This window comes from Pyrgilauda ruficollis, unplaced genomic scaffold (genome assembly GCF_017590135.1).
Source record: "Pyrgilauda ruficollis isolate IOZ18807 unplaced genomic scaffold, ASM1759013v1 scaffold246, whole genome shotgun sequence".
Classification (NCBI taxonomy): domain Eukaryota; kingdom Metazoa; phylum Chordata; class Aves; order Passeriformes; family Passeridae; genus Pyrgilauda; species Pyrgilauda ruficollis.
In genome coordinates, this window is record NW_024523778.1 from 11,981 (window position 1) to 80,295 (window position 68,315).

Genomic DNA, 68,315 nt, shown 5'->3' on the forward strand with positions numbered 1-68,315 from the left:
TCCCCCTGGCACGACACTTTCTGATGGATATTGCCATTCTGTGAAAGGCTTTTCCCTAAAGGCACCTGGGAATGGAGCCTTTGGTGGTGCCTGTTGGCCAGGAGCAGGCAGGGAATACTGGGAATATCCCACTGGCCGGAGGCAAAGTTTTGTTACATTTCTTTCATGGGAAAGAGCTTTAAGTAAGAAGAGATTATTAAAATGGATCAATGGCTTGCACTGGCGTGGTAAAAAAGATCGTTTGTCTAGTTGGCTTAAACTGAGATGGTTTTTAGCCAACTGTAAAGCAGCTGCTTTTCTGCAGACCCTTTTTTCTTAATTACTTAGGATTTTCAGCTGCATTGCATGAGCAAAATTAATACATTTGCAGAATAAAATTAATACATTTGCAGAATAAAATTAATAGTTTTGCAGAATAAAATTAATCCTTTTGCAGAATAAAATGAATACATTTGCAGAATAAAATTAATAGTTTTGCTGCTCCTGCTGCATCCAACAGCTCCGTGTCCTGCACCAGGAGCAGCCCGAGGTGAACCCCTGCTCGGTCCCGGGGCCAGCCCCGCACGGTGACACCGGTGGTGTTTCTGATTTAAAAGAATAAAGTGGCTGACATTTAAAACATCCCTGAAAAAGCGGGTGTTTTTCCACGGGAAACGCGCGTTCCTCAAGTGCCACCTGCTGCACTGACTGCGGCAGGACGCGGCAGCGGGGAATGCTCTCGCTCCAAATTCCTGCCCACCCTTCCCGGGCAGCAGGGACACACAGCTTTGTCCTTCCAGATGACCGGGGACATTCCCGCTGGGAATGTGCACGGCCCCCTGCGCAGAGCCCTTCCCCAGAGCTGCTTTAGGCTTTTATAGATAAACAGCAACAGCACGGTCATCTCCCCATCAGCCGGAGAGGGAGTGACAAAAACCAGCTCCAGAGGCAGATCCCAGATGGTTTTTCCACAGGATGTGGCTAGAAGAAGGAGAGGGAGGATGAAAACTGCCGGGAAGGTAACACTGGCTGTAAACAAACACGCAGCATGGACGTGGCTCGGGAAGGCTGGGCCACTGAGCACCCAGTCCGGAAAAAAAGCAGGAAAGGGGAATATCGGAGTGGTTTGAAAGGAGATCCCAGAACACTGAGGATGGGCACAGCCCTGGGGACACCCAGGGAACAGAGGACAGCGTCCCTGTGCTGGCACAAACCCAGCCGCGAACCGCGGCGTGGGTCACTAATCCAAATAAAAATATTTATTTAAATAACGGATTGACTCACACACCCCCACACCGATCGGCATCCCAAAGTGTCCTTCAGATTTTGGGAAAGGTTCATGCCCAGAGGGTGCTGGCCCTGCCCAGATCCCCAGGGAATGGGCACAGCCAGCGCTCCAGGGATAACCAGGGTGGGATCTGGGGGGTCTGTGCAGGGCAGGGGCTGGGCTGGGTGATCTTTGGGGTTCCTGCAGCTCAGGACGTTGCCTGGCTGGGATCCTGAGGTCTCTGAGCGCTGTCTGTCCCATCAGATTGTCACTGGGACCGTGCCAGGGGCAGCGGCCCAGCCCGGCGGGTTTGTGGCAGGAGGGCGTGCGGGGCACCGCGGGCTGCTCCGGCAGGGAATTCCCCAGAGCTTCCCGTGAGGGACGGGCAGCTGGGAGAGCAGGGCAGAGACAGAAACACGGGCTGGGCTGGCTGACACAGAGCTTAAACCCATAAACCCAGTGCCGCCCTGCCCGGGCAGGGACACTGCCGCTGGCCCAGCCTGGCCTGGGGCACTGCCAGGGATCCAGGGGCTGCTCTGGGCACCTGTGCCAGGGCCTGTTCGCCTTCACACGGCCCCGTCCTGCCCCGTTCCCTTTTCCTTGTCCCACTCTCCTTTCCCGTTCCCTTTCCCTTTTCCATTCCCATTTCCCTTTTTCCTTTTCCCGCCCTCCGATCCCCCTCACGCCCTCCCTCCCCTCCGCCAGGGGGCGCTCTCACTCCCCGCTCCCTCCCCCGGCGGCCGCGGCTGAGGCGTCCGCGGCGCTGCCTGAGCGGAAGGCGCGCGGGCGGGGCAGGGCGCAGGCGCGCGGCGGGCAGCCCGCGCGGCGCAGGCCCCGGGTCCTGCGTGTGGCGGCGGCGCTCGGCCCGGCCCGGCTCGGCCCGAGATGGCGACCAAGAACTTCCGCGTGAGCGACGGCGACTGGATCTGCCCCGACAAGAAGTGAGGGCACGGCCGGCAGCGGGGCAGCGAGCGGCAGCGGGAGCGGGGCAGCGAGCGGGGCGCACCGGCAGCGTGGACGGGGAGCGAGGCGGGGACCGGGAGCGGGACAGGCGCAGGGACTCGGGAGCCGCGGCCGCCGGCTCGGGGGGTCACACGGGCCCGGGCCGGCCTCACGGGGCTGGCTCTTGCCGTGGGACGGAGTCGGGTTAAATTGGGGCAGTCCCCGGCGCTGGGCGGGTTCCGGCTCCGCTTAATCGCGGCCCTCGTGCTCTGCTCCGTGCCCAGGTGCGGGAACGTGAACTTCGCCAGGAGGACGAGCTGTAACAGATGCGGCAGAGGTGAGTGAGTTCCCGGCAGCGCACACGCCTTGGCCCCTCGTCTCCTTCTGCCCGTAAAACTGCACTCAAAATTCCTGTGTTACCCGAAGCTGTTTGAGAAGTGCTCCTGTTTTTGTGTAAAAGACCCTGAAGTGTTTCCGTACGTTCCGAGGCTGCCGCTTCAGGCGCTTTGTGTCTGTCCCCGCAGAGAAGACGACGGAGGCCAAGATGATGAAGGCGGGGGGCACGGAGATCGGGAAGACGCTGGCCGAGAAGAGCCGGGGGCTGTTCAGCGCCAACGACTGGCAGTGCAAAACGTAGGCTGCGACACACGGCTCCTGCCTCCCGCTGGGAATTCCCGGTGCTGCTGGGACAGCGCGGCCCCGGGGCGTGCTCTGGGCTCAGCGCTCCTTTGCTGTGTGTTAATTAACACAGCGGCAGGAACGGCAGCGCTGCCCAGGAAAAAGGCCAGGTTTGCTAAGCTGGGACACTGCCCAGGTTTGGAGGGAGTGTGGAGATGGCACTGCCACCCCCATGGCGCTGGGAGGTGCTGCCTTCCCTGGCAGGGTGGGCAGGCCCTGGCACAGGAATTCCCAGAGCAGCCCCTGGATCCCTGGCAGTGCCCAAGGCCAGGCTGGACACTGGGGCTGGAGCACCTGGGACAGTGGCAGTGTCCCTGCCAGGGCAGGGTGGCACTGTGATGTCCCTTCACACCCAAAGCAGCTGTGGCTCTGGGATTCTTGGATGTGGCAATTCCAGCGAGCAGCTGGCCTGGCACCAGCAGCTCTTCCCTCCCAGGCAGGGAAAGGAGCTGGGAAGGGGCTGGAGCCCCAGGAGAGGCTGAGGGAGCTGGGAAAGGGCCCTTCTGTGCAGCTGTGCTCCTGTCCCTGCTCCTGCCCAGTGACTTGGCATCTTCCCCAGATCTGCCCAGTGCTGTCACCTTCCCGAGTGCTGTGTCCCCACCCTGGTATTCCCAGTCTGAAGGGTCACCTTTTATCCCCAGACTGAAGGATAACATTCCCAGTCCAAGGATAACCTTTTATCCCCAGACTGAAGGATAACATTCCCAGTCCAAGGATAACCTTTTATTCCCAGACAGATTGAAGGATGACCCTTTATCCCCAGTCTGAGGGATGTTTTATTCTCATCTGAAGAATAAGGTTTTATTCCCACCTGAAGGATGTTGAATCCCCAGTCTGAAGGGTGTTTATTCCCATCTGAAGGATGTTTGATCCCCAATCTGAAGGATAAGGTTTTATTCCCATCTGAAGGATGTTGAATCCCCAGTCTGAAGGGTAAAGTTTTATTCCCATCTGAAGGATAAGGTTTTATTCCCATCTGAAGGATGTTGAATCCCCAGTCTGAAGGGTGAAGTTAAGGTTTCATTCCCACCTGAAGGATGTTTGATCCCCACTCTGAAGGATAAGGTTTCATTCCCACCTGAAGGGTGTTTGATCCCCACTCTGAAGGATAAGGTTTCCCTGTCTCTGTCTCCCTGCAGCTGTGGCAATGTGAACTGGGCGCGGCGCTCGGAGTGTAACATGTGCAACACCCCCAAGTACGCCAAGCTGGAGGAGAGGACAGGTGAGCTGGGGGTGCCTCGGGTGCTGGCACTGCTGGCACAAAGGGCTCTGGGAATCAGAGTGGACGTCCCTTCTTTTCCCTGAGCTGGCACGGTTCATACAAGGTACAGGTTGTTCTTGGCCTCAGCGAGTTTGGGTGCTGAGGGAAGTGGTGGCTCCGAGTGGGAAATTGGGGAACATCCAGCCTAAGCTGCCCCTGTGTTGGATCTTGATGTCAGGACTTGGGATGCAATGTTTAATTAATCTGCAGAAGCCTTCTGTGGGCTGGCCATGTGTAGATAAGGCTGTTATCTGCTCAGGAGGGCTGGGGCTCAGTTTCAGCTCTCCTGAGGGAGCTGGGGCAGGATCTCCTTACAGCTCCTGCACTCCCCTCTGCACCTGGGATCAGGCAGGGAATTCACTGCCAGACTGGAGCAGGGCTGGGAATTTAGAGCACAGGGTGGAACACAAGGGCACTGAAATAAAGGAACCTAGAGAAGAGCACAGAGCTTATTATTCTAAAGGAAAAACAATATTTCAGTATTATTATGAAAATAGTAAAGGATATTAAGTAATATAATCATATTTCATATAATTGTTATAATTGCAAATAATATATCCACGTATTTATTATTTAAATAACTTATTGAAGTACTTAGTACTTAATTAAGTTGATAAATACTTTTAGTGTTCCTAATCCATTATTTTAATTAGATTTGTGAGAAACTGCATTTAATAAACGTGTGTGGGAACAATTCATGTTCCTCCTGAGATCCTGTTACGTCCTTATGGCAGATTTATAGTTCCCTGAGGGTTTCCAGAGCCCTGTGCAGGTTTGTGTGCTCCCAGCAGCTGAAGGCATTGTGTTGCTTTGCCCCTTTTTCTAGGCTATGGAGGAGGATTCAATGAACGGGAGAACGTGGAATACATCGAGCGGGAGGAGTCTGACGGGGAGTATGATGAGGTAAGGGAGGGGCAGGGGTTGCTCTGGGCAGGATATCCCTGTTATCCTGTTGTGTTATTTAAGGATATCCCATAAAACTGAAATACAGAATGCTCAGATCTCCATTCACCTCTGGAGGCTCACTGTCCCCAAGATGAGCGTCTCTTTGAAAGTTCCTTGTTGCTGATTGATGTTCCATAGTGCTCCCCTTTCCCTTGGGGCAAGATCCTATTTAAAATTTATGGTTATTTATTTTCTTATAGAAGTGTTATCAAAAATACAGTTGGTGGTTGGTTTTGATTAAATCCTGTTCTAATCCTGGCACAAAATTCCTCAGTTTGGGCGCAAAAAGAAAAAGTACCGGGGGAAGCCGGTGGGTCCTGCCTCCATCCTGAAGGAAGTGGAAGATAAGGAATCTGAGGGGGAGGATGAGGAGGATGAGGATGAAGATCTCTCCAAGTATAAATTGGATGAGGTAGGATGGTTTGCTGTCTTGAAGCTGTTTTTAATCATGATTTCAGTGCTGCCCAGGAGCAGGGGAGCGGCTGGTCAGTGTTTTCAGCTGCCTTTAGAGCAGAGCTCTGGCAATAACAGTGCCCAAAGCTGCTGGAAGAGATGTGCACAAGCTCTGCTTTGTTCTAAATACCTGCACTCAAAAATGGGCAGTTCCTTAAATCATCAGGGACAAGCCTATCTGAGATCAGAACCCAGAACTCCAAGATCTTTATTTGGAACCTGGATGTGTGGTTACCATGTATAGCGAGTGCTCTTGAGTTTTCTTCCTAGGCTTTTAAAACCACATCAGATTTATTTAAAATGAAATAAAATATTCTGAGAGTTTTTTCATCTTTTCTGAGCTACATGAGTATCACTTAAGGGGTTTTTCAAATCTTTGGGCAGCAGCTGTGCAGAGACCTGTGCAGATGGTCGTGTTTTACACAGCAGTCACCAAATTTTGCATATGAGATCTCTGCAGAGTTGGGCTTTGCTTAGAGATTCTGAGGGTGAAAATTCATTTAAAGTAAGTGGTAAAAATGTGTAATTAAATAATGGGGGGGTGTTGCAGGGTTTTTATTACTTTGGTTCAAAACCAATTTTCAGTCACTCTTACTGCTTAAAATTGTGGGGGCTCATTAAATTCCGTTCAGTTTTCAAAGGCCAGGAAAGAGCACGAGGTAAAGGCTGGAGTAAGTAAAACTGAAGGGGAGCTCAAAGCATGGCCTGAGTTTGCTGTGTTGTGCCTGTGCCAGGATGAGGATGAAGATGATGCTGACCTGTCCAAGTACAACCTGGATGCCAGTGAGGAGGAGGACACCAACAAGAAGAAGAAGCCGCCGAGGCGCAGCCGCTCCAAGTCGCGCTCCTCCCACTCGCGCTCGTCCTCGCGCTCATCCTCTCACTCGAGCTCAAGGTCTAGGTCCAGGTAAACGGGTACAGGTCCAGGGTAACGCCAGGCAAAATGTCAGTATCTGACTTCCTTATTTACTTTGTTTGATTGCCTTACAGTTGTGTGATGATGTGAATAACTCTCCTTTTACAGAGGTGGTGATGCTCTGCCTGAGCTGCAGCAGGGAGGCTCTGTGGGCTTGTGGCTTGTTTTAGTGATTTAAGTTGATGTTTGGTGAAATCCTTCAAAGAAACGGAATAATGTAATCTATTTTCAGGTTTTCAGGCTCGTTGGCCATGTGTGGTTCTGTTGTTGGACAGAGGGGGGCACTGCTGGAGTGGGAGGAGGTGGCAGAAGAGGCAGTGACAATGCAGCCCAGGCAGATTCAGGGAATGGACACAGTGGGAATATCCTGGAAATAAAGACAAGAAACTTGAACTTGAGTTAATGGCAAGTGACAAAGTTTTAAATGCAGTGGCAGTGTTGTCAGAACATTCCCATCAATATTGTCAGAACCTTCCCACCCCTGGAACTGTCCAAGGCCAGGCTGGACAGGACTTGGGGCACGCTGGTCTGGTGAAAGGTGTCCCTGCCCATGGGACAGTGAAATGAGATGAGCTTTAAGGTCCCTCCCAACCCAAACCACTCTGGAACTCTCTAATAACACTGAGGGTTTACAGGGGACCTCACAAAGGTCTGCTGGGCAGGCTGAAGCTCTCTCATTGGTATTTAAATTCAGTAATAAATGAACAATTCAGTCAGTACTTGGAAATGGGGTGATGTCAGTATTGGAGCTTTTGAGCTGCCTTACATCTCGTGCAAGGAGGATCTTGATAATTCAGAACAAGCTCCCAGGGTCACTTATTAAATTCACATCTGTAAAGTTCAAGTTTCTTCTAATCTTCCCAGCTTCATCATTGCCCCTCTGTGCTCTCAGTGCCAAAGTTCTGCAGCCCCCTGTAACCAGGAGCCAGCCCCAGCCTCTGGCTTGGCTTCTCCCCATCCCTGCTGGCTCTTGCTGCCTCTTCTGTTCCTCAGCCTCCCCTGCTTCCCACTGCTCGGAGCAGTGTGAGTGCAGTGGAGCTGGGAGGCTCCAAGGACACTCAAAACCTCACCTGCCCATAACCTTGGTCATTAATTCACAAATATTAACAGTGAAGTAGAAAGTAACTTGTCCTAACTGAGATTTCAGCTTCCTCTTGGACTTTTTTGCTTTTAGCTGCAGATAATTGGAAATACCAGTTACGATTTGTGGATGCTTTTTTTGTGGTTTTTAAAAAGGTTTAAATGAAATTTCCTAGCTGGCAAATGTTCACACTACTGTGTCCTGCCCAGTAAAATGAGAAAGCTGTGGTAACAGTATAAACTCAGAGGGTGATAGCAAGCAGAATATATTTTACCTGAAAATATTATTAGAATTTGTTTTCAATGCTTTTGTTTCCAGTGGTTGCTGGAGCCTCCTGCCGTTGTTAAATTTCTCTTGTGGTTTGTGCTTTAGAGAAAATCCATCAGTGAAAAACTGGGAAATAATTGTGACCAGTTACAAGTTGTGTTGGATATGGCAGTATTTTAGCCCCAAATTAACCACCTAATTTATAATGCAGGGGAAAATCTTCATGAAAATTTGAAGCTGATTACAAAGTGCTTGTGAGAACTGGCTGGGGGGAAACTGAGCTGACCAGTCCTAATGCTCTCATGTGCTCTGCCTTTGAAGGAAACTGATGGGTTTCCAGTTAAGGCACAAATTAAAGCATTGATTTCGTTAAATAATGAATAGATAGGAGGTTGGCTTTTTTGCCAGGTAATTGCAATCCTGTTTAATTGTTGTGCTTTGTTTTAGGAACCATAATCGAAAGCTGACTTTGTAATGTTTCTAATGCAAGACCTTGCTGTGTAGAAGTGTCTGGTTTAAAGTGTGGCCATGCTGGGGGCAGGAGGGGATTGGCATTTTAGGACTCGCTGTGTTGCTGCCTCGTGTCTGCTGCTCTCAGGAGCAGTAGCTCTGCTAAATGCAAGTCAGACACTGGAAAAAGATCTCCCGTGTTGTTGCAGGTCCCATTCCAGGAGTTCTTCCAGTTCCAGATCGAGATCCCGCTCCAGCTCCAGGGAACAGTCGCGGTCCCGTGGGTCCAAATCCAGGTGAATGAGGTACCAGCCTGTCCCTGCACAGACACAGGGCACAGGCTCCAGCTGCTCTGGCCCCACCGTAAGGCTGTGCTGCTCAGACAAACATTAACTGCTTTTTATCTTGGAAGTCAGACTTGCTGGGTCTCTGCACCGGGTGTTGCCACCACAGCTGTGTTCACTGAGGAGCAGAGGTTTTGGTGCGAGAGGTTAAGTCTGGCCTAAGCCGGACGAGCGGACGCCACCGAGCTGCAGTGGAGGAAGAAGGATTTGAGTGCATGGTTCCCTGCTGCAGGCATTTGGGTGCTTTTCCTGTTTCCACTGGGGCTGCTTGAGCTGGAGGAGCATTAGAAATGCCACTGTCCTTCTGGTTTTGTGTTGAGTGAGAATTCTGCATCCTCCACGAGACACGGCAGCCATTCCTGTGTAAACCTGGGGGATCACAGGAAAATGTTGGTAGGAAATGGTGGGAGGGCAGTCAGAGTGATTTGTGTAGAGCATCACTGAGCTGGGCAGGGCACAGGAACAAAAGCACATTTGAGGTGTCCTTGCACAGGCATTCCGTTGGCAGAACATTCCCTCTGTGATGGAATGAAGGGCTGTCCCTTCTCCATGCATGCAGAGAATCACAAAACTCTAAGTGAGGAAGCTTGGGTTGGGAAGAAGGATCACAAATGCTGCCATCCCCCCTTGGGGGCAGGAACGTGCTGTGGATTATCCCCTGAGGGTCAGCACAGGATGGAATCCATGCTTTTGGGAAGAGGAAAGGTGTCCCTGTGCCCCACCAGAGGGGCACTGTGTTCCAAGAGATGTTTTTAAATATTCTGACTATTCCAAGAGGCTTTTTGCCGTATTTTGGTTGAGGAAGGCTTTAGTCTCTTCACAAACGTAGTTTGAGATCTGTAAATACAACAGCTGGATTTGTTGCTGTTTGGTCAGATGATCATGCAGTGTGAAATGTCCATTAGGATAAAGTGAACCACTGTAAATCACCTTTAGATCTCTGGTTTCCAGGTTATTCTGATGTGTGAATGTAACTGCTGAGGATGGTCCTTACAGAGGCAACTTCCCAGCAGTCTCCCAGCGCCTTTTTGCCAAAATGGCTCATTTTGGTGAATGCTGGGGAGAGCTTTCCAAACCATTGGTGGTCCATTTATCAGGAAACACTACTTAGCAGAGTTTCTTAGGCCAGCTGCCCTGGCAGTAGCAGTGTTCTTGGCAGAGTAAGTATGGAAGCCCCTCGTGTTTGTTTCCCACGCCCCTGGAGAAAACAGAGTAGTGAATGTTCATGAAAACTGTCTCTGCTTGTTCTGTCTTTGTGCCTTCTCCATGATCCCAGAATTAAATGTGGTTTATTTCTCAATCAATAAAGATCCAGCTCCAGGTCCTACAGGGGGTCTTCCACCCCAAGGAAAAGATCTTGCTCCAGCTCTCGCTCCTCGTCTTCCCCCGAGAGAGGCAAGAAGCGAAGCCGCTCTAGATCCTCTTCCTCTGGTGATCGCAAAAAAAGGCGCTCGAGATCACGGTCACCCGAAAGGTTTGGGTTTATGTAGAATAAGAATGGCTGTATTGAGATGTGTGATGGTTTATTGTAGTTATCCAAGGACTGAGATTCGCTGGGAAGCAATTGAATCTGAGCAGTTATTCTCATAGTAAAAGTAGTTTCTTCACTTGCCCTACTCTTACTTTTGTTAACCCCTCTGTAATTGCTTTTTTTAAAATAATTTTCCCCCCTCCAATGAAAGTCCTCCTGGTAGGAGCATGTTCTGTATAAAGACTTGGCTCACCCTTCTTTCAGTGTGTGACAGTGTTAATGTGTTCATTATTGAATTATTTTCTTAAAGTAAATACTGCATTGAAATAGAAACTGTATTCTACTCTCAGTATTAAACTTAGACTTCTAGTGTTAAATTAGTGGCTTAAATTTACTTGTATATTCTTGTGAGGCCCCCATGAGATATACTTGGCTTCCAGCTATGGTAGGATGCTGCTCAAAGTGGGTGCCAGGATGAATCTGAGCTCATTTCTGTGCATGCTTTCTCCATTTGTATCTTGCAGACGCCGCAGATCTTCCTCCGGATCCTCCCATTCTGGTTCCCGTACAAGTTCTAAAAAGAAATAATGTGTAAAAGCTCACACTTAAAAAAACCCACCAAAATTCCAGTCAGTGCATGAGACATTTTTAAGAAGTTGGTGTCTTACTTGGTCAGAAGTGCTCAATCTGCTAGTAGAGGTGCATGTCTGTCCTGGCTTTCTGGCAAACTGCAGCTTTGTTCATCCATCACCCAAACCCGCAGTAGCATTTTAAGCCATAAACTCCCTGGCACAGGGGGAAGTTCTGTGGTGTGGGGGGCGGGGGGGGTTTGTTATTTTTCAAGATCAGTTCCTCCATTCCTGGCTCCCTCAGCTGGAGGAGCAGGTTGGGAATGTCCTGGCACAGCTCTTTGTGCGAGGAGGAAGCTGTGAGTTTTCCAGAGCAGGGTGGAGCTCCCGTGGGACCACAGCAGGGACAGGGCTGGGGCACCTGGGGCCAGCAGTGGGGCCTTGGGCTGAGCAGTTTTTGTTTTGCCACGTAGCAGTGCCAGTGCAGATGGACACCCCTCTCTAGCAGCTCAAACCCCCAGTCCATCATGATTCCAGAGGGAATTAGCCTCATTCCTGGCAAGGGAGGACGTTTGCAGCCAGCACGGTGCTGTGGCTGTGGTGGTTTCCAGAGCCCGGACTCCGGGATCCCTCCTTCCAAACGGAGCGGTTGGGATCTGCTCTTGGGCTGGAGGAGTATGGAACTGGCTCCTTGGAATCAAGGGAAGCTTCCGCAGGCCGCCTCTAAAATTTCCATTGGGGCTGACTAAAATTTTCAAGGTATCTTAATTTTATTTTTCTTTAAAAAATGAGAATGAATAAACTGCGTAGAAAGTTCTGGCATCTTCAACGTCTTCTTCATCGGTCATTCTTTTTCCCTTCAACATAATTTATGGCTTAAAATGCTTTATGGAATCCATTTGAGTATAAAACTTGGTTGGTCTCTCTTGAGCTCCGTTTGGTTAAGAAAGGTTCAGTGCCATCACAAGGTAAGTATGGTAAGGAAAACTCTTCTTTTTAAGCAAGCAAAGAGCAATATACCTTCATTTATTTCAGTAATAAAACTGCCAGATTTGCTGCTTGTTTTGATAAACTGCACAGAAACAAACGGAGCAAAATCAAAAAACTCCATTTTGCTTTATTTTTCTCTTTTTTTTTCTTTTTTTTTTTTTTGAGCCACGTCTTACGGACTGGTCTAGAAGCAAAATGTTTTTGGTGTAGAGGTATTTTGATAAATCTCTTTGCAGAAAAAAATGCAGTTTCTTCTTTAATGCTTTATTTTCTCTCTAATTTCCATGCTAAATGTGTGTAGGTTGCACAAGAGCAGGTTAGTCTGTAACTGTGCCTCTGACTTCAACGTCCAACTAAACTGTAAAACCAGATCAAGTAGACGCTCTGTTGTTAGCCTTGGGTTTTCTTGTGCTTTGTATTCCAATTGTTGCTGTACTTAACAGATGGGAGGTTTTAAATTTAGCAACTGATAGGCCACAGGCAAAGGAGGAGGAGGATGGTTCATTTGGCTTAGAGAACGTGTAAGGCAAAATGATGCTGTAGACAAGTGTAAATAAAACCTGTGAGTCAACTGTGCTCGAGTGCTTTGTTTTGGGGACACTCAGACTTCCCGGTCACCTGCACTGACCCTGATTCCTGTCACCTGCACTGACCCTGGTCTCTGTCACCTACCCTGATCCCTGTCACCTGCACAGGCCCTGATCCTCATCAGCTCACCTGGCCCACGTATCCCACACGTTTGTGTCATTGCCGTCCCTTAAGTCTTAAAAATAATTTTTAATTTCAACAGGAAAAAACTTATAAAACTTCCAGGTGTTTTCACAGAATCATGGAATATCTTGGGCTGGATGGGACTCACAGGGATCGTTGATCCAGACCCCCAACAATCCCACCCTGGGCATCCCTGGCAGCATCCAAACTTTCCTGGAGCTCTGGCAGCCTCGGGGCGGTGCCCATTCCCTGGGATCTGGGCAGTGCCAGCTCCCTCTGGAAGAAGAGAGAACCTTACCCTGATCTCCACCCAGACCCTCCCCTGGCCTTTCCCTCTGCTCCTGTCCCTGTTCCTGGAGCACAGCCCGACCCCCCGGCTGTCCCCTCCTGGCAGGAGCTGTGCAGAGCCACAAGGGCCCCCTGAGCCTCCTGTGCTCCAGGCTGAGCCCCTTCCCAGCTCCCTCAGGGATTCTCCAGCCCCTTCCCAGCTCCTCAGGGATTCTCCAGCCCCTTCCCAGCTCCCTCAGGGATTCTCCAGCCCTTCCCAGCTCCTCAGGGATTCTCCAGCCCCTTCCCAGCTCCCTCAGGGATTCTCAGCCCCTTCCCAGCTCCCTCTGGGATTCTCAGCCCCTTCCCAGCTCCTCAGGGATTCTCCAGCCCCTTCCCAGCTCCCTCAGGGATTCTCCAGCCCTTCCCAGCTCCTCAGGGATTCTCCAGCCCTTCCCAGCTCCCTCAGGGATTCTCAGCCCCTTCCCAGCTCCTCAGGGATTCTCCAGCCCCTTCCCAGCTCCTCAGGGATTCTCCAGCCCCTTCCCAGCTCCCTCAGGGATTCTCCAGCCCTTCCCAGCTCCCTCGTTGCCTGCCCAGCCCGGCTCCCGCTCCGTTCCCTCGGGCCCTGCCCTCTCTCGCTCCCGCCCCGCCTCTGCCGGCCCCGGGGCGGCTCCCGCCCGTCCCTCACATAAAGCGGCGGCGCGGCGCTGCCGGCTCCGTGCCCGCTCCGTGCCCGCTCCATGCGGGAGCTGCCGGCTCCGGGATGAGCCCCTGGCAGCAGCGGCCGCCCAACGCCAGCGCGGCCGGCGGGCCGGGCCCGCGGGGGAACGGCACGGGCCGGGCGGCCGAGCGCGGCAGCGCCGTGTCCGTGGCCATCCCGCTGACCATGATGCTGACGGGCGTCGTGGGCAATGCCCTGGCCATGCTGCTCGTGTCCCGCAGCTACCGCGCCAAGGGCAGCCGCAGGAAGCGCTCGTTCCTGCTGTGCATCGGCTCCCTGGCGCTCACCGACATGCTGGGCCAGCTGCTCACCAGCCCCATCGTCATCTCCGTGTACCTGTCGGGCCGGCCCTGGGCGGCCATGGACCCCTCGGGCCGCCTCTGCGACTTCTTCGGCTTCAGCATGACGGTGTTCGGGCTGTGCCCGCTGCTGATCGCCAGCGCCATGGCCGTGGAGCGGGCGCTGGCCATCCGCGCCCCGCACTGGTACGCCAGCCACATGAGCCCGCGGGCCACCGAGCGCGGCCTGGCCGCCATCTGGGCCGCCGGCGTGGCCTTCGCGCTGCTGCCGCTGGCCGGGCTGGGCCGCTACGCGCTGCAGTGGCCCGGCACCTGGTGCTTCATCAGCACGGCCGGCGGCAGCGCCTTCGCCGCCGCCTTCGCCGCGCTGGGGCTGCTGTCCCTCGCGGTGACCGGCGCATGCAACCTGGCCACCATCGAGGCGCTGGTGTCGCGCTGCCGCGCCAAGGCCGGCGCGGCGCAGCCCGGCTCGCGGTGGGGCCGCATCGCCACCGAGACGCTGCTGCAGCTGCTGGGCATCATGTGCGTGCTCTCGGCCTGCTGGTCGCCGCTGCTGGTAGGTGCGACAGCGGGACAGCCACCCCCCGGGCTGCCCGCCGCGTCCTCGGGGCAGCAGGCAGCGGGGCACGGGGCCGCTGCTCCTGGGGACATCCATGGACAGGACTCGGGAGGACAGCGGGGATGGGATGGGGACACGGACAGGGACAGGGCCGGGGTGCAGAGCGTGGGACGGGTGTAGGAGAGGAGCTGGAGAGGTCCCAGAGGAGAGCCAAGCGCAGGGAAACCAGCTGCAGGAACCGGAGATAAAAGCAGGAGAACAAGGTTCTCGTGCAGACGAGAAAAGGGGGATGTGAACGGAGGCTCTGGGAGCAGGACGCTGCAGCCGGATGGCATTTAGGGGTTTTTGTTTGCTCCCACCTTGCAGCAAAACTTGTGTCAGTGTTTCATGAGAAAACGCACGAGCCGTGACCCTGTGAGTGCCTTGTGGCTGGCAGCCCGCTGCGTTTGATTTACAGCAGCCTGCAGGGCTTGTCCAGCCTGGTCTTCAAGCATCTTGGCATTGCTTTCCACTATTATTCCTTCCTCGTGATGTAGGAGTGAGTGGGGGAGGCAGAATCCACATCTTTGCTGTGTGGGACCAGGGCACACCCGGGGGTCTGGAATCCCAAAAGGCTGGGTTATTCTGTCAAGGGCTAGCAGGATTTTTGGAAAATGTGTACTTGGGCTTTCTGAGCAGGATGGGCTGAAGCTGGTTGAGGAAATGCTGAGGTTATGTGAAAGGTTCTTTCTGGCTGGAGAAGGAGTTTTCTTCGTGTCCTGTCACCCCTGAGGGTTCCACCAGCCTTGCAGCGTGCGAGGAGAGCCCTGAGGTGAGGGAAGCGTTTCCTCCTCCCCCATAACCAGGTAAATCAGTGAGGAAGCAGGGATTCCGCTTGGTGGTTTGGTGCCCTGGGCATTTCTGTGGTTTCAGAGGCAGGAGTCAACCCACAGGCACGAGGGATTGCAGCAGCACTTCCCTTCCCTCAGCAGCACTCGGAGGTGTGGAACTTCTTCTGTGGAGTTCTCACAATCCAGACTCATGGCTGCGGGGTTATTTTTACAAATACACCTCCATTTTTATACATAAACCTCCATTTACATGCTCCCCAACTTGTTCTGTACACCCCTGAAGTGCAGGTCAGGAATTAGAGACCAGATTTTTGGAGAAGTGACCACAGAGAAGGCAGATGCCTTTTCAGTGAAAGCCAGCTCGTAGCAATCATTTAATTTAACCCGTAGCTGCAGCGCTCAGCAGTTGTAAGAAATGGAGCTGAAATGGAAATCTGGCACTTTACAGAGGAGGTTTTTTTGTTTCTGTGTTTTTTTTTAAAGACATCTGAGTTTTGTAACTGAGAACTAATGGATCCTGGCAGCTGCTGCTGTGAGGTAAACAACGCCCTCGCCACGCACGGTATTTTTAGAGCTGATCTGTTGAAGTAAACGACAAAATCAAATGTGATTTAGCAGCAGAGGGAAAGCTCTGACATCGTGGCTGTGCTCTGGAGGGCTCCTTGGAGTGTCCTGCACGTCTGGCTCTCTGCTGGCTTGGGAAGGAGCGAGGAGAGCAGACAGTGCAGGAATTGTTTCCTCTTTCCAAGCACACAGGAGCTTGTTGGGCTCACAGGGAGCACCTGGGAGAACACCCCACGCCAGGGTGGTGTTGCTGCTTTCCAGTTCACACTGACCTGTTTGTTTTGGAGCATGGACTGACAGGACACAGGGAATGGCTTCCCAGAGGCCGGGGTTAGATGGGATATTGGAAGGAATTCCTGGCACAGGGTGTACAGAGCAGCTGGGGCTTCCCCTGGATCCCTGGCCAGGCTGGACACTGGGGCTGGAGCAGCCTGGGACAGTGGCAGGTGTCCCTGCCATGGCAGGGGTGGCACTGGGTGGGCTTTGAGGGCCCTCCATTCCCAAACCAGTCTGGGATAGCCCCTGAGCTGGAGGGAAGCAGATGAATGACCCCGAGGTGAAATGGAGCAAGCAGTTCCTTGATTTCACAGAAACGCCGCTGCAGCGCTACCTGGAATTACAACAATCATTTCAGTGTTCCAGGCTACAAAATTACTCCTTCCCAGAGTTGTTCCCAAGTTATTTAAAGCCAAAATGCTCAGAAGTTCTGCTGCTCTTCCTGTTAAAATACTTGTGCTCCTTATCCCTCCTGGCAGACAGAAATTACAGACGTATAAAACCACAGTCATGATAACAGTAAAGTTTTGGCTGCTCTTGTTGAATAAATCCAATCATCAGCATTTTGAGCCAGATTTTTAATGGCATGAATTATGTTGACTTTATTCCACCTGATGTTGTTCCTCTGCCTTGTGCAGGCTTTTAATCCATTTAGAAGACCAATAGAGGCCATGATAAACAACCTCTAATGATATCAAACAAACAAAATTTCCAGTAGAGCAGCTGTTGGCCCAACAACTACTCCAATAAAGGGATATTACGTAATAAAACCAGAAAGGAGCAGCAGTTGTGTTCTTGGGAAATATATTTTTATTAGCCTGGTGGTTTTGGAGCTCCATCTAAAAAAGAGATGGCAGAGTCTGGACAGGGCCAGTGTGTGAAGAGCCAGGGAAGTGGTCAGGTTCTGGCAGCGTGGGTCTGGTGCTCCACTGGCTCCTGCTGTGCTCTGGGTCTGTATCCATGTTTTTACAAAGCTCTACATCCCTGTTTTCTCAAGGCTCTATCCATGGCCACTTCTGTCAATGAAATGTCGTGGGCAGAATCCTCAGCTGCTTCTGTTTAAAGAAACAAAAACAATGCTGTGCTGTCCACGCTGCCCTGCCCTCCAGACTCAGCCCAGGCTTTCCAAGGTCAACACATGGTTATTGATCTGGCACCCAGAATATCCCTTGGAGTGGAAAAATCCTCCCTGGAGCCTCTGCTCCCGGTCACTGTGGCTCCGGCTGTCCCAGCCCGTGGGGACAGCAGCAGCCCAGCCGTGACCTCTGTGGTGACACAGCTCTGAGGAGCTTCCTGTGGGAGTGCAGGTTGGCCTGGCTCTTCCCAAAGGCCGGCACTGGCAGTGATTCCCAGCGGCTCTGCTCCCTCGGGCTCTTCCAGCAGATTTGGGGCTGGCTGCCAAGTTTATCTGGGGCTGGAAGGGCTGGGAGTGCTGGCCTGTGCCCGGGGCAGAGCTGGGGTGCATCCCTGGCCCTGGCATGGGGGTCCATCCCTGGCCCTGGCACTGGGGGTGCATCCCTGGCCCTGGCATGGGGGTGCATCCCTGGCCCTGGCATGGGGGTCCATCCATGGCCCTGGCATGGGGGTGCATCCCTGGCCCTGGCATGGGGGTGATTCCCTGGCACTGGGGGTGCATCCCTGGCCCTGGCCCTGGGAGCACACACAGCTCGATGGACAGCCCCACTCCACAGGGATCCCAGGCAGCACGCTCGGACAGCTGTGCCTCCAGGTCATGCCCAGGAAAGATTTGTGAGCAGAAAACAGATCTGTTCAGGCAGACGAGGTGTTGAGGAGCCCTCCCACAGAATCCCGTACAGGCTGGGCTTGGGAGGGATCTTAAATCTCATCCAGCTCTACGGGCAGGGACGCCTTCCACCATCCCCGGCTGCCCCGGGCCCTGTCTGGGTCACCTCAGGGATGCAGGGGCAGCCCCGGCCTCTCTGCACGGCCGTGGTGGCACACGGCCAGCAGCCCCTCACCGTGTCCCGTGTCCGTGTCCCTCGGCAGGTGACCATGCTGCGGATGGTGTCGGAGCAGGCCGGGCCGTGCCGGGGCGGCTGGCAGCGCTGGGAGCCGCGCCGGGAGTGCGACCTGCCGCTGACGGCCGTGCGCCTGGCCTCGCTCAACCAGATCCTGGACCCCTGGGTGTACCTGCTGCTGCGCCGCATCCTGCTGCGCAAGTTCTGCCAGGCCGCCAGCGCCGTGTCACACTGCTCCAACGCCGAGTGCAGGGACAGGGACAGGGCCCTCACCCTGTCCGAGGAGATCCGCCGCACCGCGGCCTGAGGGACACCGCACCACGGCCTGGGGACATCCCAAAATGACCTGGGGACATCCCACAATGACCTGAGAGACACTGTACAATGGCCTGGGGACATCCCACAATGACCTGAGGGACACTGTACAATGGCCTGGGGACATCCCAAAATGACCTGAGGGGCGCTGCACTGCGGCCTGGGGACATCCCACAATGACCTGGAGACATCCCACAGTGACCTGAGGGACACTGTACAATGGCATGGGGACATCCCAAAATGGCCTGAGGGACATCCCACAATGGCCTGGGGGACATCCCAGCATGTCCTGGAGGACATTCTACAGCGACCTGAAGGACATCCCACAATGGCCTGAGGGACACTGCACAATGGCCTGAGGGCAGAACGGAATGAGGACAGTCCATGGTCCCTGCAGAATGGGATGAGAACATTCCATGGTCCCTGCAGAACAGAATGAGGACATTCCATGGTCACTGCAGAATGGGATGAGAACATCCTACAATGGCATGGGGACATCCCAAAATGGCCTGAGGGACATCCCACAATGGCCTGGGGGACATCCCAGCATGTCCTGGAGGACATTCTACAGCGACCTGAAGGACATCCCACAATGGCCTGAGGGACACTGCACAATGGCCTGAGGGGACATTCCCACAGCTCCGGGAGCTGCAGCCACCTGGAAACCCTCCTGGGAATCTGCTCCCTGCTGGCACGCCCTCAGTGTCACTGCTTGGACCCAGAGTGCCACATTCTTCCTGCTGGGTGCCAGATGTGCTGGGATGCAGCAGGACAGGACACTCCGCGGTCACTGGTGGCTGAGCTGCACAAAGGGGTGAGGACAGTCCATGGTCACTGCAGAACAGGATGAGGACAGTCCATGGTCACTGCAGAATGGGATGAGGACATTCCATGGTCACTGCAGAATGGGATGAGGACATTCCATGGTCACTGCAGAATGGGATGAGGACAGTCCATGGTCCCTGCAGAATGGGATGAGAACATTCCATGGTCACTGCAGAACGGGATGAGGACATTCCATGGTCACTGCCACCTGTGGCTGAGATGCACAGTGGGAGGTCTTGTGGGCCTAAAGTGGAGCCTGAGGGGGCTTCTCTTGTTTTAAGGTGGAAAAAATTGCTTTCCTGACAGCCAACAGATTCTAGAGATGGAATTAGTGAGGGGAGTCACTCCTGAGAATGTTTAACACTAACATCTCCTTCAGACAGTCCTTCCTCCTCTTTTCTGGAGGGGCAGGGGGAGACAGGGAGAAAAACCACAGGAATAAGGGAAAAAAAGAAATTTGATTGGATTTCAGTGTCTTAAAACTGAGCAGGGGTGGTGGCAGTGATGGAACATCCATCCCTTCCAGGAACTGAAGGCAGCACAAGTCAGCACGAGCTCCTGAGTCACAGATGTGTCCTGATAAACACTCGTCGGCGTGGCAGCTGAAGGGAGCTTGAGGAGGGTTAGCACTGGGGCCAGGGGAGAAATCCCTGATTTTTCCCTGTGGAATGCCCAGCCAGGCTGGAATTGCTGCTTGCACAGCACCCTCAGAGCTGCTGGGGGCAGAGGGAGAGGGGCTGGAGAAGGGCTGCTGCTGGTGCTCCCGTGGGAGCTGCTCTCCTGGGAAGTGCCCCTGTCCAGGGCACCGTGAGAAGATGCAGTGTGAGGGATGGGGATGGCACTCTGTCCCTGCAGAGTGGCCAGAGCAGCACCCAAAGAGCTCAGTTCCCCCTCCAAAAACACAAATGTGGCAGCTCTGCGAGGTTTTAAACTGCAGCAGACTGGAAGTGTGTGGATTTGTCAGGTCTTTGCCCAAAGAAACTTCCATGGTTTAGTTACAAACTCAGTTCCAATCCATTTGTGCCACATCTGAGGCTTTTTTTTAAAAAAAAAAAAAACATGGTTTAGTTACAAACTCAGTTCTAATCCATTTGTGCCATGTCTGAGGCTTTTTTTTTTTTAAAAAAAAAAGCTGTGTCTTAAAGCATTTTCTTCACCCTTTTGGGGCTGACAGCCTCTCATGTCTCCTGTTTTGTGGCCTTTGGGTGAAGCTAAATGCAAATACAATAAAATACATCTGATATTCCATGTGCCAGGTACTGTGGAATTCAGGAGTCTTACAGGCAAATGAAGTCCTGCATCTGTGAGGAATTTCTTGCACAGAACCTTTACTTTTACTCTATTTAATTTGTTTCTAAAAGTTAACTCCTCAGCAAAGAATCTGTGCCTTCATTTTTGTTCTGCACTGTCCGATTCTTGTCCACATAAATCTGATTTTATCCAGGTGATGTCTGAGTCCGGCCTAAAAGCCAAGGTTTAGCTTTAATTGAAGACCCAGCCTAAAACTAGTGGATTAAGTGCCTTTTTTAGCTGGAGTTGCTGGAGCCTGCTCTGTGCTGAGCTACTCCTGGGTGTAACAACTACAGCTTCATCAGTGCTTCAGGTACTGGGTGGTGCTTTAAGGGAAAACACGGGCTCTTTCTGCTCAGGAAAGTGCCTTGCTGGAGTCAGGCTGTTCTGCTGGAACGATGTGGGGCTGGAAAAAGCCTGTGCTGTGCCGAGGATCCCTTTTGTTCCCTCTGTGTACTTTTCCTTTGGGAAGGAGCTCAGCAGAGCCGCTCACTTGTGAAATATGTCGGGATGACCTCAGCCGCCTGCATCGGCCCTGCCGGCACATTCCTGGCTCTGGGATTGTCTGGGATCAGGCTGGGCTGGAGAGGAGTTCTGGGGGGAAGAGGGAATCCACCCTGTGATCCCCTCCTTTATAGGAGGAGCAGGCTGCTGTGTCTGTGAGCACCATGGATCCCGCATGGAAAACCGGGAATGTGACACTGGGGAGGGTCCGCCAGGAGATTCAGGGCAGCTGGTTCTTCGTACCATAAATGTATTTATGTGAACTCCAGTTCACATAAAACAGTGCCTTTTGTCATGAATATTCACAGGGTTTGGGACGGGCACTTGGTGCTGGGGTCAAAGGAAGAAGCTACTTCATCAAAATGGGAAGGGATGGGAGCCTTGTCCAGGTGGGAAGGGATGGGAGCCTTGTCCAAGTGGGAAGGGATGGGAGCCTTGTCCATATGGGAAGGGATGGGAGCCATGTCCATATGGGAAAGGATGGGAGCTTTACCCAAATGGGAAGGGATGGGAGCCTTGTCCATATGGGAAGGGATGGGAGCCTTGTTCATATGGGAAGGGATGGGAGCCTTGTTCATATGGGAAGGGATGGGAGCCTTGTCCAGGTGGGAAGGGATGGGAGCCTTGTCCATAGGGATGGGAGCCGTGTCCAGGTGGGAAGGGATGGGAGCTTGAGCCATTACCCAGAGGCATGGGATGGGAGCCGTGTCCATATGGGAAGGGATGGGAGCCGTGTCCAGGTGGGAAGGGATGGGAGCTTCCCGTTTGTTTCCCGGAGAGCAGGAGTGGAAGCTCTGCCCCCAGCCACGGCTCTGTGAGGGGCTGCCCTTGCTGAACCCGATCCAAGGAGCTGAAGTGCACCTGGGAGCTTCCACTCCCATGCTCCTGGCGCGGGAAGCTGTGTTTGTGGCGTTTCTTTCACGATGCCTTTCCAGCCTGCTCTCTCCGTGTGTTCCTCTCCCCGAGGAGCTCTGGGAGCCGCAGGGCACAGAAGATCCACCTGGAGATGATGCTTGGCCTGCGAGCCACTCGTGTGTGTCCCAGAGCCCAGCGAGTTGGAGCAGGGAGAATAACAACCACAGTGACCCCGGGTGGGGTGGGGCCAGAGCAGATCTTATCTGCCCGGTGATCCAGGAACCTCCTGTGGGAGCTGCTCTGCTGGGAATTACAGCCAGAGATCCCCTGGGGAGCGCAGCACCTGCACCCCGACCCCCAAAATCCACTGGGGAGCACAGCACCTGCACCCCAACCCCAAACCAGCCAGGGATCCATTGGGGAGCACAGCACCTGCACCCCAACCCCCAAAATCCACTGGGGAGCACAGCACCTGCACCCCAACCCCAAACCAGCCAGGGATCCCTGGGGAGCACAGCACACAAGACTGGGAGCTGCACCCCAAACCCAGCTCAGGCTCTGCAGTATCCCAGCAGAGGTGAATCATCTGCAGCCCCCCTGCCAAGGCTGTTCCCGTGTTTTTATCTCATTATTCCTATTATTTTACTGGGTTTTGTTGCATTTTGGAATTTCACAGGAACTGTTTGAGCTCCTCAGGCAGGTTGGCACAGGGGAGCAGCATTGGGATGGGCACCCCAACCCAGCAGAATGGGAAATCCCTGATTGCCACGGGGTCTGAACTAACACAGGAATTCCAGGCAGGCAAATGCCAGGATCCCTGAGGCTGGAAAAGCCCTCCCAGTCACTGAGTCCAACCAGTGACCAATCCCCAGCTTGTCACCAGCCCAGAGCACTGAGTGCCACATCCCGGCCTTCCTTGGACACCTGCAGGGATGGGGAGTCCATGAAATCCCTTATTAAATTTCCCAGGTGATGGCAGGAACACCTCAGAGCCAGCTCCAGCCCCCACTGAACAGCTGGGTTTGAGTTTCCCTTTATCAGTTTGATCTCGGTTTAAAAAAAAAAAAAAAAAAAAAAAAAACAGCAAAAGGCAACACAGAACCCGGGTTTGAAAACGAGCAGAACACAGGAGAGCTGTGAAAGCAGAGACAGAGCTGGGACCACAAAAGGCAAATCTCTCTGATCTTCAGCAGCAGCAGGAAGAGCCTGATAGGTTTGGTTGCCCAGAGACAGCAGAAAGCTCCCCAAAATTGTGCTGTCAGGACAAACAGCTCCTTCAAGGCTCTGCCCAGGGTTACAGGAGCCTGGGATCCCACAGAATCCCAGACTGGGCTGGGCTGGGAGGGAGCTCAGAGCCCCCCCAGTGCCACCCTGCCCTGGCAGGGACACTGCCACTGTCCCAGGTGCTCCAGCCCCAGTGCCCAGCCTGGCCTTGGGCACTGCCAGGGATCCAGGGGCTGCTCTGGGCACCTGTGCCAGGGCTGCCCACCCTGCCAGGAACAATTCCTGCCCAGTGCCCCATCCATCCCTGAGTTACCAAAGTGTGTTTCCAGGATCACACCCTGCTCCAGGCCCTCCATGGGGTTCCCACCCCGCTGCAGTCCCTTCCCTGGCGCATGTCCCAGACCTGCTGTTGAGGGCTGCAGGGCTGGCCACGTGTGTCCAGGCTGGGCCCTGCAGCTGCCCAGGCTTTTCTGGGGCTGGACTCTCGCAGCAGCTCCGGCAGGTCAGGCTCTGCAGGTTCCTGCTGGGCACCATAAACTGCAGCTTTCCCCTGCTCAGCGTGGCGTACAAATTAACTCTGCTGCTGCAGGGCTCGGCTGGCCCGGGCAGAAGGAAGCGTGGGCAGCGCCTGGGCTGTGCTGGCAGGTCTGTGCTGCTCCTGCTGCTGCAGCTCCATCCCAGCCCTGCATCACAAGGACTTTCCCTGCTCCCCTGGGCACTTCTGCCCTTCCCAGCCCTGCTGCCATCCCCAGGGAGCCTTGGATATCCCCCGGGATGTCCCCCTGTGTGTCCTCCTGGATGTCACCCTGTGTGTCCCCCTGGATGTCCCCCTGTGTGTCCCCCTGTGTGTCCCCCTGTGTGTCCCCCTGGATGTCACCCTGTGTGTCCCCCTGAGTGTCACCCTGGCTGTCCCCCTGCTCCCTGCTGTGCACGCTGGCTGTCCTCAGCCCCCACGCTCCCTTTGCTCGGGGTCTGTAATTCCTGGGAAGCACAGGAGGAGTTTTCCATCCGGCTGCTGCTGGGGCTTTGGGAAGGGAGCTCGGGCTCATCCCCGCACGGTGACGGAAGGAGCCGGGCTGGGGAGGCTGCAGGGGCTCTGTCCCCGCTCCAGCACGCTGCCTGCTGCGCTCCTGCCCTTCCCCAGCCCTGCCTGGTGGAGCAGGGAGCAGCAGGAGTGCCCCGTGCCCCCTCCCAGCGCTCCCCGAGCCAGCCCTGCCCGGCTCCCTCCAGCTCTGCCTTCCCTGGAGCAGTTCGGGTTTCTCAGGGATGAAGCCAAAAGGAGAATTAATCCTGAGCTCGGCCAGGCTCGTCAGCAAGACAGAGCAGCCCCAGCACGGAGGGGGGAGCAGAGCTGAACCCCCCCTGCACTCCAGGGCACAACATGAAAGAGCTGCTGTGAATATGAAATATGTCAAATATGCCCAAATGCATTTTGTAAAAGACAATGTATTTATGTTTGGGGCTGCTTTGTTTGAAGAATCCATCATGGCCAGGGATAGGAGCCCCGGTTATTTTTGTTTCTGTAAACAGAGCGGTTGGACAGACCTTGCCCCCCCTCCCCACACAGGCTGTTTGCTCTGAGGAGCCACAGCTCTCCCGTGCATCCATCAGGACACATCAGCCCAGCATTTCTCGGGGCTGGCAGATGAAAGGAAGTGTTCATCCCCACTTGGAGTGGCTTTGCAGTGCGGGCTGTCCTTCCAGCACTCCGTGCTTTATGTGACAGCTTGCATTTTGCCTGATGTGTTTGTAGCTCCTGTCTCTGAGCAGGCCCCAAGGAACAGAGACAAAAACAAGCCTGGAAACCCTCTGCCCACATTTGGGCACGGCTTGGTCCCGTCCTGGCCTCAGGGGGAGGTCAGAGCCTGGCAGTGCCACCAGAGAGCTGAGCCCAGCCTCTGTTCCTGGGGCTGAGAGGGATCTGCAGCCTCTAAAGGCCACAACTTTAAACATTCAAACCCAAAGGAACGCTCTGGGGACCTTTAAATGCCACAACTTTAAACATTCAAACCCAAAGGAAGGGTCTGGGGGCAAGGTGGGGATGGGCCAAAGCTCGGGCTCAGTGGTGCTGGAGGTCTTTTCCAACCCATGTAACTCTGTGATTCTGTGGCTCTTTGCAGCACTGAGTGTGGCACACACCTGTCCCAAGGGCAGGACGTGTCCCCTGGCAGAGTGAAAAGCTGCAGGGCTCAGTGGCCCGGAGCAGAAGCAGCCCCCGCTGGCCAGCTGCGCTCCCGGGGTGTTTACTCTGTGACAGCCAAGAACTGCCTGTCCTCGTGTCCCCTGCCGCTGGTGACAGCGAGGACACGCTGGGTGCCCGCAGCAGGACGTGCTGGTGGCAGCGGCAGCTGCCAGGGCTGCCCAGCCCGAGCGTGGGAGGGACAGGCTCCCTCCAGGTGCCACCTTCGCAGGGCTCCTGCTGCAGGTGGCTCTGTCCCACCCTCTGGGGGGGATGTCACCCCAGCAGTGTGACCATGGCACGTCCCCCTCCGGGTTCAGGGTACAAAGGCACCCCCAGCACAGCCTGACAGCAAAAACAACCAAGAGTCAAAGCCAGTTAATGGCACGGTTAAAATTAGGGTTTTCTCTAAAGATACATGGGAAAGAAACCCCATTCCCGCATGTCTGTTTGTCCCCGTTCCCCCATGTCTCTGTCTGTCCCCACTCCCGCATGTCGCTGTTTGTCCCCACTCCCCCATGTCGCTGTCTGTCCCCGTTCCCGCATGTCTGTCTGTCCCCATTCCCGCGTGTCGCTGTTTGTCCCCGTTCCCGCATGTTGCTGTCTGTCCCCGTTCCCCCATATCTGTCTGTCCCCGTTCCCCCATGTCGCTGTCTGTCCCCGTTCCCGCATGTCTCTGTCCCCGTTCCCCCATGTCGCTGTCTGTCCCCGTTCCCGCATGTCTGTCTGTCCCCATTCCCGCATGTCGCTGTCTGTCCCCGTTCCCGCATGTCGCTGTCTGTCCCCGTTCCCGCATGTCTCTGTCTCCGTTCCCGCATGTCGCTGTCTGTCCCCGTTCCCGCTGGCCCCGGCCGTGCTGGCACGGGCCGGTCCCGGGGTGCGACAGGAGGACCCGAGCGGTTTCCCGACAATGGCACGGTTAATCATTGAGCCGCTGCTGCCGCAGCCCCGGCACCGCGGGCACGGGCACAGCGAGCAGCGAAGGGCACCGCTGCCACCGTGTCCCCGCTGTCCCCTGCGTCCCCAGTGTCCCCGGTATTCCCGGTATTCCCACTATCCCCAGTGCCCGCGCTGTCCCCGGTATCCTCGGTATTCTCAGTATTCCCACTATCCCCAGTGTCCCCAGTGTTCCCGGTGTCCCCACTATCCCCGCTGTCCCCACTATCCCCAGTATCCCGTGTCCCCACTGTCCCCGCTGTCCCCAGTGTCCCCAGTGTCCCCACTGTCCCCGCTGTCCCCAGTGTCCCCAGTGCTCCCACTGTCCCCAGTATCCCCAGTGTCCCGCGGGGCTGCAGCCAGCCCGGAGCTGTTTCCCAGGGCTGAGTGCAGGGCAGGTGCTGTGGGACACTGAGCTGTCCCTTCCTTTGCGTTTTTCACCCCAAACAGACACGAGTGGAGGTGACTCTGCGCAGCCTCCCGTGGCCCCGGCGGTGGCACTGAAGTGTCCCAGCCCCAGCCTGGCTGCTGTGATGGTTCCCAAGGCTCTGAGGAGCAAGGGGCAGGCAGGGCGAGCTGCATTCCCGGTTTGGGAATGTGCCTGCTCTCGGTGACGTGTCACTGCACCCATGGTGGCAGTGTCACTGCACCCATGTCACACTGCCCTGCCCGGAGTGTCCCACATGGGCAGGGCACAGCTCAGAGCAGCTGCAGGCGAGCTCAGACACCTCTGCATGCCCCGGGAAGTGCAGTTCAAGGCTGGCAGCAGTTTCCCAGTGCAGAAGGTCACCCTCAGGAAGGGCTGGTGTCCCCACGTGTCCCCTCTGCTCTGTGCTGGGCCCTGCAGCCATCAGGCTCACCCCAACCAGATGCCCCTGGCCAGGAGGGCGTTTTAATTCCTGTTTCCCACTTGATCCAAAGGGCCCCGTCCCCCCTGGACATCAGTTGTCCTTGGCTTGTGGCACCTTGGAGTGCAAGTGTGGAATTAAATCACTCAGTGCTGCTGGCTGATCTCCTGCTCTGATTCCGTGATCTCCACTCGTGTTTAGAAACACCAGGGACCAAATTCCCCTCATTTTGACACAAATAATTTTAATTAGCATATTAAAATAGTTGTCTTAACATCACCCTGTCACCTGCCTTCAACTGCATTTACAAAATGCCCCTAAACTCTCAGCCTGGGATCCCCAGGGAGTGTCCCAGGGGTGTCCCAGGTGTGTCCCTGGGGTGTCCCTGGGGTGTCCCAGGTGTGTCCCAGGGTGTCCTGGGACTGTCCGGCAGGCATTGCCCATCGTGGTGAGTTCCCTGCCTGCAGGCCTCAGTCCTGCCCGTGGCTGTGACTGTCCCAGCCAGAGCTGTTCCTTAGTGCTGGGAATCCTGTTGGGTTTGAAGGAAGAACACAGCAGGAGCTCCACAGCCTCTGGAGCACCAGCTGCTCCCTCCTGACACAACAAGCATTTAGCAACGCCTGGCACCCTGACGGCCTTTTCCTTCCCAAAATACCCGGGGTGAGCAACACCCCAACCATGAGAGCTGTTCCCCACATCAGAGGGGTTTGTGCAAGCCTGACCCTGGATGTCACGGTGGCAGCAGACACGGGGTGCCCACGGGACATTCCCAATCTGCTTCCCAGCACCACCTCTCGGGAGACTCACCCTGGATTCACACCAGGCACGACCTTTCCCAGAATGGGAGCTGCCACCGTTGGGAAAGGCTGGTGAGAGTGCAAGGGCTGCTTTTCAGGGGCTGGCGTGCCAAGGGCTGCTCTTCCAGGGGCTGGCATGCCAAGGGCTGCTTTTCCAGGGGCTGATGTTCCAGGGGCTGCTCTTCCAGGGGCTGGCATTGCAAGGGCTGCTTTTCCAGGGGCTGATGTTCCAGGGGCTGGCATTCCAAGGCTGGCATTCCAGGGGCTCACGTCCCAAGGGTTAGTGTTCCAGGGACTGGTACTCCAAGGGCTGCTGTTCCAGGGGCTGGCATTCCAGGAGCTGGCATTCCAAAGGTTGGCATTCTAGGCGCTGGCACTCCAAGGGCTGCTGCTCCAGAGCCTGGTGTGCCACAGCCAGCAGTGAGGTGTCACCAAGCCCCACCCAGGCCGGCCCTGGTGGCTGTCACTGTCACTGTCCTGCTGCAGCACAGCACAGCTTCATTCCCAAAGCCCTTGGGATTATCCATGCCAAGCTGTCACCACGAGCTCCCAAATCCAGCCCGCTGGGGACACCAGTGCTGCAGTGCCACCTGTGGCCTTCCCACCGGTTCTTCCCTTTTTGTGTCCAGCAGCACAGAGCTGGAGCTGTTCTCCCCTGGTGTCCCCAGTGTCCCCGGCATCCCCAGTGTCCCCAGTTCTTTCACTGGTTTTCCCTTTTTGTGTCCAGCAGCACAGAGCTGGAGCCAAAGCCAAAGCCCATCAGAGGGACATCCCGGGATGTCCCTCAAGTGCCCCCAGCCCTGCTGTGGGGCGAGCTCCGTGGTGCTGCTGGTCCCTGCTGACCCTGGCAGGATTCACCTGGGGCAGGTGACAGCTCCCCAGGGATTTGGGCACGGCACAGCTCAGAGCGAGCCCTGGAGCTGCCTTTGGGCTGTGGTTTGTATTTGCAGCTGTTGTGGCTGATCCTCCCGCCCGAGGACACGGTGTTACCCTGGCACAGGGAGCCGTGCTGAAATCCTGCAGAGGTTTCCCAAGACGCTGGCAGGCGCGGCAGGCCGGGTTGTGCAATGGCAGCGGCGGGGACATCACTCGCTGTCTGTGTCGCGGGGAGGGCAGGCTCGGTGCTGCTGCCCCCAGGCTCTGCGAGGTGTCCTGGCACAGGGAACGGGACGGGCTCTGCAGCCCTTCCTTCCAGCCCTTCCTTCCAGCCCTTCCTTCCAGCCCTTCCTTCCAGCCCTTCCAGCCCTTCCTTCCATCCCTTCCAGCCCTTCCTTCCAGCCCAGGCTGCGACCCTGGCGTTGGAAATCTCCCGAGGTCTCGCTGATGTCCCCCTGTCCTGGCAGCCCCTGCGGTCGCACCTGGGTCAGGTGAGGCTGCTGAGAGCCGCGGGCGGGGCTGAGCTGAGCAGCAGCACCCCGAGCCCCCGGGCACTTCCCAGGGGACATTCCCGGCTTCCATCCCTATTTCCTCCTCCAGCTGGAAGAGAGAGAGCGGGGCAGGGAAAGAGAGAGCCGGGCAGGAACAGAGAGCGGGGAAGGAAAAGAGAGCGGGGCAGGAAAAGAGCCCGGGGCAGGAAAAGAGCCCCCGGGTTTCCAGAGGATTTCCCTGCCTATCCAGGGGGATGGAGTGTCTGTGCGGCCGGGGGCAGCATCCCGCCTGCTGCCCCTCCCACCCCACCTGCAGCATCCAGGGATGGGAGGGACGGCAGCGCTCCGGGGGCTGCAGAACAAACCGGAGAAGCAAAATTCCCGGCGGAGAGATGCCCTGTGCCAGGGAAGCCGAGGAACCGGGGCAGGAGCTGCTGCCAGGCCGTGCCGGGCTGAGCCGTGCTCAGGGACACCCAGAGCAGCACTGGGAGTGGCAGGAATGGGGACAGACAGGGCTCGGCCCCCTCTGTGCACACCCCAGCCCCGGCTCCGGGAGAGCCCCTCACTCACACCAGACCCACAGGGCAGAGCTGGGGCTGCCCTGGATCCCTGGCAGTGCCCAAGGCCAGGCTGGACACTGGGGCTGGAGCACCTGGGACAGTGGGAGGTGTCCCTGCCAGGGTAGGGGTGGCACTGGGTGGGATTTGAGATTCCTCCCAACCCAAAGCAGTCTGGCATTCCGGGATTCCATGATCTTCCACATTTTGATTTCACTTCTCGTTCCCAGGGTTTCCACACCTCCCCATGGATGTGGAGGGGCTCAGGTTCCCTGCAGGGCCCTGCTGGTCCTGGGCTTGGGGTTTGTGATGGATTTTGAGGGCTGGGGATCGCCAGGATCTCTGGGATCACCAGGGCTGGAGCAGGACCATGCACAGGGCAGGGGAGGGGGCAAGGCTGGGCCCCCAGAGCCCCCCTTGCGTGGCCTCCCTGGTCCTGACCCCACAGGGCTCTGGGGACCCCCTAAAGTGCAGTGGGAATGGGCTGGGTGGGTGGCTGGGTGCAATCCCTGCCTGTCCCTGTCACGTTTTGAGGCATGACTTCAGCACAATTCCCATTTTCTGCAGAGCTCCAGCGCCATTCCCAGCACGCTGGGTGTCCTGGAAGCTGCTCCTGGCAGGGCTGGGGACAGCCCAGCCCAGGGCTGCACCTTGTGTTTCCCAGCAGGATCACGGAGCACTGTAAATTAAGCACAAGAGCCACAATTTATTCCTTTTTTGGGAAGCTTGTATGTCCAAAACATCCCCGCTGCAAATCCTCCCCCTCCGAAGGCAGAGGGGAACCCAGCCCACGAGGGCTGAGCCCGAGGCAGCAGAGGTTTTATTTGTGCTTCGCTCACTATTTATGGGGGTTTTAATTAAGTTTCTAACGTTAATTAATACCCAAGCACGTTTAATTTCCCTGAGTTCCCAGCAAGGCTGTCCAAGGCAGAGCAGCCCAGTGGTTCCCAGCAGGATGGAGAGCCACAAAGTGCCTTTCTCTGCCATATCCTGTGGCCACGCTGAAAAGGAACCGTTTTGGTTTTTCATTCTGAAAATGAATGGTTTTGTCCCAGTCTCACCTGGTTTTTTCCTTTCCCCCCTCAGTCTCAAGTGCCTGCTGAGAGCTGGGTGAGCTTGTTCCCCATTCCACTGCTGGAAGCTGCAGCCATTCCCTGGGAACAGAATTCCATCCTTCCCATGGCCCCAGAGCCCCTTGGGGAACAGAACAGCTCCAGAGGCTCGGTGTGAGGGCAGCTCGGGCACCTGGGGAGAGCCCGGCCTGGCCGAGGCTCAGGGACACCAGGTCAGGGCTGGCTCCTCAAGGCAGGAACTCAGCTGGGCAGAGGGACGAGGAGCACAGCCTGAAAAAGGAGGGAAAAAACTTTAAAAATAAACAAAATGTTAAAAGCAGAAAATCTGCTTCTGTCACAGCTTCGTCCAACTTCCAACCCTACTTCCAGTTCCAAGTTTTGTTTGAATCCACCCAGTCATGAGAAAAGGGGAAACGCTGAGCCCTGGAGGAGCATTTTCCAGGGAAGAGAAGGGGTGACCCAGACATTCCATGGCAGAGGGTGAGTCACGGTGATGTCATGGTGGTGTCATGGTGATGTCATGGTGATGTCACGGTGATGTCACGGTGATTCATGGCAAAGGCAACTGCAGCCTTTGCCTTCAGCACCTGCCCACGTGGAATGCAGGTGCCCCCTGCAGCACCTCCTCCCAACACCCTGTGGGGTTTGGATTCCATGCTGGATGCCATTTCCAGTTGGGGTTGGATTCCAGTTGCATTTCATGTCCATTTGGGGTTGGTTTCCTGTTGGGTTTCATTTCCAGTTGGATTTCATTTCCAGTTGGGTTTGTATTCCATGTTGGATTTCATTTCCAGTTGGTTTGTATTCCATGTTGGATTTCATTTCCATGTTGGATTTCATTTCCAGTTGGTTTGTATTCCATGTTGGATTTCATTTCCATGTTTGATTTCATTTCCAATTGGTTTGTATTCCATGCTGGATTTCATTTCCAGTTGGGTTTCGTTTCCATGTTGGATTTCATTTCCAGTTGGGTTTATATTCCATGTTGGATTTCATTTCCAGTTGTGTTTCTTTTCCATGTTGGATTTCATTTCCAGTTGGTTTGTATTCCATGTTGGATTTCATTTCCAGTTGGGTTTGTATTCCATGCTGGATTTCATTTTCAGTTGGGTTTCAGTTCCATGTTGGATTTCATTTCCAGTTGGGTTTCATTTCCAGTTGGATTTCATTTCCAGTTGGTTTGTATTCCATGCTGGATTTCATTTCCATTTGGGTTTCATTTCCATGTTGGATTTCATTTCCAGTTGGGTTTCATTTCCATGTTGGATTTCATTTCCAGTTGGTTTGTATTCCATGTTGGATTTCATTTCCAGTTGGGTTTCATTTCCATGTTTGATTTCATTTCCAGTTGGGTTTTGTGTCCATGTTGGATTTCATTTCCAGTTGGGTTTATATTCCATGTTGGATTTCATTTCCAGTTGTGTTTCTTTTCCATGTTGGATTTCATTTCCAGTTGGTTTGTATTCCATGTTGGATTTCATTTCCATGTTTGATTTCATTTCCAGTTGGGTTTGTATTCCATGCTGGATTTCATTTCCAGTTGAGTTTGGTTTCCAGTTGGGTTTCTTTTCCAGCTGGTTTGTATTCCATGCTGGATTTCATTTCCAGTTGGGTTTGGTTTCCGTGCTGGGTCCGAGCGTCCCCCGGATTTTGTGGGGCACGACCCAACCAATGACATTGGCTGTCTGCCCCTTGTTTTCCTGCTCTTTCGGGAAGATTTTCCTGCGGGGGTTTCTGGGCAGGGGCTTTGGGAAGAGCTGCCTCTCCCGAGGCTGGAGCCTGTCCCGGCGGCGCTCGGAGCTCCAGCCTGGAGGGAAGCTGCCTTCCCCCGTGCTGGGATGGGCCCTGGGCCCCTGCCCTGCTCCTGCCAGCCCCACAGGCTCTGGGAGACAGGGCAGGTGGCCCTGGAGGGGAAGGGCCTTGGAATGTTTCCCATTTCCCAGCAGGAAATGCAGCCCCTGCTCCGCTGAATTATTCCACGGGCTGGTTTCTGCAGAACACAAATAGCACATTTACCCCCATAAAGACATTAATAATTCCACAGGCTGCAGTCTGAAAGGTGTTTCTTTTATTCTAAGTGTTTGCAGAGCGAAATTAAACTGCTGTAAGCACTGAAGAAAGGTAATTTATTTTTGTTTCCATTTTCCCTTTCAACCATGGCATTAAATATTAACTGCAGCGTATTTTACCAAGCACATCAATTCATTTCCTGTGGGGGCAGAACTAAACAGCCTCCACGGGAGCTCTGATGGCCTTAATGAAGCCCTGCATTAATCAGAGCAGACCCTGAGCAGTGGCCCTGGGTGGCACACCCCCCCAGCACCCGGATTTCCCGGAGCTGCTCTCCTGCCTCCCCAAATCCCCCTTCCTCGGCAGCCTCTGCCTCTCCTGAGGCTGAGCTGCTGGAACTGGGCTTGGCGTGTCCCTGTGCTCAGCAGGGGACACGGGGCACAGCTCTGCCCCCGGGCTCAGCCCCTGAACCCTCCCAGCCCAGCCAGGCTTCTCCCAGAGCCCAAACCCGCTCTGATCCTGCTCCGGGGTTTAAAGCTGGGCAGGAAGAGAAGGGGGAAACCTCCAGCCTCCCCTCCAGAGACATCTGGGGGGCTTTGTGCCCCCTCCACAGGAATTCAGCTCTGAAGGGACAATGTCTCTTCCCAAAGGACAGCACAGCCTCCAGTGCAGATGGGGAACAGGAGAGAAGTCATCCTTGTCTTTAGAACAAGCCACAGGAAAGGAAGGACCTGCTAATTCAGAGTTAGTAAGGCTGGAAAAGCTCTCCCAGAGCATTAAAGCCAACCCTGGCCCAGCCCCACCTTGTCACCTCCCCGGAGCTCTGGGTGCCACGGCCGGTGCCCCATTCCTGTTCCCATCTGTAACATCTGTATTTTATCTGTGACACATCTGTGCATTTCCACACTTCCCAGTGAATACTGGGGACTTGATGACCCCTGAGGGTCCTTTCCAGCTCGGGATATTCTGTGGCTCCCTTGGTTCCAGCTGTGCTGTTCTTCCAGGCTGGGTTGTTAAACCAAAGCATGAACAGCAGCATCCTCAAACAACAACAGCAGTGTTCCATCTGTCAGGCTTCTTTTCAGCCTTCCACAGGGCTGTAAAATCACAGAACATTTGGGTTGGAAGGGACCTCTGGGTTCCTCTAATCCGCACCCCAAAATAGATCAAAGGAGGGTGGAGGCTGGTTTTGCTTTCCCAGCAGAGATGCACGTGGCTGGTCTGTCATTAACTTATTCTTTAAACTACTTTTTTTCCTCGCAAAAAGCCCTGACTCAGAGCGCTCTTGAACAGGGCAACTTCCCTCGATCAAAATAGCCACAGTTCTTTGAAAAAACCAGCCCTCAAACCACTTCCTTCCCTGTGCAGTGAAAGCTGTGGTGCCTCTGGGGCTCGGGGCTGCTCCTGCTGCAGACTCTGAATCTGAAATGCTGAAGCCCCCAAGAGCAGCTGCTGGGGGCTGCTGTGGCTGTGCCAGCCCGGCCCCCACCCTTGCAGCTCCCCCAGGTGTGGAAAACAGACGGATTGAGGCAATTCCAGCCGCAGTTTGGCTGCCAGCAGCTTATTCCTGTCTCTGCTCGGCAGCGCTTTAACCTGGGGACAGCGGGAGCGCTGCTGCCCCACATCCTGCCTTTATTGCCATTCATCCTCTCCGTTTGTTTATTTATTGATCCTTTGGCAGCAGCAGTTGCCATGGCACCAAACATCAGCGGTGCCAGCGCTCTCCTGGTTCATAAATACCAATTATGGCAGAGCAGCTCAGGGCTCTCCATCTGCATGACCCCATCCAGTTTCCTCCCCATCTTCTCTCCACAGGACATTCTTTGCTTTCTGGCCAGGATTTACCTTTTTCAGCCCCTTTATTCCCATTTCACTCAGTGCCATGGCCCGAGGGTCCGGCAGGATGCAGGAGCTGCCTTCAGGCTTCCAGGGGAGCTCTGGAGGGAACCTGGGAGTGTGGGGAAGGGAGCGGGGCTGGAAGCAGAGCTGGAGCAGCAAAAAGCTTTTGGCAATTTTCAAACAGAGGGCATCACCCAGAAACAGGGGATCCCAGACTGGTTTGGGCTGGCAGGGGTGTCAGAGATCATCTCACCCACGGCAGGATCCATCTCTCCTCCCGCTGTCCCAGCTGCTCCAGCCTGGCCTGGGACACCCCCAGGGAGCCCCTGCAGAGTGCCAGCAGCTCAGGGAAAAGGGCAGAAGGTGAATTTGGGCTGGATCTGTGGCAGCCCCTCAGCACACAGGCAGGGTTTGAGCTGGTGCCAGGCTGAGCTGAGCCCAGCCCTGCCAGGCCCTGCAGGGCACCAGGGCAGCCTCACAGAGCTGCAGCAGAGCTCTGCATCTTCCTGGGCTCCTGCTCAAGAGATTCTGGTGGACCTCAGCTGGCCCTGCTCAGCCAGAGGCTGCCTGGAAATGCAATAGAAAAATAAAAAATAGAGAGATAAATAAATCTATAAAGCAATTAATCCCTAGCAACAGGTGCAGCCCTTTCCCAATTTATTTTAGGATTATAGAATTATAGAATCTCAGACTGGGTTGGGTTGGGAGGGAGGGAGCTTAAATCCCACCCAGTGCCACCCTGCCCTGGCAGGGACACTGCCACTGTGCCAGGTGCTCCAGCCTGGCCTTGGGCACTGCCAGGGATGCAGGGGCTGCTCTGGGCACCTGTGCCAGGGCCTCCTTTACTCCCCTTCCCCCTGCCCCTGGCACTGAGGCCGTGTCCCAGCCGTGCCCCTGGCCCTGTCCTGGGGCTGCCAAAGGACAATTCCAGTGTGAGATGATGTCCCAGGTCCCTCAGCCACAGGAAGGTGCTGGGTGGGCAGATGTCCCCCCTGCCCCAGCAGAACTCACTGCAGTGCTGATCTGCATCCCCCACACCCCCAGGAGCACCCCCTGCCCTTTGCACTCAGGCCTGGGGAGGGGCTGCTGCAGACCAGCCCCCTGAGCCCCCTGAGCAGCTCCTTCCTGGCACCTGCAAGGCTGTGGCTCCTCACTTGGCAAGGTGCAGGGTGGAGGAGGCGACAGAGGAGTCTGCAGGCATGGCAGTGCTTCGAGAGCTCTTCCAGAGCTGGCTTCTGGGGACATTCAGCAGGGCTGGCAGCACCAGGAGGTTGCTTTTGTCCCTGCAAAGCAACAACAGGGTTTGGCTCAGCAGGATCTGTGTACAGCACTGGGGATGGAAAGCAGCAGAGGAAGCTGTTTCAAATAAATAAATAAAAAGAAAACAGGAGTTTTTCCCCCTGCTAGGGAGCCAGGCTTTGTTCTCCTGGATATCCTGCCAAGATACACAAAACGTGACAGTCCCGGGAGTGCAGGAGCCCAGCGTGGGAGCTCGGGGTGGCCTCGGTGCCACAGAGCAGGGGACACTCCTGGGCTGCTGGGGATGTCATGGCCCAGAGCTGGGGGCTCTCCCTGGCACATCTGGGGCTCAGGTGGCACATCTGGGGCTCTCCCTGGCACATCTGGGGCTCAGGTGCCAGGAGCAGCCCGTGGTGCCAGGGCAGTGGCTCAGGTGGCACATCTGGGGCTCAGGTGCCAGGAGCAGCCCGTGGTGCCAGGGCAGTGTCCCTGTGCAGAGGGGACTGTCCTGCTGCTGCTGGCTGAGCAGGGACAGGGACAGCCCTGGGAGGAGCAGGAATCCGCTCTGGGGGCTCTGGGGTCCCAGTGGCACCGCGGGACACCGGGAGAGCCGCGGTGCCCAGGCCAGGCTGTGCCACGGGAGGGAGCAGGGCTGGGCAGCACCGGGACAGCAGGGACAGCAGGGGACAGCAGGGGACATGGCCCCAGCTCCTGGCAGCCCCTGTGCCCCTGCCCGAGCCTCCCTGCCCGCACAGCCCCAGCAGGAGGGGCACAGGCAGGAGCTGAATGTCCCCAAGGGCAGGGGACAGCAGCAGCGCCACTCGAGCCCTCGCGGCTCCTCTCCGTTTATTTCTGTTCCTCAGTTTATTTTGCAGCTCCTATCTGGAGCGTGTGTGCCAGTTTTCCTCTGCAGGGCACGGATTTTCCATTCCCAGCTCTTTCCTGGGGGTTCGGCACACGAGAGCCGGGGGTTAAAGCTGAAAATGCAACGTTCTCCCACAGAGCTGCTGGGAGCAGGAGGGTCTGCAGAGCCACAGGGCTGGGGACCGAGCCTGGGAAAGGTTGGGAAAGAGCTCCAGGATGATCAAATCCAGCCTTGGAGTGAAGGGGATGTGTTGTGGAGCAGCTGGGACACTGGCTGGGAGGGATGGAGGCTCTCCCTGAGGCACAGCAGGAGCGGAGCAGAGCCAGCCCCGGGAGAGGCTGAGCTGCCCCAGGGCGGTGGGCACCGGGGGTCGCTCCGGGCAGGACCCTGGGGACATTCTGGAGAGCCCAGAGCGCTGGGACACGCCTGGTTGGGGAGCTGGGGCTGCCCCATCCCTGGGACTACCCCTGGATATCCCTGGAGTGTCCCTGGATATCCCCAGGACTGCCCCTGGATATCCCCGGAGTGTCCCTTGATATCGCCAGGACTGCCCCTGGATATCCCCAGGACCGTCCCTGCCCATCCCAATGTCCCCACAGTGTCCCCAGCCGAGGTGACATCTCCAGCCAAGGCTGAGCTCGTCCCCATCCCTCTGCAGCTCCCAAATCCGGGACAGCCAAGGAGATGAATTCCCTTCACCATGGACCAGCGAGGGAAAAACACCTCCAGGGCCTGGGGGAGGAATTTCCATGTGCACAAGTTTTCCAGATAAAAAAGACAGGGATTTGTTAACATGTGTCATTTCTCCCTGTGGTTGTATTTCACAGAGGAAAGCTTTCAAAACAACTCTGACTTTTATTAGAGGACACACGTAAAGAACTTTTTTAAATTTTTTTTTTTTTTAAACGAATCAGCTGTTCCATCTCCCCTGAGTCCAGATCCTGAGAAGAATAAATTCTGCAGAGGATGCCTTTGGGAACCAAGAACCGAGGATGGATTTGCAACAGTTGTTTTATACCTCAGGGAAAATTTAAATCCTGGAAGTTGAGGCTCTTCCATGCTGGAAAGGACCCCCAGAGGCCTGCAGCCCCCCACCCCTCTGAGCAGGGCGCCCAGCCTGCTCTCCAAGGAAGGGACTGCAGCGCTTCCCTTGTGCCCAGCCTGAGCTCTGAGAGTCAGAGACCCGAGCCGATCAAACATTCCCTGAGCTGGGCAAGGGTCTCAGGGCATGTCCCTCTCCTGTCCCTCCTCTGGGGGACACTTGGAGAGCTCCCCTGCACACCCCGGCCGTTCTGGGCCGTCCCCCCTGCCCCTCACCCTGCTGACAAAGACTTTGGGGTTCAGTTTGTGCAAGGCAAGGTGACCCCAAGCTCCAGCCCCTCCCCAGCTGCCACCACCCCAACCCAGAGCCGGCTCCAGCTCCAGCTTCCATCCAGCCTCAGCTCCCATCCAGCTCCCAGCTCCCACCCAGCTCCCAGCTCCAAGCTCCAGCTCCCAGCTCCAGCTCCCATCCAGCTTCCAGCTCCAGCTCCCAGCCCCAGCCCCAGCTCCCATCCAGCTTCCAGCTCCAGCTCCCATCCAGCTCCCAGCTCCCATCCAGCTCCCAGCTCCCATCCAGCCTCAGCTCCCATCCAGCCTCAGCTCCCATCCAGCTCCCAGCTCCCATCCAGCTCCCAGCTCCAGCCCCCAGTTCCAGCCCAGCTCCCAGCCCAGGAGCCCCGAGTGCGGTTATTGGATCGCATCCTTACCCACCGAGTGAGTCTGCAGGGCTTTGTTTTAAAGAGCAATTTAAAACCAGAGGAGAAGACAAATTACAGGGCTTGGGCTTCGGCCTGGCAGGGAGGGAGCAGGGAGAGAGATCCAGGGCTGGATCCAGGAGGTTCCTGGCTCTGGAGGGGGCACAGAGGGGCAGGGACCGCCCTGCCAGAGGACACCAATGTACCCAAGGGTGTCCTGACCCTTGGAGCATCACCCACTGCCCCCATTCCTGACCTGGGGGCTCAGAGCCCACCCTAAAACCCCTCATCATGTGCTGCTCATTAAGAGAAACCCCCAAAACCCCTCATCATGTGCTCCTCATTAACGAGGATCACCTGGGATGAGGCCCACCCTTAATGAGACTCACCTGAGATGAGGATCACCCTTTATGAGACTCACCTGTGATGAGTGTTGCCTTTAATGAGAAGCACACTTAATGAGGCTCCTGAGCCACACCCACAAGGCTCATTCCATTTGTTAAACAAATTCAGCCAAAGAGGTGTCAATATCTGCACAATATGGATAAAATAAACACCCTGCAGTGGAAAATGCATTACTGTCAGTGCTTTATGGACATGTTTCAGTTTAAAAAAACCCCAAAGTCAGTCCAGAGGAGGCTCTGGAGCCAGGCTGGGAGAGCTGGGGGTGCTCACCTGGAGAGGAGAAGGATTCAGGGAGAGCTCAGAGCCCCTGGCAGGGCCTGGAGGGGCTCCAGGAGAGCTGGAGAGGGACTGGGGACAAGGCCTGGAGGGACAGGACACAGGGAATGGCTCCCACTGCCAGAGGGCAGGGATGGATGGGAGATTGGGAACTGGGAATTGCTGGCTGGGCTGGAATTGCCAGAGCAGCTGTGGCTGCCCCTGGATCCCTGGCAGTGCCCAAGGCCAGGCTGGACACTGGGGCTGGAGCACCTGGGACAGTGGCAGTGTCCCTGCCAGGGCAGGGGGATGGGATGAGCTTTAAGGAGTGTTTTTCAGGGGAATGGAAATGATATAAATTAGAGATGTGGAACAGCTCTTTAAGCAGGGAATTTGATGAATAACAGCTCCTTGGAGCAGTGGAGCAGCAGGAATTCAGGGTAGAGGAAATTCTTTCCTATGGAGGGGAGGTGCAGTGGGGGATGAAAAACAGGGGAAAGCACAGGATAAAACACTCCCAGGCCCAGGGGGGATTTTGGGGTGTCTGTGCAGGGCAGGAGTTGGATCAGTGATCCCTGGGGTCCCTTCCATCAGGACATTCCTTGAACCTGGGATAAAACATCCTGAGCCACAACATCCATCAGCGCAGGATGACACCTCAAAACCTCATCCTTTAATCCCTCCCACTGAGCCGGGCCCAGCCAAGGTGGGATTTAATTCATGGCTTTGTCTGCTCAGCCCCGGGAATTCCTGAGCGCTTCCCCCCGGGTTTGGGGCACACGCCGTCCCAAATGAACGTCATCCCAGCCGGGAGACGGGAGCACAGTGGGCAGCCCATAAATATCCAAACAGAAACGCCTGCAGAACACGCCCGGGGCTCCAGCAGGAGCAGCCCCCGCCCTCGGAGGAGCACGGGAATCGTCTGGGGCACGGCAGGAATGTCTCTCCCCTCGTTCCTCCTCGTTTAGCCTTCTCCTGGTCTGCAGGATCCTTCAAACACGAGAGCTGCTGTGGCGAGCAGAGGAATTCCCAGCACAGGGAAAGGTCAGCAGGCTGCTCCGTGGGGTCAGCCATGGAGGCTGCTGGATTTGGGTTATCAGGGACCTCATCCCAGCGTCTCCTCTGCTTCCAAACAAGGCCTGGTGAAAGCAGAGCACGGCACCCACAACCCCATCCCATCTGGGCTTCCCAGCTCAGCATTCCTGGCTGTGGGACCCCCCTGTCCCAGCGCAGGGCTGAGGGACGGTGGCACCGTGGGGGACACTGCTGGGAATGCCCAGCGGTGCTGGCAGGAGAGCTGACCCCCCGACCCCACACACTGAGGGCTCCAGCTGCCAAGAACACCCAGAGCCCAAAGTTCACGTGGCCTTTGGGGACATCAGCAGAGTGGGGACCACGGGGGACAGGTTTGGGGACACAGGGGGACAGATTGGGGCACCCAGTGGGACAGGTTTGGGGACACACATGGGACAGGTTTGGGGACACACATGGGACAGGTTTGGGCACAAAGTGGGGCAGATTTGGGGACCCACATGGAGCAGGTTTGGGCACATACATGGGACAGATTTGGGGATACACATGGGCAGGTTTGGGGACACATAATGGGACAGGTTTGGGGACACACATGGGGCAGGTTTGGGCACAAAGTGGGACAGGTTTGGGGACACACAATGGGACAGGTTTGGGCACAAAGTGGGACAGGTTTGGGGACACACAATGGGACAGGTTTGGGCACAAAGTGGGACAGGTTTGGGGACACATAATGGGACAGGTTTGGGGACACACATGGGACAGGTTTGGGCACAAAGTGGGGCAGATTTGGGGACCCACATGGAGCAGGTTTGGGCACATACATGGGACAGATTTGGGGATACACATGGGCAGGTTTGGGGACACATAATGGGACAGGTTTGGGGACACACATGGGACAGGTTTGGGCACAAAGTGGGGCAGATTTGGAGACCCACATGGAGGAGGTTTGGGCACACAGTGGGACAGGTTTGGGGACACACATGGAGCAGGTTTGGGGACATACATGGGACAGATTTGGGGATACACAGGGGACAGGTTTGGGCACCCAGGTGGCAGGGGCACCTTCCACAGCCCAGGGCGCTCCAGTTACATTTGCATGAATTACCCTGGAGGTTTTTGACAGAGAAAAGATGCAGAAAAGCACAGTTTAATCTTTCTCCTGTTGCAAATCTGCCCAGGGGAGCAGGAACATCCTGCTTGCACTATTATGAGATAATAATGGCATTAAACAGGACATCATTATGGCCTCATTAGTTATGGCCCTAGACATTTATCTGGGGGATTAAATCCCTCTATTCAGACCACAGACTTGACCTGGCCTAACAATCCCACTGAAATTAAGAAGTTTTCCCTTTCAGTAAAGTCTAAGAGTTAATAAAACCCACGGGTAGCCAAACCAGCACAATTCCTGCTGGGATCTCAGTGCCAGGGCTGTGGCACCGTGGGCATGGCTGGGACAAGGTGGCACTTTCCTCCTGGCCACAGTGACACAGAATCGGGGGTGGTTTGGGTGGAAGGGACCTCAAAGGTCCCCGTGCAGGTCCCTGCAGTCCCTCCCCTGCAATGGCATCTCTCAAATGTTATTTATGTCCTGCTCTGGCTTTTTTTAATAGAGGAGGAAAACTTCCCTCCCCTCCCTTCCTCCTCGTTTATTACAGGCATTAAGTTAAACATGGTTTCCTCTTAAACTCGACCTAATCCAATTAATATTAATATTGCCCTGAGCCAGGCTGATCTCATTAGTGTCCATATTTAATATCATTCCTGCGAGTTGTGCTGAAAATGAGCTTCTTGCTTTTCAGCGGCTCTGGAAAGGAGGAGCAGCGTTTCCTTCCATTCGGGAGCACGGGCGGGATGGGAAAAGGAGCAGCCTGGGGCCTGAGCCCGGGGGGGAATAATCAAGGTTTTGTTTGTGGCTTTTCATGAAATGGAATGGTTTGGATTGGGAGGGACCTCAAACCCACCCAGTGCCCTGCCCTGGCAGGGACACCTCCCACTGTCCCAGGTGCTCCAGCCCCAGTGTCCAGCCTGGCCTGGGGCACTGCCAGGGATCCAGGGGCAGCCACAGCTGCTCTGGGCACCTGTGCCAGCCCTGTCAGGGAGGAATTCCTTCCCAATATCCCATCCCGAATGGATCCCTGCCCTGCCCCACGGGCATCCTCAGGACCTGGATGACATCCTGAGATTCCCCCTGCTCATCTCTGCAAACCCATTTTTAGGGAATTCATGCTGTGTCCCAGCCCCAGCTGAGCCCAGGGGGAATAATCAAGGCTTTGTTTGTGGCTTTTCATGAAATTGAATGGTTTGGATTGGGAGGGACCTGAAACCCACCCAGTGCCACGGCAGGGACACCTCCCACTGTCCCAGGTGCTCCAGCCCCAGTGTCCAGCCTGGCCTGGGGCACTGCCAGGGATCCAGGGGCAGCCACAGCTGCTCTGGGCACCTGTGCCAGCCCTGTCAGGGAGGAATTCCTTCCCAATATCCCATCCCGAATGGATCCCTGCCCTGCCCCACGGGCATCCTCAGGACCTGGATGACATCCTGAGATTCCCAGGGGCCACTTCTGGAGCTCGCCCAGGTCCCTGAGGGAGCCAAAACAAAGCTGGCAGCGGTGGGATTCGAACCCACGCCCCCGCAGGGACTGGAGCCTTAATCCAGCGCCTTAGACCGCTCGGCCACACTACCCTGGCACAGCATTCCCTGGGAATGGGATTGGAGCCGGGATCCGCCCCTGGGCACGGTGCCTTGCCCATCCCGGCCGCCCTCTCCCGCCTCAGATCCTTCGGATGCTCCTGCGTTCTCAGGAGCTCCCGGCAGGATGGAGCCTGGCTGCAGCACTCCCAAAGTGCCCTTCCTTCCAGCGTGGGATTGCTGCTCTCCCTTCCCTTCCCATCCCATCCCATCCCATCCCATCCCACCCACTCTCCCAGCTCCCCCAGCTCTCTCCACACTCACCCCCACATCTCTTTCCTCAGAGGCCGAGGACAGCTCCTCCATCCCGTTGGGAACACGGTGCCGTGTCCGATTTCCCTGTTGGATCTGTGCCCTTCCCGCCGCGCCGTGTCCCCGCGGTGCGGGGGCCCAGGGCCGAGGTGACAGTGACAGTGACAGTGACAGCGCTGCCCCTCAGTGCCTGCCTGGCCCGCAGATCCCGGCCTGCCTGTGGGATCAGGGACGGGGCCAAAATCCGCAGGAAACCTCCTGCCAAGCGCCGGGAGCCAGACCCAGGGAAGTTGTGGAGTCACGTAAATATTTTTCTTCCCCGGTTAAACACAGCCACTTTCTCCTTCCTCAGCACGGCGATAAAAGCACATTTCAATAAACAGCGCTTCAAAGGGATGTTTGCACTTGGCTCCTCTTCCAGCCTTTTTCATTCACTGCAACAGCTCCTGGCTGCAGGAGCTGCAGGTGAACCCCCGGCTCCCTCTGGAAACTCGGCTCCTTCTCCCAAATCCTCCCATTCCCAGACACGTTCTGATTTAAACTGCAAAAATAACCAGAGATAAAAAAAGAGATGTTGTCTGGAATTCCTTGCTCCGTGGGTTTTTTGATCCTCGTTGCTCCAGTCCTAGGAGTCCCTAGACCCAAATCCTGGGATGGATCCCTGTCAGGGATCCCCGGCAGAGATGGTGAAACTCCAGGAGTAAACTGGCTATTTGAGGATAATAATTGGATTTTCATTAAGGGGACACTCACAAACTGCTGCCAATTTCTGAAAGATTTATTTCCAGCCAGCAGCTGCTAAATCATTCCAAATAAATTCCAGCCCCACGGAAGTTTCACAGCCCCATTTGGGATCCCGTGGATCTGGGGACGCTGATCTGCCCCGGCAGAGCTGGGAAAGTGCAGGATTTGAGGCATTTGCACCTCATTGTGTGGCAGGGGTTGGGAAACCTTCCCAATAAACATCCCGCAGCGCTGGGGAGGTTTGGAATTAAACCCCAAACCACTTTAATAAATCCAACGGGATTGTTTCAATTAAAAAGAAGTGATTACAACAGCCCTTATTTTCTTATTAGGGCATTTAAGCAGCCCCTATTAAAAGATTAGAAGATATTGAGTTTTTGTATGGCTCTCCAAAACACTGTTTGGAATATCCCTCGTTAAAATAATTGCTGTTTAAATACTTCTGCCTAAAAATTACATTAATAAAATTGGACATCCCTGTCCAAATTTGGGACAGCAGCTTTGAGAAGGCCTGAGACCTCCCCAGAGATCACCCATGGCCACAGAAAACCCACCTGGGTTGGTAGAAAATGTTTTTCTTCCCCTGAAACAGAAGAAAAACCCCTTCAATATTCCCTGATCTGCTCATTCTTGTGTTCCCCAGCAGCCCAGCCCAGGGCCAGGAGCTGCCAAGAGCAAATAATTCCCATTTTCATAGATGAGGAGATGAATCATTGCTGGTATTTTTAGCAGGTCATTAAGGGCTGGCAGGGATATTTGCAAACTGACTTGTGAGGGTTTGCATTGGTGTGAGCACAACCTCGGAGAGAAAACATCAGCTGGGAGTCAGAACAGAGGCAGTGGGAGCACTGGGAATTGCATCTCCAAGTCTGAAACTGACAGGGAGGGATGGGATAAATGGGGTTTGTGGGAGCCTGGGCCCCACTCCACTGACACATGGGACAGGGATTTGTCCCAGCCCATGGATAATGTGGAATCCCACCCCATGGATAATGTGGAATCCCACCCCATGGATGCCTACATGCCCTGGGGAGGGATGCTGCAGGCACTGGGACAGCTGGGTCCCGTGGGGTTGGATGGAAAGGGACTTTTCCTGCTGGTCTGGGAGCAGGGAAGTTCCTTGGGAGTTCAGAGGAGCATCAGGGCACCTCAGAGGAGTCATGGAATGGGTTGGGAGGGAGCTTAAAGCCCATCCTGTGCCATCCTGCCACGGCAGGGACACCTCCCTCTGTCCCAGGCTGCTCCAGCCTGGCCTTGGGCACTGCCAGGGATCCAGGGGCAGCCACAGCTGCTCTGGGCACCTGTGCCAGGGCCTGCCCACCCTGCCAGGCAGGAATTCCTTCCCAAAGTCCCACCTCAATCTCTCCTCTTTAGTTCAAAACCATTCCCTCGTGTCCCATCACCATCTGCCCGTGTAGAATTCACTCTCCTGGCACAGGGGAAGAGCTGCTCACCCATGAGTGGAGCAGAGCTTCCCAAAATGGACATTTAATAAAGAAACTCTACATGTTAATATTCATATTTAACAGCTCCTTCTCCTGTCTGTGCTCTTGGGGTGCAGTGAGCACCACTCAGGGGAAACGCAGGGAATAAACCAGCTGGAAGGATGGCAGGGAGCCTGGCAGCAGGAGGACAGCTCACACAGCCCGAGAACCCTGGGCAGCCCAGCTGTGCCACGGCCCAGGCTGACAGGGCTGCACATTCCTTCCCAAATGTGGAGGGACTGCCTGGGAACGGGATACCAAGCAGGGCTGTGCCAGGGCCACCAGCCCTCAGCTGTCCCACATTTCCCTGGAAAACCCAATTAATCCAAGGCATCAGCAGCACATCTGCCAGGGGTGGAGCTGCCATCCTCTGCAGTGCAGGGATGCGTGGGGCACTACCTCCATTGGGACAGCCCATCCATCCCAGCAGGCTCCAACGGCCAGGGGGATCTTTGGGATCCTCTCTGCACAAAGTCCCTCACATTTGGGAAGACTTCTGTACTTCTCATTTGTGATTTGATGGTGGAGCTGCTCCTGCTGTGCTGTCCTGAGCCATTGTTAGGCAGCACATCCATCCATCCTCCACCGTCATCCATCATCATTGTCCATCATCCATCATTGTCCATCATTTCCAGATTCCTCTTTTCTCCTGAGCAGTGCTGAGGTGGAACTGAGCCCAAGTGCTCCGTGGTCCTTCACCTTCTGCTTTGCTCCATCAGGGGCTGGAGGTGCAAGGGGGGCTCTGGTGGCACTGGACTCCTGCCAGAGAGTGCCTGGAGCTCCTGGGAAGAGCTGCCAGAGAATCCATGCTGGATGCAGGCAGCAGTTCTGGGAATGCAGAGCTGTGGTTGCTGGCAAAGGCTCGGCTCCAGCTGAAGCTCCTGGGAATTGCTGCCTGTGCCTCAGGTGAGATTTGGTGTTAGGAACCAAAGTGAGTCCAAAACAAACCTTTGGAAAAGGGAACAGCATGGATGAAAACCTGGAAAAGTAGGAGACCAGCACAGTTCTCCAAGTTCAGACATTTCTGGGAGAAAGGCAGGGAGCAGAGACTGGGAGAGCTGTGGCTGCCCCTGGATCCCTGGCAGTGTCCCAGGCCAGGCTGGATGAGGCTTGGAGCAGCCTGGGACAGTGACAGGTGTCCCTGCCCATGGCAGGGGTGGCACTGTCCATCATCATCCATCATCGTTGTCCATCATCCATCATTGTCCATCAACCACTTCCCATCATCATCCATCATCATTGTCCATCATCCATCATTGTCCATCATCCATCATTGTCCATCATCCACTTCCCATCATTGTCCATCATCCATCATTGTCCATCATCCACTTCCCATCATCATCCATCATCATTGTCCATCATCCATCATCATTGTCCATCACCATCCATCATTACCCATCATTGTCCATCATCCACTGTCCATCATCATCCATCATTACCCATCATTGTCCATCATCCACTGTCCATCATCATCCATCATTGTCCATCATCCTCTGTCCATCATCATCCATCATTGTTGTCCATCATCATCCATCATCCCTCAGCAGCCAGAGCCACTGCTCCTGCAGAGCCAGGATGAGTGCAATGTCAACAAGGGGAGGTGTCCCTACCTGGGCCCAGGGTCACCCATGTCACCCCCAGGGCCACCCTGGCAGCAGGAAGGTGGCCCTGGATCTGGAATCTCCTCAGGAGCTGTTGTTGCTGGAGGGAAAAACCATCAGGAAAACAGGAACAGGCTGCGCCCATGGATACTCACCTTGGAGGGAAACTCTGGATCACAGGAGACAGGAAAGCCCTGCCTGGCTGCCCATCCCCAGCTTTCAGCAGCTGCAAGGTACAGCTGGAAAAGGACCCCCACGCCCAGGGCTCGGCTCTGGCAGCAGCCCTGGAAGGGCAAATCCAGCTCCAGCTTCATCAGCTCCCTCAGCACTTGTCAAATCAAGGGCTCTGGTTGGAGCCTCAAAGGCTGGGAGGCTCTGCAGCCGCCAGGAAAGGGAGCTCAGGGAATTGCAGGAGCTGGGATTGCAGGAGATGGAGTTGATGTCTTCTCTGAGGGGGAAATCTGGTGTCAGAGAGGAACAAGGTGATACAACACGACTCAGGGAGCCTGAATCCCCAAGAGGGCAGAGCTGGTGCCTCGGTATCTGCCACTGAACAGAATCCCCAGGGCCTTCGGTCCCAGGAAAACAGAGCTCATTCCTCACCAGGGATCAAACAGCTCCATCCACCCACAGGAAATCAGGGAATGGCAGATCAGCTCTGGCCTTCCCCACATCCCCTTGGAGCCCAGTGCCTCTGTCTGGATTTTTCTTTGAGGAATGGATTTAATGTGGAGTAAATCAAATGGAACCTTTACTGTAAATGCAGGCATTTGTTTCTTGGAGTCTCAGGGGTTCCATTACTTATCCTGAACCCCATGGCCAAGCTGGAAAGGAATTAGCTTCCAAGGGAAAAGGAGCAAGTCACAGAGAGATGCAGGGTGGGTTTCAGACACAACAGAAGAAAGGAACTTAATTCAGGATTTAGGATCACAGGTGATCAGAGTTTTGCCAGCTGTAATGCCTCTGGACATCTCAGGCCACCAGGCAAGCTGGGACAAGGACAGGCTGTTTCTGCAGGATGGCAGTGCCCAGCCTGGGCTCAATCCTCCCCTGCTCATGTTCCTCCCACCCCCAAACACACCATGGCTCTTCCTGCCAGGAGTCCTGGAGCTCCTCTCCAGCCCAGCCCAGAGTCTGGGGCAGCAAAACTCCTTTTCCAGATTCCTCTTTTCTCCTGAGCAGTGCTGAGGTGGAACTGAGCCACACAAGTGCCCCGTGGTCCTTCACCTTCTGCTTTGCTCCATCAGGGGCTGGAGGTACAAGGAGGGTTCTGGTGGCACTGGACTCCTGCCAGAGAGTGCCTGGAGCTCCTGGGAAGAGCTGCCAGAGAATCCATGCTGGATGCAGGCAGCAGTTCTGGGAATGCAGAGCTGTGGTTGCTGGCAAAGGCTCGGCTCCAGCTGAAGCTCCTGGGAATTGCTGCCTCTGCCTCAGGTGAGATTTGGTGTTAGGAACCAAAGTGAGTCCAAAACAAACCTTTGGAAAAGGGAACAGCATGGATGAAAACCTGGAAAAGTAGGAGACCAGCACAGTTCTCCAAGTTCAGACATTTCTGGGAGAAAGGCAGGGAGCAGAGACTGGGAGAGCTGTGGCTGCCCCTGGATCCCTGGCAGTGTCCCAGGCCAGGCTGGATGAGGCTTGGAGCAGCCTGGGACAGTGACAGGTGTCCCTGCCCATGGCAGGGGTGGCACTGGGTGAGATTTAAGGTCCCTTGTTATTTCTGTCACCTCAGGAAAGGGGGGAAGGACAAGGGGAGCTCTCCCCCACCACAGGGAGCATAGAGCCCAGCCCCTGAGGGAAACAAACCCTGAACCCAAGGAGAGCACAGCACATCCCAAAAACAACCACAGAAACGCGAGGTCAATGAGCCAAGTATCTGGAAACAAGCAGGAGCAGCTCCACGTGACCTCCTGGGGCACGTCCCTCTTCAGACAAGTGTTTGTTGTGCAGTCGCGAATGGCGGCGCCCAGAAACTTCGAATCCAAACTTCCCATTTCCTGATCCAAGATGCTGCAGAAGGGAGTTGAGAGCTGGCTGCTTGGATGAAATCCCTCCCCAGAAGCAGGCCATGGGTTTGACATGGAGCCTGGGAACAGAGCACACGGCTTATGGCTGGAATGGCTCTGTTTCTGCTCTTCCCTGCCTGTCCAAGTGAGAGAATTCCTTTTACGTTCATCTGTCCTCATGGAAGCCTGGAAGAGGAGAAGAGATAAATGATTATAAATGATTAACCTCATCTAAATATAATTCCTTCATTCTGAGAGCCTTTGTGACACACTCCCTTGGGAAATACTCCCAACTGAAATGGAATTTGCTCCGTTCCTCACAGATCTCCCATTGCTCTTGTGAAACACGCGAGGCATTAAAAGTCAGCAGTAACAATGTCAGTAATGGTGTCCTGGTGAGCTTGGAAATGCAGGCAGGCAGGGAAATACTGGGAAAAACCCACCCTAAGGGGTAAACTTTCCTTCCCAAATCCTGCAGCTGCCCTGGATAAAGATCCATCAGGGTGGGATGTGTGTGAAAAATGGGGTTTTCAAGAGAAGAAAAGTGCATTTTCAGTCGTGTTTAAAGAGTTAGAAATGATGGCTGAAAACGTGGGGGGAAACACCTTTCGATTCCTGCCCTGCCCCAGCATTCCAGAGCCAGCTGGTGGAACACTGTGGGACACAGGGTGGGATTGCTGAGGTGTCTGTGCAGGGCCAGCAGCCTGACTGGATGATCCCTGTGGGTCCCTGCAACTCTGGATATTCCATGATTCTGTCGGGCTGCCAGGGTGGGAGCCATGGCTCCAACTCCATTTCCCAACATCCTTTAGAAAGACAGGAGAGAATCAATATTTTCCTACTGATTAGATGATAAAAGGGAGATGATAAAAGGGAGGAATAAAAATTGCATTTGTCAGTCAGCTACTGCACACTGCAGCAGATAAAATAATTACAGAGCACTCCTGGGGCTCAGGCTCATTCCAGTGATTCATGGGGATGTTGGGAAGCTGTGCTGGGATTGAAGGGCATCTGGAGTTTGTGCCTTGGAGTCCACTCAATCCATAACCATGTGGGATGGGAGCTGTGACTCCCAGCCCTGCTCGGCCCTGCAGCAGCAGCACCCCAACACAGAGTGCCAAAGCCCCCAGAGTGGCCCTGCACTGGGAATTGTGAGCTCAGCATTCCTGGATGCCCAGCTCCTCTCCTGCTGACACAGAGGAGTGCAGTGACAGAACTTTCCTGTAAATGAAAGCTGGAGTTTCTTAGAACTCTTCTGACTAATGTGGCTCGGTCTTGGCTGGAGGACACAAACCCTTCATCAAACACAGTGAGAAATGCCAGAGAATGCTCAAATCCAGGGAATGTGAGGCTGGGAGGGAGCAGGCTGACCCTAGCACTCAGAATGCTGGGGCTGGGAGCCAGGTCCAGCCTGGAGCTTAGCTGGGCTGGATACAAGGCTTAATGCTGGTCCTTTGTTTCCCAAGGATAAAGGTATCCTCAGCCAAGACGAGGGATTTGGGGATCAGCATGGAAATGGAATTGCCCTGGAAGTGCAGTGAATCTGAACCCAATCTAAAACATCAAATGCAAGGAAAAAACACATCCTGTGGGTTTCAGAAAGATGGAATATGGGAAATACAACCCAGACCTGGGATCAGCCCACAGCAGGGGCACAGGGTGGCTCCAGGGAAGCCATGCAGCAGGAGACACTGAAACATCCCCGAGGATTCTCTCCTGCTCAGAGGGATGGAATCACGGAATATCCCGAGCTGGATCCCACAGGGATCCTCCAGCCCAAGGCCTGGCCCTGCACAGACACCCCAATGCTGCCACCCTGTGCCTGAGCAGTGTCCAAGCAGTCCCGCAGCTCTGGCAGGGCTGGCAACGTGGGATAAACTCTGGACAAGCAGTGGATGAGGAGGTCACTGCACTCTCCCACAAGCTCCCTGAAAAGAGACCAGGTCCTGGCAGGTCCCAGCTCAGAGCCAGCCTCAGGCTGATCTCCCAGGGCTCAAGAAAATCATGGAGCAAGTCACTGAGAATGTCCCTGCTGGCAGAGGTATCTGTCCTGCCCCAGGTAAATGGGATAAGGAAATGCAGGGCAGCACGAGGCTGAGGAAGCACAGCAGCTTTCCTTCCATGGGAGACGTTCCTGTGACACAAAGCAGACCCTGCTGCTCCCCACAGGGAGACCAGGCAGCAGCTCCAGGGCACAGCAGGGGCTGGGCTGCCTGGAAAATCATCTGGAGCTGAGGGTCTGCCCATGGAGGGGCTCTAGGAGCTGACCTGGTGTAAGCAGGAGCCCCCCTCTGCAGGGACAAGGGAAAAGGGGCAATGGCTTCACAGGGACACAGGGCAGGGCTGGATGGGACACTGGGCAGGAATTGCCCCTGGCAGGGTGGGCAGCCCTGGCACAGGTGCCCAGAGCAGCTGTGGCTGCCCCTGGATCCCTGGCAGTGCCCAAGGCCAGGCTGGGCACTGGGGCAGGAGCACCTGGGACAGTGGGAGGTGTCCCTGCCAGGGCAGGGGTGGCACTGGGGGGGCTCTGAGCTCCATTCCAACCCAGCCCAGTCTGGGATGCTGTGGGATGAGGAGGGCTGGCTGGGAACACCTTCACTTGGCTTTTGGCACGATTTAATCCCTCTGTGCAGTGAAGGTTATTCTGGGTGTGGCCAATAGAGAATTGGCCTGCCTCAGCTCCAGCCTCAGCTCCATCCCCTGCTCAGCTCCAGCCTCTCCTCAGCTCCATTCCCCTCCTGCCTTCCCACAGGAAAATCCCAACAGCTCCAGGGTCACTCCATCCCCTGATTTTGAACACAAGCTGCACGTGCACATGGGAATATAAGCAAGGAAAGGGAAAGCAGATTTTAATTAAAAGAATTCCAATCATTCCCACAGCACATGATTTTTTCAAATGACAAAGATTCCTCTTCAGAAAGTTATTATTTGCCAGATGTTGGATTTCACTTCATCTTCAATGTTGCATCAAGAGAAGGAAAAACAGCAAGAGAAGGAAAAGCTTTTAAGCAAATCTGACACCTAATTAAAATAAATCTGAGGTCAATCAAGTTTTTGAGCTGAGCTGATGGGTGAGCAGGGAATGACCTGAGAGCAGTAAGAGGAAGCAGCCCCAGTGCCCCAAACCCTGCAGCAGCAGGAGGAGCACTGAGCTCTGCTGGCAAAGCAAAGGCAAAGCAAGAGTGGTTTGGTTTTCCGTGTCCTCGTCCACAGCCATGTCCAGTTCCAAGGTCCTTTTTGATCCTCCAGGTTTATTCAAACTGCAGGAAGGAAAGGGAGGGATCATTGTGCTCTGCCCCTCTATCAACCACACATTTTTATTTCCTTTGCATAAATTAAAGTCACATTTTAGCATTTGATTTGCCTGAATCCATGGGAACTGTGCCTGGCACACCCCAACTGCCCCTGAATCCATGGGGACTGTGCCTGGGCAGGGCTGCCAACAGGGAAACTTTCCCTCCACAGCCCAGGGTCCCTCAGGGAGCAGCTGAGGGCTCAGCCCCTGGGAAAGGCTGCCAGCTGGGGATGATTTTTGGAAGGGAACCCCCCACTCACCGCAGCCTTCAGGGCCTGTTTTAAGTCTTGGACCAAATCCGTCGCATCCTCCAGCCCCACCGAGAGGCGGATCAAGGTGTCTGTGATTTTCAGCTCTTCCTTGGTCTTAGCATCCATCTGGCCGTGGGTCATGGTGTACCTGCAAGGACAAAAAACATCTTTATCCCAAGAATTTGGGACTTGCATTGGTACAAGCAGCCTGGGGGTGGAGCGTTATGGATTCATGGACAGAGAGCTCACAGAATCAGGGAATATCCTGAGTTGGAAGCACCCACAGGGATCACTGATCCATACCCAGACCCTGCACAGACACCCCAGCAATCCCACCCTGGGCATCCCTGGCAGAGCTGTCCAAACCCTCCTGGAGCTCCGGCAGCCTCGGGGCTGGGACCTCTTCAAGGACATTGAGGAAAATGGAAAGTTTAGGGACTTTTTATCCCCTGGCTTTTCTATAATAGCTTTCATATTATAAACTGTATTAGCTGTAATTAGGGAATAAAGTGCACATCTGGCAGGTAAGAGCAAAGATTGAAAACAGACTCATCCTGTCCCTGGATCCCAGGGAGTGTCCTTGGTTGGATGGGTCCTTGGTTGACCCCAGCCAAGCATTCCCAGAGCCAGGGGCTCCCTCTGTGCCCCACGAGGCAGGGCCTCCCTCCGTGCCTTTCCCTGCTGAGGGCACTTTGCAATATTCCAGCAGAGCTGCTCCAGCCCCAGCTGCCCAGCCCTGCACAAAGCCCTTTGCCAGCAGCAGCTCCTGGGCTGGGCTGGTCTGGGCTGGACTCGCCTCTCCCTGGGAGCAAACACTTCCAAGGAACTGAGGGGTCCCTTTGTGCCCTCTCATCAACGCCCATGGTCAAATTATCCGTGATTTAAAGAGGGGCACACCCAAAGGACTTGGCAAGAAAAGCCACTCCACCCTCCCCTCAGCAGGGCAGAGTCAGCTCCCTCTGAGGGTGATTTTGTTGACTTCATTTTACCTTCAAGTTCTTGAGAAAGGCAATGGCATTTTCTTTTTTCCCACTGATGTGGAAGCTGACCATCCCAGAAACGCCCGTGCACTGCTTCTTCACCACCTTGTACTGTGGGTGGGAAGACAGCCCTGGAATGGAGAGAGTTGGGAGAATTCCCAGTGAATTCCATTTGGGATGTTCAGTAATTTCTTTTTCCAGCGTTTTTAAGTCTGTGAAGTCAACATAAACAACTTCCAAATTAAACTCCTCTTTTATTTTGTCGAATAATTCTCTTGTGCCTAAGAAAACCAAAGAAAATCACAAAATGAAACAACTTCCTTAACTTTCATTCCCTGCTCTCCAGCCTCCTGCATCATGCACGGACAGTCAGGAGGGCACAGCTTTATGCTGCACACCATCAGTGGCACATTTACACTTTCTTTATTTACCAAGTTTATAGATTGTTGCAGATTGAGTGATCATGACGGTCATAACCGTTTCCAGGACATGCCGGTTCGGATTCCCGAAACGGATGTATTTATACTCCTGGGGTGGGAAAAGGAAACAAACATCAGAGAAAACCCTGGGAAAACTTGGGATAAACGGCTCCGGATGGCCGCCCGCTGCGGGAACACCGAGCCCCACGCTGGGTCAGGCTGGAAGGGACCACAGCGGCTCCTCCGGCCCCATCGCTGCTCAGCAGGGCCATCCCGGAGCCCAGGGCACGGCATCGCGGGCAGGGGCTCTGCCGTGTCCCCGTGAGGAGACTCCGCCGCCTGCCCGGCCGAGAGCCCCGCTCCCGGCCCAGCGAGATGCTCGCGTTTGCCCAGGAGCGGCCACGGGGGGAAAACATCCGCGCCGGGAGCTCCCTCCGTGCCCAGCACCTGCCGCCTCCCGCTGCCCCGGCCCGGACACGCCGGGGCCGCAGCGGGGCTCGGGGGCCCCGTGGTGGCCGCACTCACCTCGTCCTTCCCGGGCACTTGCTGCTTGAAGGTGGTGGAGAGAGTGATGGGCGGCACCACGGCTTTGGAATTCCACTGCTCGGGCTCCTGCCCGAAGTGGATGGCATGGGTGGCGAAGTGCTCGAAGGATGGCAGGAAGCCCGGAGCGTTGCCACCTGCCATGGTCGCAGCTCTGAGGGAGAGGCCCTCAGCGCGGCTGCATTTAGCGTCCTCGCGGGCTCGGCGGGGCGCGGCTTTCGCGCCTTCTCATTGGCTGCCGGCGGGGCGGGGCCCGCCCGCTGGGGGGAGCCCGCCCGCTGCGCGCTGAGGGGCCGCTCCCGGGGAGCCTTCCCGGGATCCAGGGGCGCCTTTCCCGGGAGGAACCGGGAATAACGCGGCAGCACGGGAATGTCCACAGCGCAGCAGTGTGCTGACTGTCTGGCAGGGCCGCCTGCGGTACCTCAGCACCTGGGAATAACCCTAGCGCGGCACAGGCTGGGGGGACCTGCTGGAGCAGCTCTGAGGGAAGGACCTGGGGGTGCTGGGTGCAGTGTGGTGCACAGCAATGCCCAGGCTCTGCTCCAGGGCCCAGCAATGGCACCAGAGGATTTGGACTCGATGGCCTGGGGGGTTTTCCCAACCTTTGGGATCCCGAGAGGAGCAGGAAGTACCTGTGGCACCAAGATGGGTCCTTCATGGTCATCCAAACATGTGGAGATTAAAAACAGTGCAATATTTCACTTTTTTATTCTATTAGAAAATATATATTTTATATATTTATTATATATAAAAGAATAGAGACAATAAATCTGTGTGGGTTTTACCAGACACTTTTATGGATGAATACACTGCTAAAATATCACCTCTACCAGGTCATATTTTATAGGTTATAGCAAACCCTTGTTACCTGAGTGAGGGCCTGGGTGTGCCATGTGGTCAAGGGTGTGGACCTCAGGGAATCAAAAACGCAGCTACGGCTTTGCACAGTAAAAATTAATATTTCTGGTGTTTGCTTCTACAACATAGGATGTAGAAATTGAATGCTGTGTGCAGAGTACACAGCAAAATTGCCTTTTTGTGGTTGGTGTGGTCAGGCTGGTTCACTACATGGAAATTTGTGATGTTGCAACACATTTAAATGTGTTTTCTGCTGGTTGGGAATGAGATATCAAGAGATCTGTGTGGGGACATGGAGAGGGACAAAAATACACTTTTAATGATTATTTTCAATGTACAAATTGCATGTTGCTGCTCAGACAAAATCAGCTGAGTTCAAGGCCTTTATCTTACTCAGGAAAATATCTCCAGAGAAATGTGAGCAGCAGAGCCCCCCTGAGCCCGGGCCAGGTGGGTGTGAGGAGGGTGAGGTGTGTCAGAGCGGGCCCAGGGCTGTGCTCCAGCCCTGCTCCTGCCGTGGCAGCAGCTCCGGGGGCAGGAGCTGCAGGGCCCCTCTGCTCCAGCTGAGCGGTCACTGGAGGGCCAGGGGCTGCTGGCACCTGGCTTCAGCCTCTCCAGAGCAGTCGCTGACAGCACAAGCCACCAGAGGGGACCCCAGAGCCTCCCAGTGTGTCTCAGCCACCCAGCTGGGGCTGCTGCTGTGGGAGAAGGAGCAAACCCTCCCTGCACTGCTCTCCCAGCAGGATCCCACTCCATAAAGACATGGGCTGTTTGTTTGGGAATGCAACCCTCAGCTGTGGCAGCGCCCAAACAGGTCCTGCCCTCCCACAAAACCCCGGCTGTGTCCCACTCCGGCTCACTGGGAGCCAGACCCTGTCTCCTGGATGGGGAACATGGAACTGGAGAGATGTCCAGGCTGGCAAGGGCCTGGCAGGGAAGGACAGCGGGGAATGGCCTTCCACTGCCAGAGAGCATCAAACAGCAGAATTTGCAATCAGCCATTCTTGGTATTGAAGACATCACTGGCCACTGAATGCAATCCTGGAGCAGGAGTTCCTGCTCAGAATACCCACTTTCAGTGGTACAGGGCACTGCAGAGAAAAGAAAAGCTCATTGCTGCCAATCCTCCACATACCTGCCACAAATCCAGGACTTGGCACTTTGGAATAGAGGAATTGAGGTAATTTTGGAATTAAGTTGTTGGAAATTTGTGAGAAACAGAGAATACAGAGAGAAAGCAAGGCCTTGAGAGCATCTCCCCTGGAGAGTCTGTGGGAGGGAAGGAGAAGTGTGGTAGGGAGGAGTCAGATTCATTAGCAGGTGACGACAGGAATTAAGGAAATCAGAATCATTCCCAGATAACAAGAGGAAGGCAGATTGTTATGGAAGACAGATTTATTACCAGGAACTTGAATGAATTAATGGAGTCAGGTAATGAATGAATTAAGGGAGTAACTTGTTGCCAGATAGTTAAGGAATATTACCTGGGAGTTGAAGGAATTAAGAAACCCTCTCTGGCACAGGAAGGTGTCTGAGAGATGGAACAGATTATCAGGTGGGAGGGCTAATTGTGCCAAGGACTGGAGCTGGACTCAGGCCATGGTCTGTGAGAAGGGGAACACACCGTGGTGGCAGTCCTGGGGAGCTGCGAGCTGGCAGTGCCAGCCCAGAGTGGCCACCTGCAGTCAGCTCAGTCTGTGACTCTGATCGTTCCCTCTGAGTTTGTCACTGCTGCTGTCGGAGCCACCCCAGCAGCTCTGGCTGCTCCCTTCACGCTGTCCTGGGCTGTGCAGGGCACAAGCACCTGCTCCAGCCCTGGGTAGGTCACACTGTGCCGTGCAGAGGAACATTTTATTGTTCCCACACTGCATCTGTTCAAACCTCAGCCCCCTGCAGAAGTTAAATTCTTCTGCTGATCGTGTGTCAGGGCATTAGTGATTAATTATTGACGTCCCTTCCACTTTACACACGTGCAGGATGTTGGCTGAACAGAACCAGGTCCTGTCAGAGCCAATTTTTACTGGACCCAAGCTGATGTTGTCCTTCATTGCAGCCTGATAAAACGAAGTCTAGAACTACTCAATACTCTGGTGCTTCCCACAAGTCCCCTCATTTTCCTATGGATGACTACAACACAAAGCACATTCTTTGCCATTATGACTTTGATATTATGCTTGACATCAGAAAAACAAGTTCTGTACTGGGAAATGTACAGTGACCGAGAAGTTCACTCAAATGGGACCTAAGATTTTCCTCATACGGACTCAGAAAATGTTGTCCTTTGAATCCATGTCCTGTTCTCTGCAATTCCCATAAAATACACCTTTAATGATTATTGTCAATGTACAGGGCCAGGGGCTGCTGGCACCTGCCTTCAGCCTCTCCAGAGCAGTGCAGCAGCTCCATGCAGGCACCTCCTTGCTCTGCACAGCCACAGCTTCCACTTTAACAAAACTGGCTTTCAATATTTATAATGTAACCGATGAAACTCAAGTGTGAATAATGATAATTTATCTGGAGAAAAATCCTTGCCCTGTGACAGACATAAACTTACCTGTCCTGAACTGAACATGACAAGCAGGATTTATCAATGAGGTATTTGATGCGTTTGCAGTTCTGTGGGGACAGAGGGAGAAATCCCAGGAGAAATCCCATGTGCAATTCTGTGTTGCAGCTGAGTTTCACTTGTGTCAGGCTGGGCTCCTCCCTGCAGCACCTGGATAAGCTGATGGATCTCATCAAGACAAATATCCCCTTCAGGAGGGCAGTGAGTGCCAGGCTGGCTGCTGTCCGAGGAGCTTTGCTGCAGCTCCCTTTGCCCCCCTGGCAGCAGGGCAGGGCTCCCGGAGCAGGGGGCTCCTGCAGGGATCCGCTGTGGGGAGGGGACACAAATTGCTGCTCGGGGCTGGCTGTGCCCAGCTCAGGGCCAGGGGCACCCACAGCCCGTTCCTGCTCAGGAGAGCCTGGCTGGGCTGGGCTGGGCTGGGCTGGGCTGGGCTGGGCTGGCACTGCGGGGTCCCCCCGGCAGCAGCAGCAGCTCCCTGGCAGCTGCTGAAGGGCTCGGGCTGTCGGACATGAGGAGCTGCCTCTGCTCCTGGCAGGGCTTTGCTCTGCCTGCTGCTTTCTGCTCTGGCTCTGACAGGGAGCAGCCTGGCCCTGGCAGACAAGTTTCCAGAATTCACCTTTTACTGATCCTCTCCTTGCCAAACGCGTTCCTCCCCTCAGGCCCGCGTGCTGGCCGCTGGCTGGCAGCATGGATATTGTCCTGGAGCTTTAGAGATGGCAAACGTGTGGGTTCCAGCTCCAGGGAATCCTTGGGAAAGCTTCGGAGGTGCTTGTCTGAGGAATTAAAGTCATCACCTGGAAAGGACAATATTTACAGTATCCCTCTGCTTCCATTTCACAGCTTCAGTGTAAATCCTTACTTCCACACAAATTTATTATTTACCTTTGTCACTGCAGACCTTGTCTGCTGTTATTTATCATATATATTGTGTGTGATTATATTTCAACTTCAAATTACCACTGGCAGCCACGACCATGCCTTGGCATCTCCCTTTAAGAGAGGGAGGCAGGGACACCTCCCTGTCCCAGGGTGCTCCAAGCCCCATCCAGCCTGGCCTGGAACTCTTTTTGCTGATAGTTACACGCCTGATGAGACACATTTACGTCATTCATAAGCCTGTTGAGATAAAGTTACTTAATTCAACCTGTGACACATTCTAGGGAATTCTTCAGAAGAGGAAGATTTTCTTCCCTCTCAGTGTTTCATAATTCTTGTTGCATTCTTTATTACACTTTGTGCTCAGCAATCCATTTTGCCTGATGGAGCCAGGGTGTCACACGGGCAGGTTCCATGATTTATTGCTGTGCTTCCAGACTTTTTGTCTTGAGCCTCCACCTGTTCCCCAGCTGCTGCTGGAGCACGTGTCTCACTTTGGGAGGGTTGGAGCTGTGCTGTGGAGCTCCAATGCCATTCCTCTGTAATCCCACTGGTTACGTGGGGCTCTGTAATCATCCCTGGTAATCTCCTGCTCCTCTCCTTCGTTCTGGATGTGTGTGCAACCCACAGCAAACTGCAAATGCTGCCTGCTCTGCTCAGCTGGGACATCACAGCAAACTCTGATTTAAGCCCAGGTAGCTCAGAGGTCAAACAGTGCTGAAGTGTGCAGGAGCCAGGGAGCAGTGGCACTGCAGGATCAGGGAATCCTACAGGGCTGGGCTGGGCTGGGAGGGACCCTAAACCCACCTGGTGAGATACGTTTGTTCAGGTGCATCCGCTTTATTTGGGGTAGAATTCTAAAACTGGACTGTGTCTAGTTGTTCATCCTAATTCAGCCTGTGACATTTTCTTCAATCTTCAAGGAAATTCCTAATAACAGGAAGATTTTCTTCCCTCTCAGTGTTTTTCATAATTCTGATTGCATTAGCTCATGTACAGCCAAATTGAGCCGTCAGGTCCCAAGCCTTCGTTCTGTGATCCTTTTTGCTGATAGTTACACGCCTGATGAGACACATTTACGTCATTCATAAGCCTGTTGAGATAAAGTTACTTAATTCAACCTGTGACACATTCTAGGGAATTCTTCAGAAGAGGAAGATTTTCTTCCCTCTCAGTGTTTCATAATTCTTGTTGCATTAGCTCATGTACAGCCAAATTGCCAAACTTGTGCCTCCAGTGAACACATGGCATCAAACTAATGGCCCACGTCAGGGTTTCTGCCACGCCTGACCAAAAACTGATCAAGTTTCCTCCAGAGGCTTTCTGCTGTGTGTGCCCGTGATGCCAGGCTGGGGTTTTTCCAGACAGGAGCTGACTGTGCAACAAGAGGCAAGAATCTGCTTTGCAGTGAGGACTCTCCAACATCCCAGGCTGCAGCAACTGCGTTGGGATTTTGGTGTTTGGGTTCCCTGGAGAATGGAAGGGCTGGGACAAGATGAGCCGTCAGGTCCCAAGCCTTCGTTCTGTGATCTGGGTGAAGTTCTCCCTTCACAACTTTACAACATTAGTAATGCAAATTGTTTCCAACCACACAGTCTGTAAAAGAGCAGAGGATTTCCAGCCAGTTTTGTGTCTCTGTGCAGCAGCAGGGCTGGGCAGGGGCTGCTCCTCTTTGGGATTCATTTTTGTGGGGTCCCATCCTGGACATGGGGTTGGGGTGTGGGCAGGGATTTGGGCTGAGCCTCAGCCCTTCTCAGCAGTGTTTGGCCTTGAGGCAAGAGGATCAATCAATTATTGATTATCCCAGGGGAAGCCCCCAGGCAAAGCCTGCAGAAAGTGATGACTGTTTCACTCTGGATCAGCTCCCAGCCTCCTTCTCTCAGGTCATTTACAAACGTGACTCTGGATGTGTTTGCATCCAAGCTCTGCTCCCCAAGGATGTGACATGGTGTCCAACTCCTCTCCTGGAACAAGTGAGGAGACTGCAGGGGCAGGGCTGGCCAGTGCAGGAGCAGGGATGTCTGCAGTGCTCTGGGGCATGGGACGGTCCCAGGGAGGTTCAGGCCGGATATTGGGAACATTTCCTCATGGGAAGGGAGGTCAGATATTGGAACAGGAGTCCCTGCCCCAGGAGGATCTAAAGGCCATGTGGATGTGGCACCTGGGGACATGGGGCAGTGCTGGGAATGGCTGGGCCCGATGGACTCAGAGAGCTTTTCCCACCCAAACAATTCCTTATCCTCATTCTCCTGTGAGCAGCTTGATCCTGCTGCAGCCTCCAGTGTTTCAATGACTTTGCTAGAGGACAAAGCTGGAATTCTCTCTGCTGTTACAGCTGGATTTCAAGTCTCCTCCTGCTCTTTCCCTGCTTTAAGGAAATGACTTCACAGGGGCGGGAGTTGTGGATTTTTATCCCTGGACAGCCGTGAAGCCAGCCAATCAACTGGGAGCATAGGCAGCATTAGAAATGATTGAGAGCACCTCCAGGTCCCCAAAAGCACTCTTGGAGCCAGTTTTGCTGGCTGTACAATGAGTTTTCCTTGTGCTCCAGACTGTCTTTCCTTTGCTCTCAATGTACAAACACCAGCTCAGGTATCCACCCACACTGGGGCACTGCTCACAAAGTTCCTTCCTGCTCATCTCTTCCCATTTGGATTTTTGGGCAACAGCTTCTCCACTCCAAGGCAAAGCAAACTGCCTGATCTGGAGAGAGATGGAACAAGCAGCTCAGAAATGTGCAAGAGCTGAAAGATGAGAGTCCTTCACTCCCAGCTCCCATTGTGGCACTGATATAAAAGAGGGAAGAGCTCAGCTGTGCATTTAAACATTTTAACAATCCCTTCTCCCAAGAATATTATGCATCATTTTTTCAGGGGGCTAAAGAGTGAGGGCTGGATTTTAGGGGCTTTTTGTGTGGTACAGACTTTAGAAAAGCAGCATTTTGTAGACAAAGAACCAAATCCGGGCTGGATGTGCCTGGGGGGAAATGGACTTTGGAGCCAAACTGCAGCAATCACCATTTCATTACAATAAAGGGCTTTTTCTTAGAAAAAACCCAGTTCTGTGGGATTTATCAGCTGCCACCATTTCAGCTGATTTGGTGCTTCTTCGAGCTGGAGGGACTGTCTTGGACAGACTTTCAGGAGGGTTGGTGTGGGAAGGGCAGCTGAGGACACCTCAGAGGCTGAGGAATTCTGCATTGCTCCCTGTAGATGGATCAGCTCCTGCTCCCACTTGCAGCTGACATCTTTTCCCACTGAATTTTCCTGTTAACCGGCCATTCCCAGCCCCTCCTCCTGCCCTGATGGGAGAATGAGAGCCCCCTGAGCTGCCCGGGCTGTGCCCTCCGTGCCCACCCTCTGCTCCCAAACCCGGATCACCTGGCCAGGGTGGGATCGCTGCCCCGGGCTGCTGGGGAATGTCAATAACCCCCAGGAGAAACAGGGAATTTTCTGTCCCAGCTCTCTGGGGGTGCTCCTGGCAGAGCCCTCCATGAAGGGATCCCCACAGTGCAAATCCTTTGTGATGTCAGGTAGGAAAATATTCTTTAGTTCACTCACTGGTCTTAGTTCTGTTCCTCTCATACAAATTTCTGAGTAGCTTTTCTATAGCGTTGTATAAAACCACATGAATGTGCTGCTGGTCTGTAAAATTGTAAAGAAAAACCTTGAAGTCATGAGTAATATGACAGTTTTTATGGCTGTAAATCCCTTAACCTTGTAGGCATTGAATTTATCTGCCTTTTGTTACTTGAAGGATGTAAATACCTATTAACTGGAGTGTAAATTTTGAGCTGAATAAAGGCGTTCAGGAGGAATGTTTGGGGCATTTAGTCTAAAAATAATAATCAATTCACAGTCTGCTATTTAGTATTATTGAATATAAGAGAAAAAAAATCCTCTCAAGGGGACGAGAGGATTGTGTGTAACAAAACATGGAGCTGTAGTAGGTGTGGCACAAACATTAATTTACTATAGGGTGATGTGCACGAAGAGCATTTTGCAAGAGAGAATTCATGTGATGTTCAATCTCTCCCAACAATTAAAGTGTGTGTGAAACTGTGTGATCTTTGGATACTCAGAAATCCCGAGTTTGGTTTATTTGGGTTGGTTTCAAAGTCTTGAAGGAATGTTTAATCTATAATTAACAACCCCAGCTCGCAGCCATCCTGGTGGATGGGGCTTTGATAAAAACCTGGTTTCTTTTTCATGGGATCCAAAGGTGCTGAGCACAGAAATGACAGAAGATATGGATTTGAGCTGCTCTACCTGAGGTTAAGATTGATCTGAGCTAAGTGTCTGAATCCCTGGCTGGAGGCAGAGACATGAGCAGTCCTGGCTTCAAACACTCTAATTAATGCAGGTCCTTGAGCCAATCCTAAATGAGAGCCCTTTTGCTTTGCCCCTGGTTTATTATTTATGCCCCTGTCCCAGGGTTTTTATGGACTGTGTCATGATATGTTAATTAACTTGCGCTTCCCCCCCTCGAGTCATTTGGCTTAAGATTTAATTAAATAGTGGATTTTAAGTGTGGTGTAGTGAAGAGATTCAGCTGAGGTTGCTTTTTTGCTGGCTTGGAGGGATATTAAAGCTGAATATTCGCTGTGTTGGGAGCACTTCCTTCTGTGCTGTGCATGCTGCTGCTCAGATCTACCTGGATCAAACAGGAGGAAATTCCCTGGATATTTATCCACATGTAGAAATTGTTTTAGCTACAAATTTTTGTATTTAAAAAGCTGTTATTTGGATATTTTATGGACTTCTCAGTGCCTGTTACTGCCCTTGCCTGTGCTGAGGTTTTTGGCCTTAGAAAGTTCAGAATGGAATGAAAAGCTGGAAATGCCTCAATTATCCATCCAGGAAGTCTGAGGCATCTTTTGACTTTTCAAGGAAAAAAAAATATAACAAGGAAAAAAACAAAACCAGAGGGAAACCAGCCAACTCCAGGGAGATCTATCAGATTTTTCCTGGGAGCTGGGATAAATAAATTCCATTTTTCCCTCACACTTCTGGGATTGTGTGACATCCACTCTTGAGATAATTTCTAGAAGGGAAGGTGCAAATTGGTAACAACAAATGAATATTTGTTCTGATTATTTAATAGCTGTACTTAGGATACAGAGAGTTTTGGTCTATAGTACTTCATTAGAAAATTAGCCTTTAAGGTGTCTGTTTGACATGATTTTATAAGATTCAGTGGGATTACTCCTGTACTTTTAGAAAAAAACTGCTTTTCTGCCTCTGCCCCAGGCCTTTAACTGGCAGCTCCTTCAGACGGAGAATTTTTCTCCCTGTCCCCCAAAGTAGTTACTTAAAAATGAAGCCCCAAACAATGCCCAAGCCCAGCTCTGAGCAGCTCAGGGGAGCTGGGCTGCAGAATGAGCCTTTTGTGCCGCCGTTTTTCCCAGGAGCTGCAGCTGTGCCCAGTTCCTCACAAACGAGTTCATCAGCTCCATTATTCCCCAAAAGTGCAGCAGCTGCTGCTCCACTCCAGCCTCGTTTCCCTTGCGCTCCTCTCGATTGGTTCACTCCAAACATTTTGTCAGGAAATCGTTCATTTGTGGTAACCACGCGGCCAGAATCCATTGAGATGCTCCAGAGGGCAGCAATTGGGAGCCCCTGGCTCAAAGGATGGGATCAGGTTGGAATGTGGGCTCTCAGTTCCTGCCTCTCAGGGAGAGCTGCTGGAAGGGGAATGCTCGCAGGGCTTGGGTTGTGCTGCTCCTTGGGAGCAGGGAGGAAATGGGAATGTTGTCCCTCTCTCCAGGCTTTTATCCCGGTGGGTTTGGGGCTTCACTTGTTCCTTGCAAGTCTCTGGGATGCAGATGTTCCTGGAGTGGAAGGTGACAGCTGGCAGGAATGTTAAACACCAGGAATGCTGGCAGGGAGAAGCTGGCTTGCTCACTAGGAAATGCAACTAAATATTTACTGAGATTTTTTTTTTTTTTTCCAGGATTTTCCTAGATCTCCTCCAGTGCCCAAATGACTCCAGCTGGAGTGATCATGTTTTGCATTCACACAACCTTTAGGATGTTCCTGCTGCTGTTTCCACTGCTGTTCCATGGCTGAGGCTGCATTGTTGGGGAAAAAATAAAAAATGGAAATTCAGTTTTCTCTAGAGCTACTCAAAAGGCTTGGAAGATCCAAACAGCTTGGAAAAGCAGGAGGAGGATGGAAAAACAAAGCACTTTGTTCTTTGGAATAATCCATGGTCTTTTCAAATGCTGCAGATTCCTGCAGGTGTCTGGGAAATTTAATTTTGTAATTGCTTCCCTTATTCCCTGGCTGTGAGCTGTGCATCCCGTCCTGTCCATGGAATGCAATTTGAGGGAAAGCTTTGGAAATACTCTGGTTTTCACCTGGCTGCCTGGGAAAAGGGGCCCAAAATCCAAACCAACTGGGGTTTTGAAAAGGAGGGAGAGGGCAAAGAGTGCCAGGACACAGGGAATGGCTTCCCAGTGCCAGAGGGCAGGGAGAGATGGGATGTGGGGAAGGAATTCCTGGCTGGGACAGTGGGGAGGCCCTGGAATTGAATTTCCAGGGGAAAATCCGTGCCCCTGGATCCCTGGCAGTGTCCAAGGCCAGGCTGGACAATGGGGCTGGGAGCAGCCTGGGACAGTGGGAGGTGTCCCTGCCATGGAATGGGATTTCAGGCCCCTCCCAGCCCAAACCAGTCTGGAATTCTGCATCCCCGGGGCACAGCCCATCCCTGCTCCAGCCTTACAGTTCCACTGGGGTCTGCGTGGCAGTGGAGGTTCCCCCTGCCCCAAAGGCACAGACACCTTTGCAGGACATCCATGGCTTTGAATCCACTAACACCTGGAAAAGGAGGACTGGGAGCAGCTCCAGGGCACCCCGGAAAGTGAGAGCAGGCACAGAATCCATGGCCCCGAGTTTGGAGCGGGACGTCCTGCTCTGCACAGGAGCGACCTGCAGCAGCCTGCATTTATCCTGGTTCCCACAGGCGGATTTGGGATGTGGGACTGAGGGAGGGAGCCAGCCCTCCTTCCCCGGCTTCTGTCCTTGATCCCGGCCACGCGGTGGTGGTGTTGTTTTCCTAATCCCGAAAAGCTCTCCCTAGGAGCAGCTGGAGGAGTGGGAAGGGCTGCGTTTGTGGGCTGCAGCTGACTGACAGCGGCTGATCCCGAGAAACATTCTTGCAGTTGACATCAGAAACGTGGCACCAATATTTGTGTGTTGTACAGTGCTGCTTTTCCAGCTTCCCAGGCTTTGGAATCCAAAATTTCCCCGAGTTTGGTGGTTTAGTGCTACTTTATCCCCATGGGGTGAAATGAGGCGAGCCTTTTTTCCAGGAGAACTTAGGAACTCTGAGTCCTTGGGTATAATTTTATAAAATTAAAGCTGTTGTTTGAGAAAAGGTAGTTTAGGCTCTGTTATAAGGAATGGATCATTCCAGATTCCCGTTGGCAGAGGTTTAAATCCCAAAAATATCTTGTTTGGGAGCCTGCCTGCTCGGGGAGGGGGCCCATGCAGTGATGCCCAGGAGCAGACAGAGGTTGGAGCTGCTGTGTGTGATCCTTGAGCGCCTGATCCAGGCCAGATCTCCTTGGCCAAATACCCTGCAGACTCTGGAAAGCTGTGAAATCCTTCCTGGAAGGCTGGGAAGTAGCCAAAGGCTGTGGGAAAAGGTAATGGAAATGTCCTTGAGATCCAGGAGTCCTGGGCAGGCTGTGTTTACAGGCTGGGATTAGAGCAGGAGCTCGACAGGAATTAAACAAAAACCAACCCAAAATTGAACCAAAATACCCCAAACCAAAAGAAAACCCAGCCAAACAGGATGAGGGGTGTGGGATGGACTCCTCCATCCCTGTTGGTCTGGCTCTGGAAGCTGAGCTGTGCCCTGGGTTAGTTTTAGGGCAGGAGCCACTTTTATTGGTAAAACCTGACCTTGGAATGGCCTGGGCTCTGTCCTGCTTGGAAATGGAGCTCACCTCTGATGGCAGAGGAAGCAGAGCCACCCTTGTGTCCCTCCTGGTCCCCAGCAAGGAGAAGGAGCAGCCAGGCAGGGCCCAGAGCAGCTGGGCCAGGAGATCAAGAGGGCTTTGGTGCCTCCTCTTCCTCACCCTGTGCCCCAGGGAAGGAAATCAGGTACAATTTAATTTCATTTAATTACACTGCCTGATGATGCTGCTCCCCAGGGCAGGAAGGACGTGGAGCTGTTGGAGCAGCTCCAGAGGAGGCACCAGGATGATCAGAGGGATGGGAGAGCTCACCTGGAGAGGAGAAGGATCCAGGGAGAGCTCAGAGCCCCTGGCAGGGCCTGGAGGGGCTCCAGGAGAGCTGGAGAGGGACTGGGGACAAGGATGGAGGGACAGGACACAGGGAATGGCTCCCACTGCCAGAGGGCAGGGCTGGATAGGACACTGGGAATGAGGAATTGTTCCTGGGAGGGTGGGCAGGGACTGGGCTGGAATTCCCAGAGCAGCTGTGGCTGCCCCTGGATCCCTGGCAGTGCCCAAGGCCAGGCTGGACACTGGGGCTGGAGCAGCTGGGACAGTGGCAGTGTCCCTGCCAGGGCAGGGGTGGCACTGGGTGGGCTTCAGGTTCCCTGTGAACCCATCCCAAGATTCTGTGATCTTCCTGGCATATTCCTGGTTCTTGTGGAGCTGCAGTGGAGCCTCGTGCAGGTGGAGCTGTGTAATCTGTTCAGTTCTGTGGAATTTCATTTCAAAATGCATTTTAAAAAGGGCAATTCGGGGGAAGTTCAGTGTTTGGGGGCAGAGCAGGCTCTGACAGCTCCTCTCCACCAGGCACCTGTCAGTGCAGCTCCAGCATCCTCAGCAGCCCTCCCGTGCCATTTACTCTGAGTGGGCTTTGAATTCATTGTGTGCAGTTCAACTTTGGCAAGTTTTTGTACTTCATTTGCTTGTAAGCTATGGACAAAAATGGCAGTAATTTGAATTTTTTCTAGGTCACTGTACACTATTATCAGCTGGTCCCCTTCCTATCAATTTCAACTATTCAGTTTTTAGCCAGCAGATTTTTAAAATAAATATGCCCTGGCTGCAAAGGAGGAGATGCTGTTCTAAAATTGTTAGAGCTTGTTGTTAAAAATGACCTTCATGCAAGAGGAGGTTATTTGACTTAAATAGACTTTTAAAAACTTCTTCATTTCAGCAGAGCAGATTTTGATGGACTGAGAGACTTGCCTGACCATTAACTGGGAGCAGGAAGGAATTCCAGGACTGTTCCAGTGGCAGCTGATAAGGAGGAGAAGGGCTTGGCCCTTTGTGTGGAAAATCGGGACAGGGAGAATGCTGGAATAGTGAGAGAGCCTTGGAAGGAGGAGAAATCGTGCAGGTGGTGTGGTGGAGGTGGGAGCTGGCCCAGAGGGCAGCACAGGCCAGGCTCACGTTGGCCTGTTTGGTGTTCCCAATAAATGTGTGTCCATCCCTGGAGCCTGGCTGCTTTCACTCAGGCCCGTGCCCTCAGTGCATCTTCCCCCTCCAGAATTGCCTTGTTGCAGCCTGTGCTCAGCCAGGCTGAGATTCCTGCCCTGGCTCTGCTCCAGCTCCAGTCTCTGGGCTGGTGAATATTTATGAGCAGTAAAACCTCCTGTCCACACGGTTAGAGGGACTGTGGTGGGTGGAGGTCACGTCCTCCTGCCCTGGAGCTCGCAGCTCTCCTCCCAGCCTGAGCTGGGGTCAAACGCTGCTGCAGGAGGAAAGGAGGGCTCCCTTCCTGCTGGCCTTGTGCTTGTGAGTTAGATGTGAGTTAGAGACATCTCTCCTCCACCTCGGGTGGAATGGGAAGAGT

At 54.2% G+C, this 68,315-nt stretch overlaps 3 protein-coding genes and 1 non-coding gene across 11 annotated transcripts; 2 read left to right on the top strand and 2 right to left on the bottom strand.

Moving 5' to 3' along the window:
• Window positions 1-2,046: 2,046 nt before the first annotated feature.
• On the top strand, window positions 2,047-12,184 carry ZRANB2 (zinc finger RANBP2-type containing 2). 8 transcript variants are annotated; one of them, XR_005955396.1, is made up of 11 exons: window positions 2,047-2,187; window positions 2,473-2,525; window positions 2,713-2,821; window positions 4,006-4,088; window positions 4,954-5,030; window positions 5,347-5,484; window positions 6,260-6,432; window positions 8,449-8,535; window positions 9,893-10,057; window positions 10,579-10,753; window positions 11,097-12,184. XR_005955396.1 is itself a non-coding variant. In XM_041470454.1 (10 exons), the coding sequence occupies exons 1-10, from the start codon at window positions 2,132-2,134 to the stop codon at window positions 10,640-10,642; spliced, it is 1,005 nt and encodes a 334-aa protein (XP_041326388.1). In that variant the 5' UTR covers window positions 2,047-2,131; the 3' UTR covers window positions 10,643-12,184. The 8 variants fall into 8 exon arrangements, 5 of the variants coding, with proteins under 5 accessions (XP_041326388.1, XP_041326392.1, XP_041326389.1 ...); XR_005955397.1 differs by lacking the exons at window positions 10,579-10,753; window positions 11,097-12,184 and adding an exon at window positions 8,652-8,976 and having other exon boundaries at window positions 9,893-10,022; XM_041470454.1 differs by having other exon boundaries at window positions 10,579-12,184.
• Window positions 12,185-13,343: 1,159 nt separating this feature from the next.
• On the top strand, window positions 13,344-18,244 carry PTGER3 (prostaglandin E receptor 3). Its single transcript, XM_041470463.1, has 2 exons — window positions 13,344-14,170; window positions 17,851-18,244. Exons 1-2 carry the CDS (start codon window positions 13,358-13,360, stop codon window positions 18,127-18,129), a joined length of 1,092 nt encoding a protein of 363 aa, XP_041326397.1. The 5' UTR covers window positions 13,344-13,357; the 3' UTR covers window positions 18,130-18,244.
• A 24,332-nt stretch (window positions 18,245-42,576) lies between these two features.
• Window positions 42,577-42,658, bottom strand: TRNAL-AAG. The gene has a single exon. It is a non-coding gene; the product is annotated as a tRNA-Leu (tRNA).
• A 9,344-nt stretch (window positions 42,659-52,002) lies between these two features.
• LOC121355215 (cystathionine gamma-lyase-like) lies at window positions 52,003-54,401 on the bottom strand. Its single transcript, XM_041470461.1, has 6 exons — window positions 54,222-54,401; window positions 53,709-53,805; window positions 53,287-53,408; window positions 53,195-53,202; window positions 52,307-52,445; window positions 52,003-52,011 (listed from the first exon to the last, which is right to left on the bottom strand). The coding sequence occupies exons 1-6, from the start codon at window positions 54,381-54,383 to the stop codon at window positions 52,003-52,005; spliced, it is 537 nt and encodes a 178-aa protein (XP_041326395.1). The 5' UTR covers window positions 54,384-54,401.
• Between the last annotated feature and the right edge of the window lie 13,914 nt (window positions 54,402-68,315).

What these genes read in the sequence shown, in the direction of transcription:
- LOC121355215 (XM_041470461.1), bottom strand. Translation starts at nt 54,383, where the DNA reads ATGGCAGGTGGCAACGCTCCGGGCTTCCTGCCATCCTTCGAGCACTTC. An exon ending in AAGTGCCCGGGAAGGACGAG is followed by an intron (nt 53,806 to 54,221) that starts GTGAGTGCGGCC and finishes TTCCCACCCCAG; the next exon opens with GAGTATAAATACATCCGTTT. An exon ending in TGCAACAATCTATAAACTTG is followed by an intron (nt 53,409 to 53,708) that starts GTAAATAAAGAA and finishes TCTCCATTCCAG; the next exon opens with GGCTGTCTTCCCACCCACAG.
- ZRANB2 (XM_041470454.1), top strand. Translation starts at nt 2,132, where the DNA reads ATGGCGACCAAGAACTTCCGCGTGAGCGACGGCGACTGGATCTGCCCC. An exon ending in TGGATCTGCCCCGACAAGAA is followed by an intron (nt 2,188 to 2,472) that starts GTGAGGGCACGG and finishes CTCCGTGCCCAG; the next exon opens with GTGCGGGAACGTGAACTTCG. An exon ending in CTGTAACAGATGCGGCAGAG is followed by an intron (nt 2,526 to 2,712) that starts GTGAGTGAGTTC and finishes CTGTCCCCGCAG; the next exon opens with AGAAGACGACGGAGGCCAAG.
- PTGER3 (XM_041470463.1), top strand. Translation starts at nt 13,358, where the DNA reads ATGAGCCCCTGGCAGCAGCGGCCGCCCAACGCCAGCGCGGCCGGCGGG. An exon ending in CCTGCTGGTCGCCGCTGCTG is followed by an intron (nt 14,171 to 17,850) that starts GTAGGTGCGACA and finishes GTCCCTCGGCAG; the next exon opens with GTGACCATGCTGCGGATGGT.